Source organism: Cydia pomonella, unplaced genomic scaffold (genome assembly GCF_033807575.1).
Source record: "Cydia pomonella isolate Wapato2018A unplaced genomic scaffold, ilCydPomo1 PGA_scaffold_101, whole genome shotgun sequence".
NCBI classification, from domain to species: Eukaryota; Metazoa; Arthropoda; class Insecta; order Lepidoptera; family Tortricidae; genus Cydia; species Cydia pomonella.
In genome coordinates, this window is record NW_026907746.1 from 1 (window position 1) to 59,201 (window position 59,201).

The 59,201-nt window shown below is 38.6% G+C and overlaps 4 protein-coding genes and 1 long non-coding RNA gene across 8 annotated transcripts; 2 read left to right on the forward strand and 3 right to left on the reverse strand.

Moving 5' to 3' along the window:
* Positions 1 to 919: 919 nt before the first annotated feature.
* LOC133533162 (uncharacterized protein K02A2.6-like) lies at positions 920 to 4,664 on the reverse strand. Its single transcript, XM_061872120.1, has 2 exons — positions 4,298 to 4,664; positions 920 to 3,890 (listed from the first exon to the last, which is right to left on the reverse strand). The coding sequence occupies exon 2, from the start codon at positions 3,734 to 3,736 to the stop codon at positions 1,100 to 1,102; it is 2,637 nt and encodes an 878-aa protein (XP_061728104.1). The 5' UTR covers positions 3,737 to 3,890; positions 4,298 to 4,664; the 3' UTR covers positions 920 to 1,099.
* LOC133533161 (uncharacterized) lies at positions 4,468 to 6,537 on the reverse strand. Its single transcript, XM_061872119.1, has one exon. The coding sequence runs from the start codon at positions 5,239 to 5,241 to the stop codon at positions 4,468 to 4,470; it is 774 nt and encodes a 257-aa protein (XP_061728103.1). The 5' UTR covers positions 5,242 to 6,537.
* A 10,466-nt stretch (positions 6,538 to 17,003) lies between these two features.
* On the forward strand, positions 17,004 to 23,440 carry LOC133533163 (uncharacterized). 4 transcript variants are annotated; one of them, XM_061872124.1, is made up of 2 exons: positions 17,004 to 18,396; positions 22,890 to 23,440. In XM_061872124.1, the coding sequence occupies exons 1-2, from the start codon at positions 18,061 to 18,063 to the stop codon at positions 23,181 to 23,183; spliced, it is 630 nt and encodes a 209-aa protein (XP_061728108.1). In that variant the 5' UTR covers positions 17,004 to 18,060; the 3' UTR covers positions 23,184 to 23,440. The 4 variants fall into 4 exon arrangements, with proteins under 4 accessions (XP_061728108.1, XP_061728109.1, XP_061728105.1 ...); XM_061872125.1 differs by lacking the exon at positions 22,890 to 23,440 and adding an exon at positions 22,394 to 22,487; XM_061872121.1 differs by having other exon boundaries at positions 17,505 to 22,491.
* A 26,057-nt stretch (positions 23,441 to 49,497) lies between these two features.
* Positions 49,498 to 52,821, forward strand: LOC133533165 (uncharacterized). The gene is made up of 2 exons (XR_009801819.1): positions 49,498 to 49,799; positions 51,313 to 52,821. It is a non-coding gene; the product is annotated as an uncharacterized LOC133533165 (long non-coding RNA).
* An 813-nt stretch (positions 52,822 to 53,634) lies between these two features.
* On the reverse strand, positions 53,635 to 57,915 carry LOC133533164 (uncharacterized). The gene is made up of 2 exons (XM_061872126.1): positions 57,594 to 57,915; positions 53,635 to 54,138 (listed from the first exon to the last, which is right to left on the reverse strand). The coding sequence occupies exon 2, from the start codon at positions 54,113 to 54,115 to the stop codon at positions 53,705 to 53,707; it is 411 nt and encodes a 136-aa protein (XP_061728110.1). The 5' UTR covers positions 54,116 to 54,138; positions 57,594 to 57,915; the 3' UTR covers positions 53,635 to 53,704.
* Between the last annotated feature and the right edge of the window lie 1,286 nt (positions 57,916 to 59,201).

The window sequence follows — 59,201 nt, forward strand, 5'->3', positions numbered from 1 at the left end:
GGAGTACTTTTGCATCACAGTGCTATACAAATATTCTTTATTGCTCACCAATAAGAAAAGGAACATGACTTACAAATTAAGCACGTAACTTAAACAATGGTACATAAAAGGCGGCCTTATCGCTAAAGAGCGATCTCTTCCATGCAACCGATCATGTTCGCTATAGTTTTCATTGAAAGTATTTACTAAGCTTTACATGTATGATTTAAATACAATGAAGAAAGCAACCAAAAGCCGTTAGATACTAATTGTAAAATCAACAAACAACTAAATCTACCAAAAACACAGGTAATAGCAGGCAATTACTAAATCTAGTACTTATCTTTTAGCACTATCCCAACAACCAATTTTCAGTTGTTTTCGCTACCAAAGTTCCAAGCGTAATGGCCGCGTCGGTCTAAATTTTCAAACGGCTGGATAACGAACTCCCCTCCAATAATCTGGTTACAGTTGCCTCGGCTAATCACGTTGCGAGGTTCCAGTGGCGTGATTGGTACGAACGTCGCTGATTGGTCCGTTTGGTAGGAATGCTGGCGCCATAGTTGCGACGAGCGAGTGCCCTCTTGCGGCCATGATAGAAACGGAGTGGTGTGACGTGTTGATGGCAGTGACGTTGCTCCATCGACGCAACCGTTGCGCCATCTATTTGCTGCTCGAGAGACTTCTATGGCCGTTATTGACACTCGTCCATCCTGACGACTTTGCGACTCTGCAAAGGAAAGAAAAAGAAAACAAGGATTATCTGATTTTCATCACTAATAGAGATAGTATAAATTACCCAAGTAAAAACCATAATATGTCAATTTTGATTTGAATCTCATCCACTTTAATTTTCCATCAATTAATCCATTATAACTGAGAAATATCTGCTTAGGGCCCAGGGAATCCAGGATATGAGGAGATCACTGAAACACGTCCGTTCGGTATTGCATTTAATCGATCGACAAAGACAGGTACGAAATCTACCCTCTATTGTGGTAGCATAAGTCTACCCACATACATTACACCTCCACCCTTAATTACTAATACATGTTTTGCTTATACCTACTTACTAGTAAAGCGAGTGACAACAAAACTAGGATACATAATACATAATAATTTAATCAAACTCGAAGCCATATCTTTGCACGGCCTTACGCATGCGCTTGGGTCGGCCCAAAGGGGACTCATTACATTCCGTGTGACTGGGTCCTGTGTTCAGGGATACAGTCTCTACAGATAGCTGGGGTGGTTCCTTAAGATCGGGTTGAACCACAGGTTCCGGCGCGCGCGAACCCTGAGTCGCCTCCGTGTCATTAACCGCGGATTCCTCGCCTGCCGCCGTCTCCGACACATCCGACAGGGTCACTGTATAACTGCTACGCCGTCTTTTAATCTGATCTAAATGTCTTTTTAGTTGTGGACCACTTTCCCTAGCTATAATAAAATTCCGGGAACCTACTTTCTCCTTAACCTGACCACTTAACCAGCTTCCCCCGGCGTGATCTCGCGCCCACACTGAATCGCCCACGTTAAGTTCTCTAGGTTTCCCTCCCGCGTTCAACACTTGTTTATCTTGAGCTTGCTGTACCCTAGACTCGACCTGCCGAGTACCCCTTAACAAGTCTAGCCTCGATCGTAGTCGTCTACGTTGTAACAGCATAGCTGGGGCTGACCCTGTAGAACTATGCTCAACGTTCCTGTACATCATGAGATATGCTTGAAGAGCTTCATCCACATCACAACCATCTCGAAGTGCCTTTTTAATAGCTCGCTTACATAACTTAACCGCATTCTCCGCAGCGCCATTGGAGGCTGGGTGGTAAGCTGGCGTAAATGTCATTTTGATGCCGTTAATTTCCATAAAATGTGCGTACTCCTTAGACGTGAACGGAGGACCGTTGTCCGAAACTACTTCTAAAGGCAGCCCAAAACGAGCAAACGTTTCCCGTAACGATTTAATAACTCCCCTCGCAGTAGTTTTAGCCATTTTGAATATTTCTAACCATTTCGTTGCTGAATCTATGATGACTAAAAAAGTTTCGCCATGGAAAGGTCCTAGGAAGTCAATATGTAATCGCGACCAGGGCTCTGGGTTATACGGCCACGGTTGCGGCGGCGCTCGCGGTGGCGCAGCGCCCTCTAGGGCACACGTCGTGCACTGCTTACCTAACTCCTCGATCTCACTATCTATTCCAGGCCACCACATCACACTTCGGGCGAGACTCTTCATTTTCACGATACCTAAATGACCGACATGTAACTCTTTGAGTAAGTGATCTCTCAAAGCCTCTGGAACCACTAACCGATAGCCCCAAATTATACAACCCCGGTCTATATATAATTCATTGCGCCGCAGGTAATACAGCTTAAGGGCGTTATCGTTACAACTAGTAGGCCAGCCGGACAGTAAAAACAGGAATATTTTCTTTAGTACTTCATCCTTACTAACGTGATCTTGTACCATTTTCCTCGTAATCGGTAGGAAGTTTTGGATAAAATTTAAATATGTGACTTCTTTCCGCTCGCTCTTCTCCTTACCCACCGGCAAGCGAGATAAAGCATCGGCCGCGTTCCCGTCACTCCGCACATACTCGATGGTATAATCGTAACCAGCTAAAATAACCGCCCACCTCTGCATACGACTTGCAGCCATTACGGGTACCCCTACTTTATCGCCGAAAATTGTCACCAAGGGCTTATGGTCCGTTCTTAGAATAAATTTTCTACCATATAAGTATTGGTGAAATTTTCGGACTCCATAAATTATTGAAAGTGCCTCTCGTTCAATTTGCGAATACGACTTCTCTGCGGCGTTAAGCACACGCGATGCGTACGCTTTTGGTCGCTCGGTGGCGCTAGTGTCGCCGGCGCCGGGCACAAGGTGCGATATGACAGCACCCACCCCCACACTACTCGCGTCAGTGGTCAGAATTAGGGGAAGATCTGGCGAATAATGTGCTAATATATCGCCAGAAATCAACATTTGTTTTACCTCACTAAACGCGCGCATGCAAGCTTCACTCCACTCATACTTCACATCTTTCCGCAAAAGTCCATACAGAGGCGCTAGTATAGTGCTTATGTTCGGAACGAACTTAGCATAATACATCACTAACCCTAGGAATGACCGTAACTTTGCTACATTATTTGGAACCGGTACCTGCTTGATCGCTTCAATCTTTTCAGGGCATGTATGCACGCCGTCCTTACTAATTACGAATCCAAGATATGTTACCGAGTCAGCAAAAAACGTACATTTATCCTTTTTAACTCTTAAACCATATTTCCTTAACCTTTCAAACACTTCGTTGAGCGTGTCTATGTGCGAGCGGTCATCGACCCCTGTTATAATCAAATCGTCCAGAAAGACACCGACCCGAGGCATATCCGCAAACAATTGCTCGAGTTTCCTCTGGAAAATACCGGGACTAGAGGCTAGCCCATATATCAGTCTATTGTACATAAATAAACCCCTGTGGGTGTTAATTACCGTATATCTCTTAGACTCATCATCCAATTCAAACTGGGCGTAAGCTTGCGACAGGTCTAATTTAGTGAACTTACTTCCCCCGTGCAATTTAGTTAGCAAATCTTCTACTTTCGGTAAAGGATAGTGGTCCACTTCTAAACTTTTATTTAGCGTTAACTTAAAATCAGCACATACCCGTATGGTGCCATCTTTTTTAACTACCGGCACTATCGGCGTGGCCCAGTCGGAGGTGGCGACAGGCGTGATGATGCCGTCGCGCACCATCTGCTCGAGCGCGCGCTCCACCGGCTCGCGCAGCGCGTACGCCAGGGGGCGCGCGCGCAGGAACACCGGCCGCGCGTGCGGCCGAAGGTGGAACCCGACCGTGCCCCCGGTGAACCGGCCCAAGCCCTCCGCAAACACCTCACAGTATCTGGAACTGAATTCAGTCTCATCAAACAACTTGTTCACATTAGCAATTTGTTTACATACCAATTTTGACCTATCTATGATATTAAATGCCCTTATCCAACGCCTACCTAAAAGGCTAGTTTTGCCATTTTCAATGACGTATAAGTCTAATTCTTTACAAAAACCATTGCACTGCACTTTAGGTGTTATTTTACCTACAGGTTTTACCTTTATATCTGTATAATAATTCAGCACTAAATTACTTCTTTGTATTTTGCAATGAGTAAACAATTTTTTATAGCATTCTAAACTTATGCACGAAATCGCACTACCTGTGTCTATTTCCATATTTAACCACTTCCCCGCAATGTTAACATCTATGGTGTATGGCTCACACACAAACGATTCGCTGCTATTTAGTGAAAAATTGTTTACCTCGTCGCTTTCGCTGCTGTCCGAATGGTCCAAATACACAACCTTCTCTTCCGTCACGTTGTATAGGGACGAACTTCCGCGCAGCCTAGGACACACCCTTTTTAAGTGTCCTTCTTGGTTACATACTCGACAGACATACTTCCTGAATTTGCATCTGTCGGCTTCATGCTTTAATCCGCACCCTTACACGTTCCATCTAAATCCATATTATTATTTTGACCGAAGCCTCGCATCTTTCCGCTGCCCGCTCCGCTCATGGCGCTTGGACCGCCGCCGACCGTTATCTTCCCGCGGCCCGCTGTTCCCGCCGCTCGACCGCCGTCCGCCGCCGCCCGGCCCCGGCTCGCCCGCCCCAAATGATGCACGGCTGTCGTCGCGCCCGCCGCTGGTATACTGTCGCTGGTTCGATTCCGAGCACAGTCTTCTACTAGCGCCGCATTGACCTCGGCCGCCTCCATGGACACGGCGAGCTTGTACGCCCGGTCGAACGTGATCGTGTCGTCCTCCGTGAACAGCTTCTGTCTGATGTCGTCGTTTAATAGGCCGCACACGAACTGATCCCTCAAGTTCTCCTTCAAGCTATCCCCTGCGAAACTGCAGTCCTTACTTAATTTTTTAAGATCCGTTACAAAGTTCGCAATACTTTCATCACGCTTTTGCACACGTTGACGGAATTTAAAACGTTCTGCGAGCAAACTCGGCTTTGGATTTAGATGACCTTTCATCAGCGCGACCAGCTGGTCATATGTTTTGCTCGCCGGTTTCGCTGGTGTGCACAAATTCACCATAAGTTCATACGCATTTCCGCCCATCACTGTTATTAGTGTAGCCACTTTCACTTCGTTTTTAACATCGTTTGCAACGAAATATTGTTCTAAACGGTCAACAAACAGCTCCCAATTGTCATTGACAAGGTCAAACGGTCCGACTTTTCCCACAGGCATGTCGTACACTGTTTATCACGAACTTTACACTTTTAAAATGCACTAGTGTCCAATTGTTCTCGTCGCCACTGAGAAATATCTGCTTAGGGCCCAGGGAATCCAGGATATGAGGAGATCACTGAAACACGTCCGTTCGGTATTGCATTTAATCGATCGACAAAGACAGGTACGAAATCTACCCTCTATTGTGGTAGCATAAGTCTACCCACATACATTACAATAACCAATATCTATTTCCATTCTTAAACCATAGTCACTCCATTAATAGCCAACATTCATATCCAATAATAAACTATTCCATCCAACAAATATCTCAAATTTGTCTTTTAAACCAATAAATAACCATATAACTTCTTTCATATATTTTTGCTTGTTTCATAATTTATCCAAGTCCTTTATCCCAAATAAATAGAAATATCCAAGGCTAATTTATCCTTCCAGTAAATCAATTAACTCCTCTGTACTATCTACCTGACTATCATCAGAACTACTTTCTGTCACATCAGTCTCCCTCTGAAATCTCTTTATTGAATCCGAAGATACTAAAGCTTCAAACCGCTTATAGCCCTTCACTCCTTTAAGCGACGTAATTACGTACCTATCGTTACCTGCCACTTTTGTAATCTTATATGGTCCACTGAATTTTTCTTTCAGTTTCCGCCTCACGTTGATGTTTCTATCAGCCGCGCCTTTCCACAGTACTAAATCATTTACCTTGTACTTCGTTGGTCGTTTCCGCTTTGCATTAAAATGTTTTTGCATGACCTCTGCCGTTCTTTTAAGATTACCTGATGCAGTGCACCGAGTTTGCTCCGCAGTTTGTTCGTCGTCGAAGGAATTTCCTGCTATTGCTTGATATCTGCTACGGCTTGCGCTAAACATTAGTTTGAAAGGAGTAAATCCAGTAGATGAACTATGTAAATTGTTCATACCCCAAGTCACCTCAGACAGCTTCATATCCCAGTCTCTCTCGTTGTCCACGCTGGTATTTAATGAGTCTAATAATGTACGGTTATACCTTTCAACCTGACCGTTAGCACGAGGGCACGCTACTGCGTTAATGATATGTTTATGTATTGCATTGTTTTCTACCTAGTTGGTTATTAAATTCTGTTACTGCAATAATCTTTATCTACATAAAATATACCAACGAAAGTTTAATAAAGTATATATTAAAATGAAGTACACAAAATCAGGAATTACATATGACAATATCATTCAAAATCGCCTCCTCTGGCTTTGACACAGGCCCTCAAACGACGAGGCCAGTCATCAATAGCGGCACGCACGATTGTCATGTCTAATTCCGTCACTGTCTTAACTATGGCCCGCTTGAGGGATTTGTGTGGGGTTTAGCACAGGCTTTCTCCTCAATAACCTGTTATATGGCATAATCCAGGGGGTTAAGGTCCGGGCTGGAGGACGGCCAGTCTTCGTGGGCAATAAAGTCAATTTTGTTCCTTCGAAACCAGGCTTGAGTTGTTTTTGCCTTATGTGCAGGATTAAGTCGGCGGTACTCAATCGACTAGAGTTGGGCTAATCAATATGTGGTACAATGTTTGAATGAATATATGATAACATTGATGATCTTTAGTTTACTCCCTCTTTCGGTAAATCTAATTCATTGTACCAGAATGTAAAGAACTCTGACGTATTTTTGTATTTGTAACATAAGCAAGGTTTTACCTACTCGTATGTATTGATATTTGTTGAAAATGGAATTAATTATACACCCATACAATCCCAAACAATTATAATAAAAATACCGAAACGTTAGTTATAGTTATGTTTACAATCTGGCCAGTACAAAATGGCGATATTTTGATTTATGGCAATGTCTTGATTTAAAACTACAACATTCTCTAAGTTCGTTAAATTATTTAATCTATCTTTCAAAGTGGTGACACTAGGCATAAATATATCCATTGAGCAAGAGGCATATATTCAGATTGTAATAACAGGTAATGAATTTGTTCTATCTGAATTTCTGGTAGAAGACATGTCACTTTCGACAGGGTCAGATCCATAACAAATCCAAATCAAATTCACAGCCTGTTATTACCATTAGAATACGCCTCTTGTAATGTAATTCAAGCTGATTTTGCTTATATTACAGGCAATAGGTTTATAAGACGGCTGGCGATGCCTTTCATCGGTATTGGTATCTACAACTTAATATGTACGTAACTACCTTAAAACACTTTTTTATAACTCTTACGTTAATAATTATTTAAAAAAAACATGATGATAAGATGACATATTGATTAAGCAATCGCTAACTGTATGTGAATAAAGAAAAAACAACGGGTTGCAATCCGGAAGTGCCGTCAGAAGTGAAAACTTGAATATTAACGTTGTGCATTTTTATCATCTATGGGGTAAAATAAAATACTCATTTATTGCGCTATCGTACACAAACATGACACTTTATATTACACTAAAAAATTTACACTTCAGGACTATTCCAATTATTATTATTATTTTTTTTTTTATATACAAAATGTGAGGCTTACATTAAATTATTATTTAACATTAAAAAGTTTATCTCTCAGAAAAATCAACTTCCACCATCATCATTACTAAATAGAGCCATCATCGCCAATTGACATTGGAACAGTTTTTCGAACAGGTCACGTGTCCGTCTTACAAATTTTCAATCTGACGAATCTCTCGGTCACGTGACCTGTCGCGAGTTTAACATTTTTCCCCATCACAAAAAGTGCACAGCGCCGCTAAGGAAGTTTTCACTTCAAAAAACTAATTGAGAACTAAGTGCTAAAGATGTAACTCTTGTCTATATCTTACCCCAGGAGTACCACAGATAAAGCCTCGAAATTCAATTCTACATTTAAATCTTCCAAGTTTTTTTTTTCTATGATAGGTGAACTAGCACAGATAAATACTGGATGGGAAAGCAATTACTGTCGCCCATGGACACCAGGGGGTTGTAAGTGCATTGCTGGCCTTTAAGATTGGAATAGGTTTTGACTCGCACATGTCAACTCCTTAGCATTTGAGGGGTAAAATATGCAAGACACTTAGCACAACACCATGATAGACTACTGCTTGTACACAAAACCAACCCTTATTAACTTACAGATACCTAAATAAATGCAAACTAGATTATGTTTGCAGTTAATTACTGTTAGTAATTGTCCGTGTATAATGAGCTTCAGAAAAACCTGAAGGCCAAGATAAAAGAACTAGGTCAAGGTGCCTAAGTAGTTAGGCAACAAATGCAATATTGTAATAATGAGTAAAACCTTATTCCTAGATGTCAGTGACTATAGAATTATCTACGGTAAGCTGCAGAGATGAAGTGGAGATGGGCTGATCATCTGGCAAGGCTCAACAGCGAGAGGTGGACAGGAAAGGCAACCAAATGGAAAGGGCCCCAGGGCTTTAGAAAGAGAGGACATCCACTGGCCACATGGCAGGATGAAATTGTTGCTATTGCAGGCAAAGCATGGAGACCCATTTTGGACCCGGGTATGTCCTTAAACTACGTCCACAAGAGAGGTATGGGCATTGTGAATGTCATCTCGCTCTGTGTGGTAGGGCACAGCACAGCGGATGTCATTCCAGATCTAGAGCAGAGCCCAACTGGGGAAGTACCTCCACCTTACAGAAAATCGCAGCCAAATAACACTAGACCCTACTCATAGTGTTGTGTTCCTGCCGGTGAGTAAGGTTGCCAGAGCTCAACGAGGGTGGGAGGGGGTTAGGGTCGGCAACGCGCATGTAACTCTTCTGGAGTTGCAGGCGTACATAGGCTACGGATACTGCTTACCATCAGGCAGGCCGTATGCTTGTTTGCCACCGACGTAGTATAAAAAAAAAAAAAAAAAAAAAGACAGCCGGAGGAGGCTTTTATCCAGAAAGGGTCTACAGTAGAAAAGTAAAATAACATTTAAAATACATATATGCATCAAATCTCTAAAGTTCTCTGTAGAATAATGAAGTGATCTAATAAATAAAAGTAGCTTAAGAAATTATAACTGTTTTCTCTGCAAGTTATATTTAATTATTGTTATTTTTGATATTTTCAAACAAAGTTGTCAATTTTATTACACTTGTTTAGAAATATGTTAAACACAATCATCAAATAAATTGTTTTTAAATAATTACAGGCTCCTAAATCATGCCGCTAAATATTATTAAAATGAATAAACCCTAAAGGGCAATTAACCAATAACTTGAAGTCACAGCAATAATCAATAGTAAATATAAACAAAATCAAGGTGTCTCACAGCAAGTAATAAATTCAACAATACATATATTTTTAGGTTATGCTTAGTTGCAGTAGTTTTCTACACGCCTACAACCTTTTTGCTGCATAAACAAGGTGTGTTTTTGATCTTTCGCCAAATAGCTCATATTTTGTTGCCTTACCGGAATCTTTGATATGTGATAATTTTATTCATTAATTCCATAATATATTTTTAATTTTAATATCGCTCCAGAACTGAGGGATGATTACCTTAACTGCGTTGATTTTCTTCGTTAGCATCATTCTGACAGATGTTAGTGAAGATTCTAATATTGACATACCATCTTTTCTTCTTACGCTCGCGTTCATCTTCTGGTATTCCTGTAACAACATTTCGTATTATACTCTAACTATTAAGTTTTAAAGCCACTTTGCCGGGATATACATTAACATGTGTCTGTCAGAAATATGGCGGGGAGTTTTGACTGCAACGTGTACAATCTTCATCGATTTTGAGAATGGTCAAAATGTATGTTGTTTAATCGTTTAGACAGGTTCGTCCTGGATAAACAGTTTAAAGTAAATAACTATTAGCCATTACGTTTGGTCAATATCATTTGACCCTAATACAATATTCATTTATAATATCTATTAATTAAATTTTCCAACTAATATTTAGGTAACATTATGTGTGAAAAACGAGTCAAGAATCAGAAAAATACCAAAATAGGTACTGGAAGGGTCGAAGTAGTAACATATTATAATACCAGTATAAGCGCGTTCTCAAATTACGCATACTAACTACACGTCTAGAGCTCACGATAAATTGGAAATGAATTGGAATTGAATCCTTCGCCCTTCGCCCGCACTCGGGACTATAGGTTAATGCACAATAATCGATTGGTGACGTCACAAAATCAAGTCAATTCAAATTTCGAATCAGTGTTGTTCCGTTGCACTGGAGTTCGGTAAGCAATGTTCACGGAACCCTTGGGGCCTACCGCGAAGTAAATCGAAATATCGTTATCTGGCTCTCTATCCTGCGAATACGCAAGAGTGATAGAGAGGAAAATAAAACGAAATTTCGATGCGTTAGGCCTTCTGTTGAAACCGGTAAACATAATGATCTCTTACTTTACCACGCTTTATTTTTACTATTGCTTGCATTGATAAATAGGTATTTTATCGTGATAAATGCTCGTTTACTTACTTGTTTTGTATTAAACATTTGCATTAACAAAATGTGGCAATACCTTCTTTAATGTAAAATTCTATATAAGTATGACGTTCTTAGACTAAGGCTAAGACGGACTTTATGATTTAGCAAAATTACCTATTGCGTCATCGCGCGACACTTATTTATGAAAATATTATATTTAAAATAGTATTAAGTTATGTTATGTATCTTTACATTAACAACTCTAATTTAGTCAATAAGAGTACAAAATTAGAAAACATTTTTTAAATATTGAACAATGCGCGTAACTGGCCAGAATAAGCTTTTTAAATTTTTGTCAGTCACTGCTGCCAAATTCACAAAGCTAACTTGACAGTTAGGGGTGGCACTTAAATGAAACATTAGAAATCGTTAGCAGTCATTTCGGTTGCTTTTTGCGGAAACTCAAACCGAGTAAGCTAAAAATAAATTAACTAAAATACCGAAACAGTGGTGCAGTATATGTGGAGCGCCGACATGAAGCCGTGCCCTATAAATTGTTCTATTTAAAATAATATGGAAAATAAAGTACATATTTATTAGTACTAGTATTAGTAAAACACTTTATTGCTCAAACAAAACAAATACATTGTAGCCGCCGTGCAAGTCAGGTTCTCGACGACTCGAAGTTTTCGGTTGATGGCCTTTGAAGGGTCGAGCCGGTCATGTGAATAAGTTTTTCGAACCTAATGTACAACATGATTTGACATTTATCGATCAGTCACTTTTCGATGAAGGAAACCATTGTGAGGATACTCGACTAATCCCAATGTGGTTTAGTTTGACGAACTTAGTTGAGGGGTTAGATGGACGCTTTCGTAAAAATTGCCATGTGCGCATATTGAATTTTATAACAAAATATAGGAAAATAAATAGCAAATGAGCAATTTATCATAACAATGAGGATATTAAAATAAAAAAGTACAGAACCTGAAAGTTTCATTATTTTATTTTTTTTTTTTACTTCCGGGGTACTTAAGGGTATGTATGTATACATCGTGTCATTTACGAAGACGCGTGCCTTGACTCGTATTGTCATGTCATTAAGAGAGATTTAACAAATCTGCGCGTCATTGTGGATGACATAGACTATACCATTCGATTCCATACATTTTATATAAAAAAAGATTGTATAGCATCTATATACATAAACGCAATATTTCATCGACAAAATAGCAATTTTCTTGTTTTCCATACTTCAAGATGGGCTTGCAGTGACCTTGACGTCACGATCACTTATCGTTTTGCTAGGATCATTTTGCGAGTGAAGCACGACTGTCGTGCAACAGAGGAGGTATAATACTCGTAGAACCAATGTTGATATTAGATTAGTGAAAATCAAGCAAAATACTCAGCACCGCTAACAAGGAACCATAATCCCAAAAAAGTGATAACCTTTACTAGGGAATTGTGAAGTATATTACATTATTTTGAATTGAAGTATAATGTAAAACAGCTAAGATAAAAAAAGAGTTATTAAAAGGCCAGTTTTTTATTTGTAGGCTTTTATTTGTAGGTAAGTACTTTTAGTTTAGTTTAATTCATAGTTTACTTTTTACTGTTTGTTTTTGTTTATTTATTTTTAGGCCTCATTTTAGTTTAATTTTTAAGGTATTGTAATTGTAATTAATTTTTTTGTTAAATATTATAAATCTAAAAAGAAATTGCATATAGGTTATTATTAGATTGCTAAGTAGACTACAATCTTAGAAATGAAATATATAAATAAGTAATAAAATAGTATAAACGAGATCACAAACATGTTACGTTGGAAATAGTACATTACGACACAAGTGCGAAAAATAGAAAATTCGTAACGAATGGCGATAAACTAAAACCGGTCCGACGAAGAAAGTAGCACCATATGTACTCTAAAATGTATTGTGACATTCTAAAATCTGTTCCTTTTTGACTAAATACCAGATAAGTCAGGACCTAGTAGAATTGACCCTTAATAAGATAAATAATACAATTCACAAAATAAATAGTACTATACTAAATAGAGTCGTAAATCTATAGGATATAACTTTTACTGCCCATGAATGGAGGTGAAATGTGGAGCACATAATCTTAACAGCTAACTACGTACTTCTAAAGTATACTAAAATAAGACCTTGGGAACTCAACAACAACTCTGATATAACGGTAAAAAATAACACAGCCAATCGATGCTTCACAAAAATGTCAGTTTGTCACGATTTCTTTCCACTTCACTTCTCAAGCCCAGTAAATTGAGAAATTTTCTCTCCATTTAGAAATTTGAGCAAAAACCTTGTTAATTTATGGCGACCTTTCAAAGTTCTTGCTTACAGTTAACGTTGATAATGGTTGTAGTATACAGGGGAGGGTACTATTGTTAAATGTGTTCTAATATGCTACAACCGACGGATTTTGAGTTAATATGAATAAGATGCCGTTTTGCGTTACTTGTGGAAATGATAAAACGCTATTAACATTCCTATATAACCTTTATAATATTATTTTTTTGTTAGTTATAAATAGAGTGTAGGATGATTATTTCGACAAAGGTATCGGCATAAACAATTTAATCAGTTTTTAGTTGGTATAAAGCGTTACTTATGAGTAACGGCCAAATTCAGACTTTAAGATACGTCTAATATTTAGTGCTAGATACTAGATAAATATGTCAGTGTCAAAAGTGACGTTTCTTCAAACAATAAAAGCGGCCAAGTGCGAGTCGGACTCGCGCATGAAGGGTTCCGTACAATTTAAGACGTATTAAAAAAAAATCTTCTTAGTAGATGTTGTTCAACATTTTACCACTTTGGACACACATTTTACCACTTTGGAAGTGTCTCTCGCGCAAACTATTCAGTTTAGAAAAAAATGATATTAGGAACCTAAATATCATTTTTGAAGACCTATCCATAGATACCCCACACGCATATGTTTGATGAAAAATTTTTTTTTTAAATTTTATGACGTATTAAAAAAAACTACTCACTAGATCTCGTTCAAACCAATTTTCGGTGGAAGTTTGCATGGTAATGTATATCATATATTTTTTTTAGATTTTTCATTCTGTTATTTTAGAAGTTACAGGGGGGGGGACACACTTTTTTTCACTTTGAAAGGTTCTCTCGCGCAAACTATTCAGTTTAGAAAAAAATGATATAAGAAACCTTAATATCATTTTTGAAGACCTATCCATAGATACCCCACACGTATGGGTATAATGAAAAAAAAAAAAATTTTTTAATTTTATGGCGTATTCAAAAAAAACTACTTACTAGATCTCGTTCAAACCAATTTTCGGTGGAAGTTTACATGGCAATGTATATCATATATTTTTTTTAGATTTTTCATTCTGTTATTTTAGAAGTTACGGGGGGGGGGGGACACACATTTTACCACTTTGGAAGTGTCTCTCGCGCAAACTATTCATTTTAGAAAAAAATGATATTAGAAACCTCAATATCATTTTTGAAGACCTATCCATAGATACGTTGGCGATTTGTCCTCTTCGCTGTTCGCAGTTCGGGGATAACTCTTATTTCATAATAAAAGCGAACTTTTTTTAGAGGAATGTGTCCTCATCGAAGTCTTAATCCTATCTTAAGCAATTTCCTACTTAACCTAGCACTCATAAACCAAGGAATATGAGGAGATTCACATTCGAAAAAACTTCGTGTCTAAAATGTTGTGACCAGAACGCCAGCTCATATTTTCTCTTAAGTCCCATTCAGGTGTAGGGTCCACCATGGCAAATCTACAGGGCGCAATTATGCCTCAGAGGCAGCAAGCCTTATTTAGATCTCGGACAACCACAAAGCTGCATCCTATAGATTCGCGGAGGTTGGCCCAACCTGTGTAAGTAAAGCTCGCAAAAGGACGTAGTGGACTTATAAATATATGAGCAACGTAAAAGATTTAAACTCGTAACTAAAACGATTCGACTTCTATTGTTCTTCGAACTATTTTTAGTCTTTTTTAGTCTGTACTTACGTCTTTTTGCCGCTCAAATGTTGAGTGGAAGAGTTTAACTTGCAATTCTCGTGCTTACCAACAAAATAAGCATCAGCAGTGCATACTACTTAAAGTTATCACGAGGTAAAAAAGTAGAAAACTTAATAAATACTTCTTTAGCAAAGTGTCTGCTTAAACTATATATCTAAATTAGCGCCATTATTTTGTAATGTAACCATAAAATAAGCAATTCACAAATCCACATACAACATAAAACACTGTTAGTACTGTTACATCGTTCCTGTAACTCTGTTTAGACCCGACCAGTTCGCTACAGTATTTTACAACTAAACATAGGCCGCCGTATTATACGAGCTAGCCAAATGAAAATGGTTCTTACCACGTGCTCTTAAAGTACCTATCTGTAAGCAACACGGGGATGCTAAAGTTACAGTAACCGAACACGTTGGAACTGTACACGGAAGACCATTTATCAAACAAGATAGCTCACTTCAAACATGCTCGGACCGTTGACTTATGACCCGCGCTCGTTTGTAACCTAATACGACTGTGACATGATAAAAGAATTATGTTTCATATGGCGAGATGTGCCGAGATAGGCCTATTTGGAGAAAGTTATGAGTTGAGATGTAATGGCACATTGCATTTAATAGTAGCATATCTCTGTACCTACTAGTAATATCACACACACACGCATCCATTACGTCACACGAAATATCGAGTTTTTGGAACTTCCTCCTCGCTTGTCACGCTTTTCTCTCTCTTTAACGTGTACTGTCACATTCACATTTGGCATGACCCAGCCCAGTTAGTTAGTATAGTTCACAAAGCTTTCTATGTACCTATTATTAGTCCAGTCTGTTCTCTTGTTGTTCACTATTTTAAAATAGTCAATACATTTCCCCATATTTCAGTTTCCATTTAATTACAGAGTAAACATACATCGTTAAACAATAAGCTCTTGAAACAATACGGCTACAACGATAATCCCTTTTTACGGCCCTTGATTACTAATAAAGTAACAATTGTCGATGCACTTTATTGGGCTGTCGCGACGTGTCACGAAGCGCTGCCCTTCGGGGGGCGAACGGTCAATTAAATAATCAGCTCGCGGTGAAGGACCGCCTATTCAGGCGTAGAGTGATGCTGTGGGATTGTGATGAAAGTTCATATGGGTCAGAAGACTCTAAAGCTCGGTGGAACAAGTCAAGGATAGTGGTTTTATGGTCTATAATTTGCGTATGGTGCTCTCGATCATAACGCCAAAATTTGTTCCTTGATTCACCGGCTTGTTCTGAGAGCATTCCAATGGATAAGGAAATAGATTCTATGATTTTCGCACCATGTATTAGTATTTTATGAACCGTGACGGTCATGTACCAGCCATATTTTTTGACGTATTTGGTAGCCAAATTGTTACAAAATACCTGAAAATTCATAGAATCTATTTCCAAACCGCATGATAATGCCACAAGAATAGTATGTAGGTCATCAACAAGCCATTCTTCGAGGCCTAAAATATTGGCAAAGGTCTTTCGATTTGATTTTGATAAAGCAGTACTGCCCGTATTACCGTCATTCCGTTCCTGAATTGGGCCGAACTACGTCAACCAACAAACCCATTTTCTGTCTGACATTATTTTGGATTTGGTCTTCCACTAAACAAGCTTGTGGGCGCCCTCATGCCCCTCTAGCATTAAGTTACTCGGTCGAGGCCCAAAATGACAACCCCCAGGAGAATGGGTCAATTTCTCCTGAGGCTTTTTTCCGGCTCCATGACGCCTCACCCCCGCTTCTCCGGACACTATTGGGTTTTAGCGTCAGCTGGGCGAGGGCGGGATCCCTTCCTATTACCACGCCATGTCCTTCATCGAAAATATGACCCAATGTATTGTTGGCGACAAGCCCGCCGCCGCATCGAGTTAACTCCACAGCAACAGCGATGACGTCCACCGTCACGTCACCGGACCGGTTAGCCAGCGACGGGGACCGGGGCCGGTCCGCGGGGGGACGGTCAGAATCGAACTTACGGCTCGCGGAACGCACACATATCGCGTCGCGCCAAAAATAATTATAACTACCTCTGTAATTACCAGTAATTAAATTAGTGTTTACAGTCCGCTATAGTTTTATTCAGCAGTCTAGATATCCTGGATTCGACATACTACACGAATTAGGCACTAGACGCAACAAATGGTCCTAAACTCGCCGAAGAAGAGAAGCGACCCTGTTAATTACGAAGTTACGAAGATTTTTTTGGAAGTCGGCCGATCACGAGAGCGCAGTTCTTCATTCATCAGCATCACCATCCGTCCACCTTCAGTGTCTTCTGGCTAGCCGCTTAATCTAGGAAATAAAATCGTCAAGCAACGGCAAACCTAACGACGGACTTAGGTATCGCGAAGGACACCAAGCGAACTCCCCACGAGCCAAGAAGCAATCAATTACGGTCCTAGTGCACAAAATAATCTAAAGTGAAACCGAAGTGCAATAGGAACAGGAGCCCGCAATCTACTGGACAATAATCAGGAGAGCATAACTGTGAGGTCTTTCCAATTCCTATTACCTAATTAAACTCGGTTGTTTTAATTTAAACTCTTATTTCACAATCGTAATAATCACAAGATCATTTTCAAAATAACATTGCTTACGGGAACTTTAACCGTAGCGTAATTGTGTTGCTTAACTTTGCTTCGATCTCAATAACATTACAACATAAATAACATTTTTATTATTTCATTAATTGTCATTTCATACATAAGTAACAATTTCGCATTAATCGTAATTAGAAATAAACAAAACCAATTACAGTTAAATTGAGTTACATTCATAGATAATTTATACCTATAATATACATACAAATATATAAATAAACATAATAATTTATACAATCTTAAAATCATATACATATTCAACGAAATCTTATTGTTTACAATTACTAATTTTATTCGTAAATACACGTAATTACAGTAAAGTGTTAAATAACATACAGTAAACAATAAGATAACGTACATTACATTTAGATTTGGCCGTAAGTTAAATCAGCATAACAGTAATAAAATTTGATTACGAATCCATTTCATTATAAGATTATTATCATAGTTAACATTCATATTGCTAAATCATTGAACATTCCGTACCTATTTTCATAGTCAATAGGTGGGTATACCTACAATAATTATTGTATAGTAAAAGTTAAGTGTCTGATCAAATTTTTTAGCAATAGCACAAGTTGGTCCGACATTAAAAAAGTATCAGCGCCTGCAAAAATTGCACAGGCAAAAGTTACATTGTTATTTTTGCCTTGCTAATAAAATAACATCAGGGTTTTAAATTATCACCTTAAAATTAAATTGTTGCTATTTATTTTTCGTCAGGGTTTTGCATAGTGCTTAGCGCTTATAATAATTAGCAGATTGCTTCATTTAATTCTTATAACTGCATAATGTCTGCCGAGGATAGATGCAAAGAATTAATAAAGAAGCGCGCTTCAATTAAAGCTAAGCTTACACAGTTTATTGCTTATTTTAATACTGCGAAAACTTGTGAACAACTCAGTGATTCGCAGTTAGTGGAATTAGACATGCGTATTAAAAAACTTGATGATTCGTACGACTCTTTTGATTTTTACCAGAGCGAATTGGAGATGCTAGCTGAGGATCCTACCGAGCAATATACTGCACGCGAGCTGTTCGAGCGGTCTTACTACAAAGAGATTGCCGCCGCTCGGGAGCTGGTGGACAGGCATCGCAGCCAACGCGCCAAGGAGGTTCAATCCGAGGTAGGCTCCAATGAATGCCCAACAGTGGTGTCTTATAAGCACAACAATGTAAGGTTGCCAAAAATTAATTTACCGCACTTCAGCGGTGGTTATCAGAATTGGCTGGAGTTTAAAGACATTTATGTTTCCTTAATTCATTCTGAGACAAGTATCGACAACATTAACAAGTTTCACTACCTACGCGCCTCTCTTCATGGAAGCGCGGCCTTGGTGATTAGAAGCTTGGACTTTAAGGGGGATAACTACGATGCCGCTTGGAAACTCCTTTGTGAACGATACGACAACAAACAGTTGCTTGTCAACAATCATGTCCAGGCACTTTTTAATATTGAACAGGTGCATAAAGAGTCAAGTGTAGCCTTGCGACAGATTGTTGACAACACTAAAAAGAACTTAAATGCCTTAGCAACTTTAGACCAGCCCGTAGAGCATTGGGATACATTAATAATCCACATCATGGCAGCCAAATTAGACGGAGTTACAAGTAGGGAATGGGAGGAACATAGGAATCAGTTGACAAACCCTCCGGCACTTAGCGATTTCATAACGTTTCTTACCAATAGGTGCAATCTTTTGGAAACTTTAGAAGAAGCCAAGCACAACAGGGTTAGGACGGACACGTCTGTCAACAATAAACCAAAAAGCCTTCTGGCTTCAGCAAGTAACGTTAATAAGCCTAAAACATATAACGTAACTTGCCCTTTATGTAATAAAGCTCATTACGTCTTCAATTGCGAAAGGGCTTTGCCAGTAGAACAACGCGTACTCAAGGCAAAGGAATTTAACGTGTGCTTAAATTGCTTACGTCCCGGTCATAACGAGAGTAAGTGCAAACTTAGCCACTGCAAGTACTGCAAGACCAAGCATAACACACTTCTTCACGTCCATACGGAACCTAAGACCGCGTCAGAACACATAGCTTTTTCCGCGAATGCCCACAATGTTAACGTGGCCGAGCATGTTTTGCTTTCAACAGCCTTAGTCAAAGTGCGCGATGGTCAAGGGAAATTGCACAGTGTTAGGGTCTTATTAGATAATGGCAGTACATATAATTACATAACTCGGGACTTATCTGAGAGGCTGAACCTGCCAATTAAAAATGTCAAAACTACAGTGTCCATGCTTGAAAAGCATGAATCAAATATCACCCAATCGTGCTCTCTTAAATTGGAGTCTTATGATGGGGCTTATAGCACTGACATAGAGTGCAACGTATTGTCCGACATTACGTCACCAATACCTCACACATACATTGACGTAACGGACGTACCCATACCTTCGGAAATTTGTCTTGCCGATCCTTCATACACCGAACCCGCTGATATTGAGATTCTTCTTGGGGCTAAAATATTTTGGAGCGTTCTCGGCACCAATCGCATTATCTTAGGCAAAAATGATCCCTTCCTCGTTGAGACAAAGCTAGGTTGGCTCTTAGTAGGCGCCATAAATCAACCTACCTCTGTCAAACCAGTTTGCTTGTTCCTGACTGACAAACAAACGGACACGACTCTTACAAAATTTTGGGAACTTGATACCATATCCCCAAAACATGACTTCACACCGGACGAAAACGCGTGTGAAGAACTCTTTAACAAAACTACTAAGAGAGATAAAGACGGACGTTTTGTGGTGACCGTTCCTCTGAAGGAATCTCCCGATACCTTAGGAGACTCCTACGGGATGGCCAAGCGAAGATTTTTATCGCTCGAACGCAGGTTAGATAGGGACTCCTTATTAAAGGAGCGCTATGTAAAATTCATGGAGGAATACGAGGTTTTGGGTCACATGAGTGAAACTTTGCCTTACAGTTCATTACCGTCATATTATTTGCCTCACCACGCCGTGTTAAGAGAGTCTAGCACGACTACCAAGCTTCGTGTCGTGTTTGATGCTTCAGCTGCCACTACATCAGGAAAATCATTTAACGACATCCAGTTAACAGGACCCAGGGTTCAGGACGACTTATTTTCCATCTTACTGCGGTTTCGTCAACATAAATATGTGGTGTCAGCTGACATCGAGAAAATGTATCGGCAAATTCTTGTGGACGATGAACAACGTCAACTTCAGTTGATCTTATGGAGGGCAGACCCTTCTAAGCCGCTTAAAATCTATTCTCTTAATACCGTGACTTATGGGACGTCATCAGCGCCGTTTCTGAGCACGCGGTGCCTCTTACAGCTATCACAGGAGTCCAGTGACAAGGAAACACAGGAAGCGATCGCCAGGGACTTTTATGTAGACGACTTCCTATCTGGCTCTCATTCAATAGATGATACTGTGGCACTGTGTCGTAATGTAACAACCACGCTGAAAAATGCCCAATTTCACTTGCGTAAATGGCAGTCTAATAATGAAGAGATTCTTAAAGCCGTCGGTGAGAACCCATGTCTGAAAGAATGTGTGGATCTGAGCGAGAACGAGCTGTCTAAAACATTGGGTCTTAATTGGAGATGCGCTCAAGACAGTCTTACGTTTCGCATAGACATCTCGTTACCAAAAGTAGTCACAAAAAGGCACATTCTTTCAGTCATAGCCCAAATCTTTGACCCTCTAGGATTAGTAACGCCTTGTATAGTGCAGGCGAAAATACTAATGCAGAAACTTTGGGTAAACCAGTGTTCTTGGGATGATCCGCTTACAGGAGACATACTTACATCCTGGGAAGACTTTGTGAAATCTCTGCCTTATCTTAATAAAGTCCAGATACCTCGCTGGGTCTTGTGCAATACACCTACGGTTGTTGATTTCCACGTCTTCACTGATGCGTCGGAGAAAGCATACGGAGCTTGCCTGTACGTCCGCTCCGTGGCCGGGGATGGCTCAGTGAGTGTTCGCCTACTGGCATCAAAAAGCAAAGTCGCGCCTATTAAGGCCACAACTATTCCTCGTCTTGAGCTTTGCGGGGCCTTATTAGGCGCAAGATTATGCACAAAGGTTCTTGAGTCAGTTATCCGGAAACCAGACCATTGCGTATTTTGGTGTGACTCTATGATAGTCATGGGTTGGTTATCATCATCTCCTTGTTCATTGCGTCCTTTTGTAAAAAACCGGATATCAGAGATCCAGGAAAGTTCCAAAGCCGCTTGTTGGCGCTACGTACCTTCAAAGGAGAATCCTGCAGATCTAGTATCTCGAGGTTTAAGTGCCGACCTCATAATGAACTCTTCCTTGTGGTGGTCTGGACCATCCTTCTTGAAGCAGGACATGGCCTACTGGCCGACCGCCCCAGGAAGGTCTGGTAATGAGTCTTCATTGCCAGAGATGTTACCGGCAAAATCATTAGTCACATGTCCCGCTTTTGATAACTCTTGTAAGCCAATAGAACATTTAATTAAAAACAAATCATCTTATTCAAAATTGCAACGGATAATAGCGTATATACTTAGATTCATCCACAATTGTAAAAAGGAAAATACTAAGAAAACCGGTGGTCTTACATTAGCTGAGCTAGAATCGGCTTCAGTTCTACTTCTTCGTAGGTCCCAACAAGACTCTTTTCCTAACGAGTACGAACTTCTTAAAACAGGGAAACCATTGCCAAAGAAAAGCCGGCTTAGTTCGCTGTCACCATTTCTTGATTCAGGGCTTATTAGAGTCGGGGGTCGACTCGTCAACTCATTCTATGACTATGGCACAAAGCATCCTATAGTCCTCTGTAGTAAGCATCATCTCGCAAGGCTGTTTTTTAAAATGTTCCACTTACGTCTACTTCACGCGCCTCCTCAATTACTTCTAGCGACTATAAAACTTAACTACTGGCCGCTCGGAGGAAGAAACTTGGCAAAACAGGTTGTCCATACTTGTCTCAAATGTGTTCGGTTGAAAGGTGAAACAGTGCAACCAGTAATGGGTAACTTGCCGAAAGAAAGGTTGCACCTTGAATATCCGTTCCTCGAAACAGGCACCGATTACGCCGGTCCAATTCTTATAGCTGACCGCAAAGGTAGGGGGTGTAGGCTCATCAAGGCCTACATTTGCATATTTGTGTGTTTAGCATCCAAGGCACTTCATTTGGAGCTTGTTTCGGATTTAACCAAGGAGGCTTTTATGGCAGCTCTTAACCGATTTATCGGTCGTCGTGGCAAACCAAAGGTAATATTCTCAGATAATGGCACGACCTTTGTTGGTAGCTTCAATGAGCTCTCAAATCTCTTAAAACAAGACTTTGCGGCAGACATGGCCGACGCGCAAATCAATTTCTCTTTCATCCCAGCATACACACCTCACTTCGGAGGAATCTGGGAGTCTGCGGTGAAGTCGGTAAAGTACCACCTGCGACGAACCCTAGGTCTTACACACCTCACCTATGAGTTATTGGCTACGTGTTTAGTAAAGATGGAAGCGATTTTAAACTCACGTCCTCTTACGCCACTTTCTAATGATCCATCTGATCTAACTTTTTTGAGTCCAGCTCATTTCTTGATTGGAAGGCCTCTCACGTCTTTGCCTTACCCTCAGCTCACTGATCAAAAGATTACCTCACTCCAAAGGTACCAGCGCATCGAGTTTCTGAAACAGCACTTCTGGAACAGGTTCTCCAACGAGTACGTTACTGGCTTGCAACAGAGAACGAAATGGCAGAGCTCAAGGGGCAACCTCGACGTCGGAACCATGGTGGTAATCAAGGACAAGAACTTACCGCCGCTTATGTGGCTCCTTGGCCGCATCGTTCAAGTGCTGCCTGGCAGAGATGGCGTCGCAAGAGTAGCCGACATAAGGACGAAAAAAGGAGTAATTCGTCGGGCCTTCAATACAATTTGTCCTCTACCCATACAAGATCTTGAAGACCCAAGCTCTTCAACGCCGGGAGTATATGTTGGCGACAAGCCCGCCGCCGCATCGAGTTAACTCCACAGCAACAGCGATGACGTCCACCGTCACGTCACCGGACCGGTTAGCCAGCGACGGGGACCGGGGCCGGTCCGCGGGGGGACGGTCAGAATCGAACTTACGGCTCGCGGAACGCACACATATCGCGTCGCGCCAAAAATAATTATAACTACCTCTGTAATTACCAGTAATTAAATTAGTGTTTACAGTCCGCTATAGTTTTATTCAGCAGTCTAGATATCCTGGATTCGACATACTACACGAATTAGGCACTAGACGCAACAGTATGATGTCGTCCCTATGAATAAAGCGGTTTATTTGAATCTCCTATTTAGTATACTCGTAGAGAGACAGCATAGGCTTGAAATTATAGTTCGCCTAGCAATTATACAATTACCAGGCATTATTTTATACTGTATATCTAGTAAGATATACGTGCCACTAAATTCAAAAACAAAATTACAAATCTTTAATAATAAACCAGTCAAGAGGTTCTTTAGTCGCAATTAGAGATAAATTAAACTATTCAAACTAAACTCCTATTATAAGTAATTGACCGCCGTAAACACGACCTCCCGCCCCAACTCAGTGTTTCTGAATTAATCCACGAACTGACGGACAAGACTAATAGTAGGGTTCCATTCGGACTACAATATCCTTTCTTATTTAAAAAAAAACCATGAATATCCCAGCATAAGTAATTTCTTTTATAGACTGGGGAACTTATGCAAAATTTTGAGTACACCACGGGTAAACAAACCTTTAATGGCATTAAGTTTGCGTTTTACACAAAAAGATTTTCTTTAGTGCAAATTACCTGGTTTTGCTTCAATCGACCAAGGCTCCAAATGCGGTGGGGGCTCGTCCAATTCCACAGTTATGGTGTCAGTACAGGGTTCCTCAGTCGTTTTCTCTAGGTACTTCGTTGTGGTCTCCATAAGTATGCTTCCCCTGGTCCGCGGGAGTCTCTGATATTTCAACTCCACCTCTTTGCGATATAATGGCGCCAATGTTGCCTCACACTGTTATACATTTAAGTACATAGAATACAATTGCGTAGTAAGTATAGCTCTCAAGACGTAAACAATACGGAATACCTGATAGCTAAGAATTTGAGAAGATGTAGACGTCCTTATAGCTATAAAACGATTTCGTTGCCATAAGCGTCAAGTTCTAGGTTCTATACACCGTGTTTTTTTTTATTCCAGTTAATTTTAAGGGTGCCTCCCTGAGCTTAAATTAAGTAACTTTCTCAAAGACACCGGTATTCTGATTAATTCCATTTCGAAGATAATCAATAATCATTTTTTATCTTATAAGGCCCTTACGAGCGTGTACACTTGCCTAAGGGCCTGTTGTTGTGTGTGTTGTGTAGTACGAGTTCATACATTTGCTACTAAACGTAAGTACTATCTCGGGCGATCGGTGTTCGAAATGACATTGATATATCACGGTTTTCAGTTGTTTGGTTGAGTTAAATGTAATGTCCGTGATATGACACATTACATATACTATAAACAACATACATACGCTATATGCAACATTACATTACTTTTTATAAAAATAAAAATTATTTACTTATATATAATTATATAAATATAATTGACTATGCCATTTAGTTTCCTTAAACGTACTTACCGATACCCCGAAGTTAACGGAATTCAATAAAAACACGGTGTATAGGTAGGTATAGGACAAGGGAGATGAAGGAGCCACTTATATTATTTCGGTAGTTTCAGGGCGAATTTTGTACCAGTAAAATGTTAATAGGTGTCAAAAAATCAGCAGTGGGCGATAAAGGGCTGATATGATGATGATGAGCCTTTTTCATTGCTTTGCATTTTTAGAGATAATGGTACGGAACCCTTCATGCGCTAGTCCGACTTGCACTTGGCCGTTTTTTTATACTATACCCGTATGAAATCTGTCACATATTGCTTTTATGACATTTCTTTTTTTTTTAATGGCGCCATCTAGTTTGAAGATTGTTTAACATTTTTTAAGGGCTCAAACTGCTTCAGAGTCAAATCAAGATCAGTTGGCAGAGATTTTAATAGCCCAGACGTGCACAGATTATTTTGACTTCTAGGAAATCACAACGTCTGGGCCTGGGCTATCAAAATCGCTTCGAACTTATCTTGGTCTGACTCTATTTACCTATGCTTAAAATATACTGTTGTGACTATAACTTATGGTCGGTCAAGTCCAATTTTACGTTTTGAAATTTAAAATAGTATAACGGTGTTCATACGCAAATATCTAAAATTTTAAAAATAATATGTAATGCCATTGGCATTAACGATTCTCGCGGCGTTGTACGTTATGTCAGTCTTCTTTATTTACATTGGAGGATTTAACAACTGGAGACGCCTTTAAGAGCTAACCCCTCTGTCGAAAAGCTCGGCCAATGGTCATATGTATTGTATGGACTGACGTTTATCTGACATGGCTATTTGTACGTTACGTAGAAATAGCCATACATTTGACGTGCCCCTCCCCCGCAAAAATCGGCAGACTGTTTTGTACAGAAAATTACAGTCAAGGCGTCTCCAGTTTTTAAATCCTTCAAGGTATTTACTGGACTCTGCCAAAACATAAAAGCCAAGCATCTTTTTAAGAGAGGTATGGACATTGTGAATGTCATCTCGCTTTGTGTGGTAGAGCACAGCCAGTGGATGTCATTCCAGATCTAGAGCATATAGTAGCGCTCCGTACGCAGGGCTACCGTTCCGAGAAAATACTAGCATTCCTATTCCAACTCGAAATGCGAACTATAAAAACGCAATAAATCAAAATGGAAACCGGCGTTCTAATAATGAGACATTGGAATTTCTCTTCTAATGAGGTCTGTCACCCATTTCGTACCACTATATTTCTTAACTTTTCTGTTGTAAAAATATATTTTTCATATTTGGGACTCCTCTAAATGTACTCAAAAACTATAGTAAGCAACGTACAGAAATATGTTTTGGTGCACGTAGTACAGGAGTACTTAATCTTCATAATGTTACTGATATTAATGATATAACATAGAGACATGATTTACTTTTTTTAAACGACGGGCATGCCCTTCCTTAAAACTTCAACATGCAAGTACTTTATGTACCGAAAATTTTAGTTTTCTTTTTATATTTGACTAGTAAATAACACGATGGCTCATGTTATGACCTAATATTTCGTGTAGACTCCATGTGGTAACCCTGCTGCATATAGGTATTCGTAGTTATTGGTCCCAGTTCACGTGAGCCCATTGCGCTTGCGTCGAAGAGATATCACTTCCTATCTAGTGATTTATTCGCCAAATCGCTGTTATTGCCTACACGCAGCTACGGTTATTAATCGCGCCGTGTCGTCCCATATAACGGCTTCTGGGACTATTAAATATATTATTATATTGCGTAACTACCTAGTCTTGTCTGTTTTGTCTAAGTGATTTTCTCTCGCCTCCTGCTTCAACGAGCAGTACTGAAAAGAACCAGAAATGTAAAAACATGTAACATTTCCTTTCTTACAACTGGGGATGTGAGTAGCAACACAAATATAATAATACACCTCTGTTATTAGTAGGATCCATTTGAGTGAAATACTTTAAAGAATACATATAGTAACCCTGGATTTATAGAATGCAGGTAATTATTGTAAAGTAAATTACACCACTATCGTTGAATTGACACTTACCAAACAGACTAGATCCTTATTGATTATCTGCGACAACTTGTGCAATTTCCCCTTTTAGCTGTAAGTGGTTCAGATATTGGACAGCACTCTGATATCTTAGAAGCTTTATTAGTGTTATCGGCCTTCCTTATATGCTTTGGACCGGTAATAAAATTATTGTACGCACAGCGCTAATTCGATTTATTAGGCGGAATCTGGATCAATTTATGTACGTTTAATTTATAGCGGTGAATGAAAGTGTTTGACATTTTGTTTAGTCTATTTACCTAGTAGTTGTTATCATTTACGACTTCGGAGTCGTTATTCGGATAACATATTTATATTAACTTACTAGTATGACCAAGTTTCAAAATAAGACTAACCGAATAATACCTGTACTAAAGAGAGCCTTGCTTTAAGAATATAACAAAGCAAAAGCCTGCATATAGTGAGACTAGCTGTTGCCCGCGACTTCGTCCGCGTAGAATCTTATCTTGGACATTTTACATCTATAGTAGGTGCAAAATATGTATTATGCAACTTATGAACCGTTATAGAGACTAGAATTTAAAAGAACGCTGAAATCAGTTTATTTCCCTTTTATTGTAATACCTTTTTACGAAGTTTAGAGTTCTTAACTTACTATAAAATATGAACCCCAAGACAAACTTTCATCCCCTTTTTCACCCTGTTAGGGGTTTAATTTCCAAAAACGTCGAAATAACATTTATTTGTAATCGGCTATTATACCTTTATAAGAAGTTTCAAAGAATTAGTAATGTATTCCAACACTCCAAAGCCTTCAGGAATTTCCATATAAACCTCTTCTTTCAAGTCACCGTTTAGAAAAGCTGTCTTGACGTCCATATGATCAACTTCCATATCATATTCCGCCGCCAGTGCCAAGAGTAGTCTTATTGTGGAGTATCTCACGACGGGTGAGAAAGTTTCGAAGTAATCTACTCCATACTTTTGTGTGAATCCATTCGCAACCAACCGAGCCTTGTATTGCAGGAGCTCTCCATTCATGCCTCTCTTTTTCTTAAATATCCACTTGAACTTGACAGGTTTCTTCCCCTTCGGCAAGTCCACAAGTTCCAGACATTTGTTATCTAAGAAAGACTGATACTCATCTTGCATCGCTCCCTTCCACTGCACAGACTCAGGACCGTCGAGTGCCTCGCGCACGGTAGTGGGGGATCGATTTTTTTTTTAATTTCACACGAAATACAGTAAGTTCCTATAGAAATTGAAAATTACGTTCCACGAAAATGTGAGAAGTATCCGAAGTGTTTTTATGGGTATCCTGCCTTTTCACCGAAATATATATTGCCGAATTTCACTTGCCAACCAAATTGTTCGCAGACGTTTTAGTTGGCATAATATCTTTTACCAAATAATTATTTTGCAACCATTTCATTTCCCACAACCCCATAGTTGGGAAATGAAAATTGCGTACTACGTTGGGTTAAGCTAGGTTGGATTATGTAGAATTGGGAAATGAAATTCGCCTAAATGAAATTTCGGCGAAAAGGTGGTTGGCAAGTGAAATTCGGCAATATAATTTTCGGTGAAAAGGCAGAGAACCGTTTTTATGTGTTAATAATAGTTCGCAATCTCTCCGGTGGCGCTAGGGTAGCACAAGGACGCGACATGAACTTAGACGTTATTGACGGAGTGAAGTGCGCTGTCAGTGCTTTGATTATTTTTATCAAAGTCAAAAATTTGTTCGCGATGTATTGGGGCGCCACCTATTCAAGGTTTTTTGATGGACACTTTTCAAACACATTACCTCTACTCTCCATAGCCACCCCGTTGAACCGGTCCGGACGGCGCACATTTAAAACCACGTCGTTTTATCTTGTTACTGTATATTATGTCAAGAGTGTTAAGGTATATTTCTGTACCTCATAGGGTTGCAACACGTGCCGCCCTAAGTGGGTACTTCTTTTTGACATTAGTGGTCCACAGGAGCAGAGAATGTGCATTGCAGTCTCCTCGGACTCATGGCAGAACCTGCATGTCGCGTCTTGGTTCTTTCCAATTTGAAACATGTGTACAGTCAGCGTCAAATACTTTGTAGTAACCAAAGTAGCCAAATAGTTCGGTACACCATATATTCATCTCTCACTCTATAGTATAGCTGTGTCCCTACTTACGTAAGTAAAACTTACAAGTGTACCGGCCGCCTAAGGACGGGCCTTATAGGCACTAAGAATGGTGCTAGTTTAGTGGTGTCACGAATTCGAGCCAATCGTGCAGTCCAACGCAACTAGTTGCGACCAATCGCGCGCGTGTTGCGAACTCATCAACCAATCGCGTTGTGGCGTTAGACTGCACGATTGGCTCGAATTCGTGAGTGACACCGCTTTACGGGCATGTTTACTTATGTTCCTCGGTTCATTAAGTTCGCACGTGTTGTTAAAGTTCCTTATTATCTCAGTGTTTATTTCAACGACTTTGGCTTGTTTTACGGACTCGATAATCTCTTATGTTACACTAACTGGACTTCCTATTGGCTGCTGATTGGACAAAGTGAACTGTTGCTCGTTGGTGTCCTGAATATGACGCGTAGGAGAACTCGGACCTTTCCTCAAACGAACGAACTTGACGTCATTTTATTTAATGGTAAAAATCATTCATCTTCCTGTGTGGAATACCTTTATGTACCTACTATAATCGGAAATACTGACTTCCTAAAAAGACCGAAATCTCGGGGCATATCCATGTTAACATAATGATTGAGGTCATTGACACCGTGCGACACGGGTCGTGCCGATCACTGGTGATGAGCATTGATATTTGTACCTGAGTCATGGCTGTTTCCTATGTATTTAAGTATTTATAAATACTTATATATCGTTGTCTAAGTACCCTCAACACAAGCCTTATTGAGCTTACTGTGGGACTTAGTCAATTTGTAGGTATAATAATGTCGTATAATATTTATATTTTATTTATTTATTTATGTTATTATTATTATTAAATTGTTTATTTCAGGCAAAGCCCATAGTGTTAGTATTACACAAGATAACTTACAAGACTATTGTTAGTACATACAGTAATCATATACTTATACCAAGTCGATTAATTTATTCAGTCCCTACTTAAAGGACCTTCTGTCTAAAGTTATAACATAATTAGCTAACCTAACAACATCTTATAGTTACCATATTAATATTAAAAATCTTATTTGTTTTCTATTAGAAATAAACAGAAAGATTTGGCCATATCGCATGAAAACACAATGTATCTCACAAGTAATACATATTATATTAAATCCCAGCAAAAACATAAATATGAAATGAGAGCCAAGTTCAATATTAAGAATATGTGTCTTTGTTGACTCGCCGACAAAAGAATTGAAATCTATATGGTTGCCAAGTTCTGTGCTGTGTAGAAAATCCTTAAATTATAAAGCAGCCTCCTTGGCACCATGCCAAAGGGACCTAACTTTTTATATAGATATTTAAGTTATTTTTATTAATGTACCATTCATGAATAAATTATGTAAAAAAAAAATTTAAAAATGAAATTACATTATCCAAAGGATTTGACTTGGCTAGTTTTTACCCACAAACCAAATTTTAGACAAATATACCGTAATTTTTAATAATGTATCGAGTGAACAAAAAAAGTAATATATCCCCTATATAGAGCATCCCATAATGCCCTGCTTTACGTCAATCAGTAGGTAACTTACACAATCTCATTGATCCGTCCGAGGAACTCGTCCCGTCCGAAGTGCCGCTTGAGTATGGGCCGCACCACGCTGTCCTTGAACGTGCGCGACACCTCCAGCGCCTCTCCCGCTGACTCCTCGGGCAAACTACTTAACTGTCTATCCGATAAGCACCGAAGTCATATGGCTTGTATGGTTACAGGTTACGCGACTTGGTCCTAGAATTTCAGCCGCTTTCATATTTCATACGTTAGATAAAATAGAACAATCTTTTAGTTACCTACATTTCCCATTTTGTACTTTACTTAGGTAAGTATATAATTATTAAAAATGGCCCATTTTCCCCTGCATTGATACGGTCCCACGACACCATTAAATCGTTTTATCGCCGTGAGATACCTAATCACTAATGTATTGTGTTTTCAACGCTGAGATATATTGTGTAGGTTCAGACTGCTACAAGTTATCTGTATTATGAAAATAATAATACTACCATAATAAACGCAGGCATCTAGTCGTACAGTCAAGTTTAAAAACGTGGGTGCGCACAAGTTGCTCAGAAATATGTCCCATAGCTCTTAAGTCGGCGAATTAAGAGCTATGCGACATATTTGAGAAAGTTTCGTGGACCTATATTTTTACACTAGACTGTACCACGAAAGTTTTTATACCAAGGCCTTTATCAAGAATGGCGCTTGAATGAGATGGAGTTGAACCAAGACAACTGCATGGCATTTGCTATGACGAAGTGTGGCAATATCCTTGTTAATGTCAAATGACTATAGATACCTTGCGCGTTGGAGGGTCTGCCATCTTGTGACCTTAATCGGAACCATAAACATGTACATTTACACGTCACGTGTTTTCTTGTGCATAGTAAGTGCTGCCATCTTGTGGGCTACATCGGAACAATAAACATCACATTTACGCCTCGCGCCAAAAATCTGACGGCTCCTATGCTGCCTCCTACAGTTCATGCACGCTCCCTATAAAAATAATATAACGTTTATAATGAGACTATCTTACTCTGTTGCATTGTTACCGGCCAGTCAGCGGCAACTTTATTAAAGGCAGTGTTTGTTAGGTGGCGACATGTCGGGAGCGCGCGACAAGGTGTCGCTGGAGGACTTCACGTTCATCAAGGTGCTGGGCAAGGGCTCCTTCGGGAAGGTCATGCTCGCTGAGAAAAAGGGCACTGACGAGGTACGAACAGTTATACTGTCCACTCACATGCTTCATATTTTTTAGTGACTTGTATTATTATAATAAAATAAGGGTGACAGCTGGTAACTACAGTTACCAAAAGCAAGTGAGTGGCTATAATACATTGTGCAACGAGGGGGGTTAGTGAAATCTTGGATACGAGGGTGGTGCAATATTCTTTCCCCCGGAGTTACACACAATGTTTTTCATCACGCTTGCGAAGAAAAAACTAAATTTTAACCGAAATAATTTTTAAATACGGTGACATATCAAACATTCGTCCGCCATTTTGTAATTTCTTGGCAGGTGAGGCATCGAAGGCACAGACCTATTCGGCATTCAGCCACGATTGAAAATTATGTAAAAATATTTTAAACGGCTGTTAAATTAATCAAATTAAATAATTTTAAACAAAAATATTAAATTATAAATGTCAGTATTTTAAAAGTAAAACTCATTTATGCTACTTGGTTTGTATGAACAAGTTACATAATTAAAGAAGCTATAACTCCCTAGGGAGTTATAGCTTTTTTTTCACAATCCATAACTCCCGCGGGAACAAAATAGGCATTTGTCCTTCAGCACACCTGCCACCTATTGATTATTTCTAATGATAATCTCAACATCACCTGATAATAATTTTATTATAAACCATCCAAGCCCGTATGATTAAATGATTGCCTTTTTTTCATTCACATTAAATAATTTTAAACAAAAATATTAAATTATAAATGTCAGTATTTTAAAAGTAAAACTCATTTATGCTACTTGGTTTGTATGAACAAGTTACATAATTAAAGAAGCTATAACTCCCTAGTGAGTTATAGTTTTTTTTCACAAACCATAACTCCCGCGGGAACAAAATAGGCATTTGTCCTTCAGCACACCTGCCACCTATTGATTATTTCTGATGATAATCTCAACATCACCTGATAATAATTTTATTATAAACCATCCAAGCCCGTATGATTAAATGATTGCCTTTTTTTCATTCACATATATATCGAAGGACGGGCCTTACGGGCACTAATAATGGTGCTAGTCTGCTAGTTCAGTGGTGTCACTCACGAATTCGAGCCGCACGATTGGCTGGGTCTAACGCAATCATTCATTGGCATGGTCACTACCCACAAGGCCAGACCGGTCGTCAATAGTATCATTGAACGTAGATTATACTATAAATACTACTTTTATTTCGATGACACATGGTGTAATAAATTTGAATACAGTGTCTCCCTGCCAGTCAAGCACGGATTAATAAGCATCGTCACAGTGGAGCCGCACATACCTAGGTATAATTATACATGTGACATCACACCCGTCACGGCACGGGACCCGCGCTTTTGTTCCAAAAAGGATTTTGTTCAGGAAACGTGTAGAACCAATCGCAGGGGCTTGTTGTCAGGAATCTGTAGTCATTTACTAAGTTTTTCAGTCAAATGAAGTGCAAACATTACAAGCAGCTAGTAGAAGGAAAGCCTGATTAATCATGTAAGTACATTTGTTTTTCTAACAGGTTTTGAAGGGGCAAGCGTGGCCATCATCTTCTGCGTCTTACTGTCAGTGTCACAATTTGCTTCATAATTGCAGGTTGATACATACTCTATGTATTTAAAGCTTAAAAACAGTCTAAAATCCCATAGCGACATGTAGGCGAAGACTTGAAGTACTAGGATCTTCATTCTCTATGTTTTTAGTCACAAGATAGTGCCGGTTTTACAATGAATTCGAAGAGGTACTTAAAGCATAACAAGTCACGTGACTACAACTTCCAAACAGGTTTGATGGAACAAGGGCAGCCTATACCTTCTTAGTCTTCTGTAGGTGTTTTTATTCACAATGGATTGGTACATTTTTTCCAGCCTGTAATCTTGTTACTCTACATCAGCGGTTTTGTAGTATTTTACCTCATTTGAAACTCAATTGGATACTAATGATGATTCATAAACTAAAGGTTGCCAGGCTCATTTTATTTGTTTTTCCATACAATAATTCCTAATATATTAGCATGAAATATTACATCAACTACCATGTTTTTCTTGTGATCTTAAACTGAAACTGCTATGAAGTTGTTATCTTATTATTTCTTTTCTGTTGAAGTCTGAATTCAAGAAGTGTATAAAGCTAGCCAAAATTGCATTAGATCAATCAATCAATCAATCAATCAATCATTTATTTCTAAGAATATGGTACAATGTTGGTGAGTAGAGGGTGTTAGGTCAGCATATTCTGCCGGCATGCATCGGCGTAGAAATATTCAGGTACCTACAATAGTCTATACAAATATACAATATAATTATAAAATTTAAAAATTCAGATACTAAATAATAACATTTTCATGCCAGCAGCTCGAACAAGGGTTATTTGCTGCTTAAAAAATTATTATTAATTATTATTTTTATTAAAGAAATCATTTAATGAATAGTAACATTCTTCGATTAACCATGTCTTAAGATTAGTATAAAATGTATGTCCAACTAAACTAGTAATAGATTTCGGCACTGTATTATAAATTTTGCTTAGCATATAATAGGAATTCTTTTTAAATAGGCTCAATTTTGCTACTGGCATGTTCAGAGGTTTTTGTGTGATCCTTATGTTTTTACGATAATCATTTCAGAAATGAGGTTTTCATAATGTTTCGGAATTATCGATATATTGGGAAAAATTACGGTTACCTAGCACATCCCTTCCCTTGACAATTTCGGGCTGCAACGTCGGACAAAAAAGGCGGTCCTCATTGGAAATTTATATCCTCTGGCATTCCACCTAATGTTGTTTTTGCAGTGCATTAAGACTCGGCTAATGCAATATGGCGTACTACGGGCAGTAGGGCACTATTCGGGAGCCTTCGGAAAAGGAGTCTAATGATTCTTAAATGTAGAATTATCTGATAAATCAGAAAAAAATCTTTTTTTTCACAAAAATAACTTTTAAGTATGGAAGGTTACCAAAAAGTGTCACCAAAAAACCTTAAATAGGTGATGCTACAATACCTAGAATACTTAAAAAAAAAATCATAGACAGCGCACTTCACTCCGTCAATAACGCCTAGGTTAGCTACTCTAGCGCCTAGGTTAGCTACTCTATATTTAACGTGCGTAACTGACAATTACAAACTATAATTACAAATTAATTAATATTTTCCTATTCTGCCTGAAACACAGGAACTCCTTAAGGCATTTGTAAACTTTTCCTTATCCTTAATCCTTAGTCTTTAAGTGCTACCACCGGTTTGGCCTAGTGGGTAGTGACCCTGCCTACGAAGCTGATGGTCCCGGGTTCAAATCCTGGTAAGGGCATGTATTTGTGTGATGAGCATGGATATTTGTTCCTAAATGACTATTACAGTAATAATCAAATTGAATACCTATTTTTAAACGTAAACAAATAAAATTAATCCGCTTGTTTAATTTATATAAGTCATTATATTAGAACAGCTTCATTTTTAACACATACAGGATGCAGGAGATATACTGGATTTAAATATGTGGGATTTAAATAGTGCTTAGTGAAAGGTACCATTTCACGTTTTTGTGGAAGTGCTCAAATGGCTGTAATAGTTTATGTTATAAGTGTTGAATTTGTTTGGTATTTCTGGTTTATTAACTTTCATATGGTTTACACTTAAGACTTTATTTACAACATTTATCAACTATTTTATTTTGTAAGGTGAGCAGGAGTGATATTTACCCTTCAAATTCCATTCAAAATTTTGCAAGTACTCGGTTCGGAAGTTAGTATATATTTGTACCTCTCGCCAATATTTTTATTTCACTGGTTAATTATTCTGTAAATTCAAGAATGTCACTAAATTCCATTTTTGATAATGTTAAACATAAAGTCCTTTGTAAAAGTTTGGTATAATACTTTTATACCATGCTATTTCTGTTTTGTATGAAATGAAAACTGGTGCTTTCAACAAGTCCTAGAGATTTCTCAAAATAGTTTTATTTTCCTTATTTAAAATACCTATAGAAAATGATTCAGCCGCATTTAAGGATTTTTATGGGGTGAGTAGGCATGTATTGAGGGGTAACATTAGGCGAATACATATGAATAAACATAGATAACATCCGTAACTTAGGAACATATATTCAATTCATGATAAACACACAAATAAATCCTTAAGTCCACCTTTTGTACTATAAGGTTTTCTTTTGTGCAATAAAGATTAAATAAATAAATGCCCTTACTGGGATTCGAACCCAGGATCTTGTAGGCAGGGTCACTACCAATTAGGCTAGGTGGCCATTAGCCCATTATCATAATGCCGTTAGTTAAAAAAGTAAAAAATTATTAAAGTTTTATTTAACGCTTTAACAGACAAAACAGTCAAACCTCATATCTAGCCTCATGGCCAATCTATAGTCCTAAAATTCTAAACAAGAAAAAATTACAAACAGATGATGTTATAGGGTGGTCTTTTTGGAGACAGTTGCCCTATAGAGGGTTAAATCAAGGGGGCCGACGTATTGGCGCGGCGCGACGTGTTGTGTTCATTGGCAGCGACGAGTGGCCTCGCCGGCTTCGTTCTGCTGGAGGAGACTGCGTGCGCACTCGACGTCCGATTAAAAATACCTAATATAAAGCAAAACATCAAACACACTTTACTCACCACATAACGTAATTAGCAACAAAAACATCATTTTAATAATGTCATGAGTTCACTCACACACTTCAAATAATTGCTATTTGTAATTAGAAACTCAGTCACACGATAGGTTTTCAATTCACTAGTCGTAACTTCATCTTTTGTGCTCCTATAACTTTAAATATCGAGATTAAGTAAAATTTCAGTAAAATAATTAAAATTTGTAAATTTACAGTATCATTTTTGAAATATATTTTGTGTATTTGTTTAATTTTGCTGTTTTGTTCTTGATCTTCTGTCTCGTGTTTTTCTTTACTTATTTCGTAATGTACTATTTTTATTATTCCTGTCTACTTTTTCGCACATTTTTCTTCTCGTATACTTAAGAATGTAAATTAATATAGTTTAACTCAAAACTAACACTTTAACCGCTGTAAATCATGTAAGAAACATATTTGAGGTAAGTGATATCTTTTTCTTTTTTAAATTAAGTTCGAATTATATTTGTGTATACGCTCAAAAATATGAGTATCATATTATTCTGATTGAATTCGGTCCACTTTGTATGGATACAATATATATCTAATACAAAGTTACCCTTGAGTTTCCCCTTGAATTGTATTTTATTCCAATTTTTTCTGTGCGTCCCAAAATTAATGTTTCTAGCTATTCTCCAATTTGTTTTCGGAAATATAGAGGTTTTTATATATAAATTTGTCTTTTCTGCTCCCGAAAGTTAAGTTAAAAATAAATGCTTTCAAAATTCACAACCATAAATTATATTTCAATATCCTTAACTTTCGGATAAAGAAGAGTAAAATAATAGTACATTACGATACAAGTGCGAAAAATAGTAAATTCGAAACGAGTGGCGATATAAAACACGACCTACTGTATAATCATCGGCTGTCCGAGCCTGATCCGGCGCGGCTCCGACACCTATCGTGATACTCGTAGTATCTTGCGAGCATGGTAGAGTAACCGCCTTTTTTCACTTTTTTAATTCGAAAGACCCCAGTGGTTTATTATTCACTTTCATGACATTATAAGTACATACCGTAACGGGGTACGTCTCGGTAACTTGCTGCTTACAGCGATACTTGAAGAGCGTCGACTATATAAGGCGTTATAGCTTTCTTTTTCACAATCCATAACTCCCCTAAAAATCAACAAACAATTTGTTTATCGCACAATTAATAGATACAATAGTACTCAGAGCTTCGATGACCGCAAGAGGTCTGGAAGACCACGCACCGTTCGGACACCAGCTCTAATAAAGGCAGTGAAAGCGAGAATTGCGAGAAACCCCCCCCCCCCCCCCCTCGTTGAGCTCTGGCAACCTTACTACTGAAATTACGGCGCGCAAGTGCAGGCAATATGAGACAATATTAGACAATATTTCCAACGCGCACGGTCCCTATAGAATCTCCATATACCAAAAAGTGTCCGACAAAAAACCATAAATAGGTGGCGCTACAATACCTATAATACTTGAAAACTTCACTCTGTCAATGATGCCTAGGTTCTTAGCTACTCTAGCGCTACGATGGAGAGATTTGGAACTATTAATTATAGCTGACATCCGGACACTTGCAACCGTTCTGCCTATGGAGATTTTATTCCTTGCCTCTACCTTCCATAACGTCTTTTCGTTATAAGATCGTGTCATTCAGGACGACGCGTGTTTTAACCAGCGATTGATAATAAACATAGATGTCGAACTAGCTCTGAAAAATGACCCCACACACATTGTGCCGAAGCGGGCGGGGCGTCAATTTTGTGCCGCGGAGCTATTTAGTTCGCAAATGGCGGCCCGTTGTGACAGTCATAGTAAGAAGTATTCAAATTATATCTTTAATGACAGAATTATGCCTTATTGTGTGGATAAATGATATGCTAGTCGTTCCAACAAACACTGGAAAAAATATGGGATTACTTTTCACGTATAGTTTAGCTAGGATCATATTAATTTGATTTCTCTTGATCACAACCGGCTTTATATGGGGATGATGTTATGCATTTTAAACAACCATTGATATTAAGAAACTTTCATTTTTAATTTGTTCAGGTTGTTATTTTAATAATTTAAATTTGTGATAGTAAATACGGAACCCTTATAGATTCGTCATGTCCGTCTGTCTGTCCGATTATTTATGTGTACTTTCTTACTAAGTCCCGGTATCTGGCTGCTATTTATAACTTTTCGTTAAGTTCGCGTTTTTTCATACAGCCTTACACACCTAGGCCTGTAAGGCAACCTTCTTTTGTTTTTAAACGTCAAATTATGGCATTCAACCAAAAAAAACCTATAAGCAAAATTCTGCCATTAAGTTTTTTTTTCTTTTTTTGTCTTTTTCGTGTTTTTTTTCTTTTTTGTGTTTGCTAAATATTGTTTCAGAGGTTCAAAGGGGAAGAAAAATTTCATTATTTTTGCGCTATGACGTACGGTTTAGGAGATACAGCCCCATAAAGTTTTTTATTCAGTCATGCAGAAATTTTGTTTTGAGTCATGGGCTGTATCTCCTAAACCGTGCGTCGTAGCGTAAAAATAATCAAATTTTCGTTCCCCCCTCTACAACCCGAAAGTAATAATAACAATCATCATCATCATCCTATTTTTTTTAATTATTTCATTGCAAGTTTGAGAAAGCACTATACAAATCTCGGCGAGAAACGGGGGGGGGGGGGGGGTGGCCGGCCGCATATCTACTTGGCCTGCAACCCTTCGTTTCCCGTCCTCTATAGTAATGTACAGTTCCTATGACGACGTGTTCAATACGAATTTCTGCATGTTTGCTCTGATCAAGATGAAAATCGATATCTGAGGATCCTAGAGGTCCTTTACAATGAATACTCGTACGAGGTCAAAATTAAACCAACACCCGCCATCTTGGATTTCTGCATTTTGGCTCTGATCGACATGAAAATCGATATCTAAGGATCCCAGCGACCCTTGAGGTCAACTTTGGCAAAAATGCCCGACATCTTAAATTTCTCCGTGTTGGCTTTTATATGATGAATGATGATCATGATAAGATCAAAAATGGCGATATTCAAGATATCGGGCGTTACATTCAAAATGGAGGGTGCTTTTACCAAATATGACTTCAGAATCATAATGAAGGGCCGCTCGGGTCCTCAGATATGGATTTTCACCTTGATCGGATGAAAAATTCTAAAATTCAACTCGCGGCATTTTTTTTTATTTTGATCTCAAATTCGTAAATAAAAGGCCTCTCGGATCCTCAGATATCGGTTTTCATCTTGATCAGAGTAAAATCCAAAATTCCAATTTACATTCATTTACATCTGACATATTTCTGTGCCACCTAACTAAACGTCGCAGGTGGATAAGATGAAAGACACAATGTATTAATTGGTACGAAGGCTTAATTGCCTTTAAACACGTGCAATAAACGAACAAAATATAAGCCTTTAAAATAAAATTATCATACAAAAATATAGCATTTAAAACTAGTCTCCATATATTGCATGAAACCGTCTACCTAGAGCTGCGCTACAGCCAATCACAGCGCCTCATTTTATAATAGACCAATCGTAATGGCGGCACCACCATAGGCTGCGTGCTGTGCCTCGAGCAGGACTGCGCTCGAGGCGGCCGCTGCGAGGACGTCCGCTCTGAATTAACCGTGTACGGTTTTCTAGTGGCACTGTAGCTACATGGCCATTAATACCGAAGAAGCAGGCCACCATTTGTTTCAATGTACTTTTTGCAATCGAGTACCATACATATAAAAAAAAATAACCTTTTTATCCTTTTTTGAAGGCGGTTAAAAACAAAATGCGTAATTTCATTCGGCATAACTTTCAACTAGCATAACATTAATTTGGCATATCAATATTTGATTTAACACGGCTATTACACGGCTATATTAGGTATATTTGTATTAGGTAACGTTTATTTTCATAGCATACATAAAGAATTATGGTTACAACATGTAATAACAACTATTATATTTAGTGGTAGTCCGTTGACTTGTAACGGTAGAAAATAAAATGCATAATGTCTCGCCTGGTTTTATATAATTTGTACATATTTACAGTCACATCCTTAAGTACATGTACGTATTTGTCTAATCTTAACATGTCATGTTAATTTTACGTAATTAACTGTTTTCAGGTCACATATTTTACGATGTACACACATATTTGTCGTTTTCCCTTCCTATTGGTGACGTAAAGTAATAAGAACTAAATTAATTCACGTAATTTTGAAACACTATTATCTATAGGTACCGCACTTCCTACCCTAAACCTTAGGACCTAAGCTAATAGTCTCGTAGCTAATTTATTATATACTAGAATTATTTATAAACCTTATCAGTAATTATAAAAATACTATTTCTTCACCGAACACTCTTACTGAGAACCCGTACTTAATTAATGTTTTAAAATAGCCTCAGGGAAATAGAAGTCGAGCGTGACCTTTTCGTCCAGTCAGTTCGGAAGTTCATATTGCCAGCGGGTTTTGCTTTTCCGAGTTTCTTGCCGGTGCCGAGTGTAAGGATCATTATTTATAAATAGCATATATTTTGACTATTCTTACTTTTTCTTTATGACAAGCTTATAAGAGTATAAATTGACTCTTACTTGTCACTGGTTCCCGCCATTTTGGATTGTTATAAAAAGGCGGGTAAGCGGTGACAAGGAGCCAGTTCGAGTACAGACAAGTTATATTGAAGACGTCTTGGAATATTTATTGTAAATTGGTTGTTATTATATACTTTTTTGTAGACCTATGAATGAGAAACAACCTCACCATACATTGTGTTGTTATAGCTCAAACGGATTAGGCAGTGTTTTTGATTAAAGCTCCTAGCCAGCCTGATTTTTTCCGAAAACATCGTTATATTTCAAACAATTTACACAAAACCTTAACAAGTTATATACTTAAGCCTTCCTCAAGAATCACTCTATTGATAGATGAAAGTCGTATGAAAATCCGTTCAGTAGTTTTTAGTTTTGGAGTAGTTTTATAAGATGTAGTGAATTGACGTTTTCCCCTAGACTTGCGGACACTAGGTTGCGTGACAGTCGTGCACGCTCCCAATAGTGACAGGCGATAAAAATGGAACCATGCTGCCACCGCTCAGGAATTTGAAAGTGGCATGATAAAATTCTTGTGAAAGTTTCTAGAAATTTTGGTAATTTTTAGAATCTTCTGTAATAATTGCACATTGTTATTGGTAACCTTAAAAGATTCGTACTATGTTGGTGCAAAAATTTCTCAAATGGCATTCTGTCGATTTGATACATCGCATTTTGTATAATGAAAGTCGTTATCCTTGTAGTAAAATATTTCGCTGTGTACCTATATCATGGTCGCATTGTTATCACCTGCCATGTCATGCGTCACTTTTGCACTTACATATTTGTTAGAACGTGACAGGCATGGTGACAAAAGATAAAGAGCCGACCATCTTTGTATTGATTTGGATGAATAAATAAAAGGAGTAGACAGTTTTTAATGTGGAAGTAATTATTTTACTAACTTCATTTAAATTCCGTTACAAAGGACAATAGCCTAACTTGTTAATCCACTTTTTGCCAGTTCACGTGACTCTGTTAATTTACCCTTTACTCTTTAAGAACCTTTTTACACTTTGTTCAACCCCAACCGACTATTAATCCTATTTCTTATGTAATAAGGTTACTTTTTGAATGATATAACTAAAATAGATAGGAGTTTGTAAAGGTAATTTGGTAACTGTGCTTAGACAACAGCGTTCAAATCTCCACGTATCACAATGAGGTTTTTGTGTGCGTCCTTTTGTGGTGGGGACCCAAATTATTAACACGTCACGGGTTGATCGATTGTTGTGGGGTATCTTAGATTTTATAAATTACGTCATACGCGGAAAATAATGGAACGAGATACAATGTTTGAAACGGCAATGCATAAAATTCGGTTTTAAAATAAACACACACATGATGATGATGATTCGTATTCTAAAATTAAAAATCACAAAAAAAATTAAAAAATTGAACCTTAATCTGTTTTTTTTAAACACACACAGACACACACACACACACACACACATTAACTACAGTGTGGCAAAGAGAATTTAGTATAGAGGCGTATTGTCAAAGTAAATTTGGCAGTGACCTAAATTTCCTGCCATCTTTCGATATAGGACTAAAACTTTTAGAATGACATATGGCATTTTGACCCATGTTCTTTCACTTATATGTGTTAAATATCAAACGGTTTCGCCATCTACTCGAGTATAGGCCAAAGGTATATGGCCATCTATTCGAGCACAATTTTTTCTTGATTTTTCGAGGCACGTTTTTTTCTTAGACTTTATCTTATACGGAGTTATATATATTTTTGAGTGTATGAAAGTTAAAAAAAAAACTTTTTTGTTTTGATTGATTAATACCCATTTATGGGACAACTTTTACAACAGCGTATCAGGACCCCAGCTCAAGATTGAGGAGTTCGAGAACGACTTCAGCCCAACGACTGTCAGTAAGTATTAATTATACTTATGATACTAAGCACGAAACTTATAAGAAAAAGACGTGCACCCTAGTTTGACAGCCGAAACAGATGGCGCTGCACTGTGAAACTGAATCGTCAAACGTCAACTTCTGACTATTAGAGTTACCGCATAATGAAATGATAGGAGATTTATCTGAACTGACTCCGTTGCGAACATACTATATTGCGAATTTCCATGCTTTATCTAACAGGGAAAAAAGATGATAAGGCACCCAGCGCGAACAGCGAGGCAGAAATGAGGTAAATAATTATGTAGGAATTACAAACGTTGATTCTGGAAACATAAAATTTTTATCTGGAGATAGTATGTCTGATTCTCATCTCACGGAAATATATGTCGGTCAGTTCCTAATATTGTTTCTGGGCAACCAATATTCAATAAATTAAGGGTGTCTATTTTAACTTTTACTAAGTAAGGACTCCGGGAACTAAAGAAGAAATGCGAACCGATCGGGCGCCGCCGCCTTTACGCTTGCTTCCAAGACGACGCGCCATAATCATAGTCTAAGAGCTGGCAACTTAATTATGTTAATTGTTAAGTTAGTTTATTGGACCGATGGGCGTTTAACTGAGTATTTGTAACGAAATAAAATACAAATAGGTACAAAAATCAAATGTGTTTATTACAACATTATCTTTGAATTGTTTTACTTTTAAGTATTATTTAATTGATTTATCCCAAATTTAAAAGTTCGATTATTAAATCTCAGAGTTGAAAATATACAATCTTAATAAATAGTCCGCAGGGAAACACGAATATGGCAATTACCTACGTAAATGAATCTCTTGCAGTAATTGAAATATTTCACTTCGAGGATTTCCGTGTTAATAGTGCTTAAAATTGTGTGTAAATGCAATCCCTAATTTTTGAACGTACTCATTTATTTCCTGAGAAGGCACTCGGCGGCAAAATTTGTTCAACCTCTCGTGCTTCGAGGCCCTCACACGCTCAAAATTCCACTATTTGAACCACTCGCTACGCTCGTGGATCAATTTTGAAATCTTTCGCTGCCTAAACAACAACTTTGCCCCCTTGTATAATAAATAACTATTTAACCACACCTATGCGAGGAAACTACAATTTGTTTTAATTGCAACAATTTTTATTAAGTACATGTAATAAATATTAATTATATGTAATATTTATTATTCAAAATAATCGTTTAAGTATTATTAGTCTATCCAACAAGCTAATTAACGCGTGAACAACAAATCAAAATCTAATTACGTTAACTCTCTAGAGGATAAAATGCAACTTTACTCACTGTTTTTAAAGGGTAAAATCAGCCTGTACGAGCGAGTGTGGTGAAAAATATGTTTTGTTGTGTGAATGTCAAAATTGTTGAAAAGAAAGTACGATTCGCGAAAAGGTCACTAGCTCTTAGACTATATCAATCATCAACCTACTTGACGACGTAATTATAGGTACCTTCTTGTTTAACATTTTGTGATACATTGTTGTTGATATATGTGTGTACCTATAAGTTATTCATAAGGAATAATTTAGTAGGTGCTTAATAGACCTTACCCCCCAGGCTATTGAAAAATTCTTATAGGTATTTACCTAGTCTAAGCTTAGGAATGCATAATTCATTTTAATTTGGTCTAAAGCGCTTTAGTTTTATGCAAACAAAACAAATCAAAATGTTATCGAATTTGATTAATGAGTATTTATTTTATCTGCTTCCTTGTTCTTCCGGTTATTCAGACATCAGTAAACAGAACAATATCTTTTATACGGATTAGATCGAGATTTAGGTTTCAAATCCATTGTGTATTTTCAAATTTGCGCGAGCGCCACGACTATCGTGATCGTGCGAGCCGAGCGGCAGCCCGCTGCTATACGCCTGCCCGGGAGGCGCGCCGGCCAAATATACCAATTTTAGGGTAGTAGACAATGTCAAGGTTTATGGTACTAAGGTTTGATACAAAAATATCCCCAACCGTAAAAATTGCTTAATTTGCTCCAAAATTCGAATAATATATTTTTAATTTATTATATTGTGGTATATTGATATACATTATACCAATTTAAAGTAGACCAATATTACTCTCATGTTGTAACACTTAAATGAGGTTATGATATACTTTTAATGTATAAAAACTATGAAAACACAATTACCTAGTTAAGAGTAAAGTGCTGCCGCGCTCTCATAGAATAGACATATACGGGCGTCAATAGTCGCACGTTTATGTCTTTGGTACTACATTCTTGTTTACTGAGATACTAACCAATTTTCATTAATTATTTAGGTTTTATAGTAAAAGAAGTATTATTTGAGATGACTCGTAGAAAAAGTGTTGTATATTATAGTGATATCATCAAGCTTTTCAATCTTGTATCTTACTCGGGCAACTCGGCAAGCTTCTTTGCCTAAACATAGTACTTTCGGCTGAAAAACTCTCTAGTTGTTGTTCTTCTTCGCGTTGTCCCGGTATTTGCCACGGCTCATGGGAGCCTGGGGTCCGCTTGACAACTACTGAAAAGCTCTCTAGTATATCACGATTATTAGTACATAAAAGGTGCGAAAAATAGGAAATTCGAAACGAGTGGCGATAAATTAAAACAGTTGCGAATTACCTATTCGCACATGTATCGTACAACGTTTTACAGTACATATGGCCCTTTAAATGTTCGACACAGTAACGTAATATGCTAATTTTCGCACTAGTGCTATAAAATAGCACCATATGTACTGTAATAGTACATTAAGATACAAGTGCAAAAAATAGGAAATTCGAATTGCGAATAACCTATTCGCACATGTATCGTACGTTTTACTCTTTAAAATTCAACATAGTTACGTAATGTGCTAATTATTGAACTAGTGCGGTAAAGTAGCACCATGTGTAGGTACTGTAAAATACTATTTGCTTATAGTTTTCACATGATGTAAAATAAAGCGCCTGAAACAATTTAATAGCAAAATTTGTCTTCGGATGAGACATCATCGCACTTAAGTGGGCTACGCCCTTATGGAGTGGGACTCGCATCAGTAGCGAGATTCGCAGTAGTCTCCTAAGATCGGTCACCTTTCTCGTTTGTAGGGTTAGCAAAAATGTTAAAGTGCAATTTATAAAATAAAAAAAAACATAGATATATGTTTGAATACATAATTATGTTTGACATTGATAGTCACTTCCCGATAAAGTTGAATTCTACTTGAATATTTATGGAAGTAGCGCTTTAATTACATATAATACATGTGACGATTTTAAGAAAATATACGATATTGTCAGTTATTAATATGTTGGCAATGGCAAAAGCACCTTGTTAACAAGAAGCGTCGTTTTACTTAAAATTGCCACATATTAGTCCCCTTTTTCCTCAACCGCTTCCGAGCTACGACAAATGCTTGAAGAACTAAGCATCGCAAGCCCCTAGATTGGATTGAAGATGAATACGTCAAACACCAAGCTTATGACTAACAGCACACCACGTAGGATAGAGATAAATGGAGAACACATTGCATATGTTCATAAGTACATTTATTTGGGCCAATTAGTCTCCTTCGACGGATTGAAAACGCCTGGAGGAGCTATTGATCCATGAAACACTTTATGAAATGAAGTCTTCCGATGTCACTCAAACGGAAGCTCATGGCCATGTGCATACTCTCAGTTCTCACCTTCAGTGCACAGACTTTGTCTTTGACTAAAGCTCAGAAGTCCAAACTCGGGGTTTGCCAACGAGCCATAGAGTGTAGCATATTAGGTGTAAAATTGGTGGGTCGAGTCTGGAACACAATGCGCTCCAAGACCCAAATCGTTGATGTAGCTCGGAAGGTGGTTAAGCTAAAATGGGACTGGGCCGGTCACGTCTGCCGAATGCCGAACTAGTTCTGGGGCAAAATCACTATGGAGTACGAGCCCGAAAACTCGAATCGGGGATCTGGCAGACCCTTGTGGTATAAAACGTATAAATTGGCTACTTTACAGTTTTTTGTAAATAATGTCAATCGATCGTGATTTTCCTGAGGATCTGATGTCTATATAGGGCTCATGACTAGTCTATTAGTTAGTCGTAATTTGTATTTCTTTGCAGATCGGATACTCCACCGAACACTGTCTATGACCGTAATATGATAAGATTCATATACTAGCCGTGTCTTATCCAACCTCGACATTGGCAGAATCATCAACACCTTGATGGAGCCATAACACGAAAAATTGATTGATTGAATTAAGCAACACAAAAGTCAGAAATGAGGGTTAAAGTTTGACGCTCGCACTCAACGGTTGAATCGCCTCCAACAAAGTGATATTGTAATGTGACGTCACATTACATTAGTCTGTCCTAAATGTATGAAAAAAAATCAATAAAATTGCTATTTTGACCCTGAAATATTGCGTTTATGTATATAGTTGTCATACAATTTATTTTCAATAAAATATAAGGAATCAAATGGTACCATTTTCTTCTTTCTTCTCAATATGTCTTTATAAATTCCACTTTTTCTACAGTGGATGGCTCATTTTGTATCCATGTAGCTAAATTCTGTTATAATTATAATATTCAACATGTGTCAAGTACCCAATTAGAGAAAACTTTCAGAATTAGACTGCGGGGAATAACGTTCAGCGTCTAATTCAGAAGGCCTAGTTAAAATATTTTGTAATACTAAATTAATCAAAACAAAATAGTATATATTATAGTTAGTCGACTCTATCAGGAGCCGCAAGGCAGCGAGCTGCACTAGAAGTTATCTACCAAGATGTGTCATCACTTTCAATGATAGTGAGAAAGAATGGTAACCTTATTTCAAGTTTAAATAGGATCTGACATGAATTGTTAAAAACGTTGTAGTTCGTGTCATACGATGGATGTGCTTGTTCGGGACCGCGGATTTATCATGTTTTTGATTTTTAATTTGTTGTAAGTTTTAAAAAGGGAAAAGTCTTCGCTGAGGTCCCTCAAAAATAAAATTCCGCGTATATTTACGCTCTTCTAGCGCCCAAAAGTAGCTAGCAAGTTAGACAAGGAAAACATACATACACACGCTTGTTAACGCTTGGTTGCTAAGGACCGTTCATCCGGGATCGAACGCCTAGGTCGAGTTCTGTCTTGATTTTTAAAGAGGTTATTTTGTAAATACACGGTACCCTCGAGGAAACGGAAAGATTTTAACAGTATATTCCGGATCGTATTTAGAGGCAAAAATGTCATATAAACTTTTTTAATTCGCCTAGTTTCAGAGTTAATACCAATTTAAAAAAATATTATTCATTGTGTTTTAGTGCATAACGCCTTTTTGATGGCTATGTCGCCAGTCGCCACTTTGGGACCTAGTCTAGACTACCTTCTTGACAGATATCAAAGTCACAAGGTACCATTTGAATAGACTAATTTTTACGAAAAAAAAATGTACCAATTTATATTAATCCATAAATTTTCTAAGAACATGATCTTAATATGTTTAAAAACATACAAAAAGTAAAAAAAAAAAACAATTTTTTTTTGCGGAATTGACTTAAACTTGTACATGAAATTCTTCTTATGACCTCAGGAAGTACAATTATCCGAGTAAACCTGTCAAAAAACAGTTTAAGGCACAGTTAAGTATAAGTTACTCTATGGTTTATGAAAGGTGCTAGTGCTGCACTCTGGCGGCAGAACATTGTAACACTCCCTATTTACATTACTATAATATCAGTTTATTCTTGACAGACTACGTCGTTAGTTCCAATCAAATGTTAATTTTGATAGTGAGATTGTTTGATTTTCATCCAGTGCACCTGATAAAAGTCGTCTTTATAATATAAGGCATCTATCAAAACTGCATTTCTATAAATTTGAACGCCAATAACCCCTACTGAACCCACAATGTCATCAAGGACTATTCATAAAGCAATTTATTTATATTTATGTGACACATATCGTATGGTATACAAAATGGCGTTCAAATTGCGAATATCCAAGGACCGATTGCATAACGGTTTATATCTTTTTTTATTTGTTCTCAGCACAATGACATAGATGCCGATATTTATTATGATTGCATTTTAGCTTCGTGCGTACAGAAACTCGATCTCCGTCATATAAGCACAAAACAAAAATAAAAACATCGTAAAAAAGTCTTGAAATATTTTCCTTTCCTGAACGAAACTTGTTATACAAAAGGCCCCAATATTTAGTACACAAACAACACATAGTGTGCCAAACAGTCAACATGCATCGACATGCGTGCTTACCTTAGGACTGGAGCCGACATATACACGCCTGCCAGGCGACTTGTCACATATAAATATATGTGACAAGCCAAAATTTTAAAAGAAAATTTAAAAAGAAAGTAAATGTTTTCCCGCCAAACATTGTCTATATATAGTTTTAAAAAGTATATATGATTGGCCACCTCTTTGTTTCATATTTGTCTATTGCAAAACTTATCTAGTGACCTATTTAAAAGACATATTCATGCGATTTGCGTTATCGTAAAAGGATAAGTTCCTTTTGATTTTTTTGTATCTCGCTCTTTACTTAAAATTGAAGTGATGCTAACTTGCGATTTATTTATCAAAATATTTTTTTATTTAAACTAATGTTAGTTTATTAGTATTAAACTTAAATAATAAATGTTAATGAATTTTATTATATACTAATTAAGGTGCGTGATAAGATAAAATGTTCCCCAGGTATGATGGTCGAGTTTTGTCGTTCCGCGATAAACGTTATAAACGTGGCCATCATTGACCCTTCGACTAATTTCGAATGCATGTTGATGTTGCTCTGGTGTGTCAAATTAAAAGGAAAGCTGCAAGTAAGATGACGTGGTAGAGTAGTCGTTTCGTTGTCGGCCGTGTGATGTGTTGGTGTGCGCGAGTGTGACGGCTGTGTGTCGCAGCGGCCGACGACGCGGTGCCGCGCCGGCCGCGCTTCTCGCGCGCCGCCTCCACCGACAAGAACCAAGGTCAGTTGAGCAGCACGTGTCCCACTATTACTACCAATATGAGTTACACCGAGTGATATATTTTTATAGGAGACATCCTTACAATATTTTAAACCCGTGTGGGTTTTTATGCACTCGAACAATGCTACTTTTTGGGATAAACCGTCGTACGTACCGCGCCGCCGGATCGTACCTACCGCGATGAAATCATCCTACATTTACAGACAGCAAAGTCCGATGTAGTTTTTTTACAAAGTCCAAGAATCAACGTTTGTCATCATCACCAGCTTATTCGTTTATGTACATAAGAGGATGAAGGTCCTCTTGCTTTTCCAATGGGGATTGGGGACTTCAAACAGTAACATTATTTGCCCAAACATCCTCGATGTAACTCGTATTTGTGCTTTTGCTCGCCTTCGAGCACACCTGTCCGTCGTAATTGATCAGAGCACCGCATTCCACGCCCCACTTAGCAGAGATTGCAATCGGTTGCAGAAAAAGCAATAATGATTAGGTAAAGTTATGCAAATCGTTTAATCGATAATTAGTATCCGCTGTGCGTTTCTCGCGTGTTTTGCGCTTATTCCGGTTACCTGTATATGGGAATATAAAGTTTAACTGTTTTACGTGAAAGCAATCAATATTTATTCTGTACTCGTCGCCATTAACGGCTATATAATCGTGATCTCTGTTAACGTGGCTGCAGATGTTATCTGTTACATGTTACATGTGTTGTTATAAGATATCTATTACTATAAAAGATAATCATTATCCTAACTACTCTAATTATAGGAGTGGTGATCGTTCTCCGATTGAATAAGAATAACATTATGTATTATGTAAAATTATTCGTCTGTAACATATGTTTTTTCATGTCGCGCATTTCTGCATTTCATCCATGTTGACCAGTACCTTCATGTCGTATAAAAGCAGTAATACTAGTATGCAGAAGTCAGTCAATAACTTACGTATTTACTTGTGTTGCCTGTAAATGCACCCCGGCTGATAATGGATGGCGGAGCATTTTAGTGTTACCTTTGTAAACCTTTTGTTTTCGAGCTGCTGTTTCGGTTGCGCCAGTACTTTAACATTACTTTCCTACTACCTTGTTATTTTTAATAGAATGTACCTATACTAAACAACATGCGAATGAATTTCAATAACCTAACATCAATTATTGCATGTCCAGAGCATATTTACGTTGCACTCGTTTTCAGTGTTTCGTTTGAACAAAGCACAGACCGCAAAATCTGTATGAGGGATTGAGGTGCTTTCATGTAGTAAAGTTTTCAAAGAATGATTCAATGAAGCACTAGTGTTTACATTATTATAAGCATCAATAGAGGATTATGGAATTTGGATAAAGTATAATGCATATGATATGAGGTTTGCGTGAGAAGGTAGGTATGTCCAAATTTCACGACCTCTGGTCCTTTATAGTCGATATGTTACGGTGAAGTTTCAGGCTTTATATCGATCGACCGGCATCGTGTGTAAGAGGCGGTCGCGTTCTAAGCGGTGATTTGGTGCGCAGGGCCGGGCGGCGCCGGCGCCGGCGTGCGGCAGACGTACACGTACGAGACGCTGGTGCAGTACGCGGACTCGCCGCTCAGCAAGCTGCCGCCGGCCGGGCTGGCCGCCTTCCCGCCGGAGCTGGCGCGCAAGGTAACGCACTGCGCGCGCCTTCATATATCTAACGCGACTTCGATTAAGTCCCGTTTGTGTTAGTTAATAATGTCTAAAAATCGTGAAAGTTTAAATCAGTGTTTTCCCTTGATGTCCCATAGTCCTGGGACACCCTGTATAAATCCCTGCTTAACTTACCCCAACCTAATGTAGGTCGAGATCAATGTGCTCACTGCGCTTTCCTTTGTTTCTGGACCCTGCACTGCGACAAATATTATGTCACTACATTTCCTTTACTATGGCTCCAAACGGTCTCCGTAGCCCAGTTGGTAGTGACCCTGCCTACGAAGCTAGAGGTCCCAGGTTCGAATCCCGGTAAGGGCAATTATTTATTTGAGCGTTGATGGAATCTAAAATGGACTCGGCTATTGGGTGAAAGCGATGGACTTAGTATTTGTATTATTACATATATCGTTGTCAGAGGATCCACAACACAAGCCTTTTTGAGCTTAATATGGGCCTATATAATGTTGATTTGTGTAAGATTGTCCCATAATTACCCAACTGCGTCTGAGGAGGGTAATGTTTTGTGATTAATTTATTTTATTTATTTATGCCCTCCAATTTTGTGGTCAATAAAGGTAAAATGAACTTTAATGCGAGTAAAATAAAGGTTATATTTGTAATCAACGGAAACAAATGCTTTGAACAACAAATTTATTGCGTTTGTTTGTCTAAATCTTTTTTCTTGGCAGTAATACCCTGTTGCAGCGTAAGTAATGGCGAAAACGCAATTCGTTATATTAATTGCATATTTCGTTTTGTTTGTGTTTGTGTTCCAATTTTCATAATATATTGTCATTATCTGTCGAAGTTGTACCATTTAGCCGTTTCTCAATGGCGCTCTTTACATAAAGATGTTTTTTTTTTCATTCACAACTGATTATATTCTATCTTCCTCTGATGTTGTTTTCATAATATAAAAATCTTGTAAACTGATAAAATGGACGCTCGATATTGGTCTGGTCTGTCATTGCCTTTTAGTTCGTATAGCTACCGTTGGCGCTTGTTGCGTATGCAGCTGTAATGTTCAGCCAAGGTATGGTTGGACCGGACCGATACAGTGTTATGTTTACGATGCTTGATATATAAATAATCTTTACTTAATTTAGTCGTTATCTTTTATCTATTTTTCAATTTGTTCACTCTATATTATTTTATGTCTTTTTCCTTCTTGTCTGTTACCTTTCGTGATTTTTCTCACTTGATGGTCTCATCGGAAGATCAGCGCTGGAAGCCACCAGCAACATGCTGAGATGAGGCCATTTCGTGGCACTTTATACTTCCTTTGTTTTTGTTATATCATGTAATTTAATGTGTCTTGTTTGTGTCTACGAATAAAAAATATTCTATTCTATTCTATTCTATTATCTTTAAAAACATCGTAAGTATGTGACATTTGATATTATAGGAATTTATTTCGTATATGTCGTAGGTACGGAACCTTCTTTTTTGCGTAGATCCCACACACATTTGATAATTTATTTTTATGAAACTAGGTAATTACGTAGTACCTAGGGATTGAAGCTAATAATGAAGCTAAAATACATAAGAAGGCAAGATATATTTACAACATCTAGTAGGTATTAGGAGCAAGCAAGGAAAAACGGGCTATTAAATTGTCATTAGGTGTCATAATGTATGTAGCGATTAGAGCATACGTTTAGAATGTCCTCTGTTAGATAATAAAACTTGACGTAACTATATTTTTTACGGAACCCTAAAAACTTTTAATTGAAAGCCTAAAATCCCTGTTATAAAAACAAAAGTAAAGCCGAAGAGCACCCCCAGCTGCAGCACGCAGACCTTGCACTTGAGCCTTCTGCACAGCGGCTCCATGACGGACGCGGCGCCCTCCAGGCCCGGCAGGATGAACATGGGTGGGTTCTCTGTGTCGTGGATGGCTTCGTGACCCTGAAATATGTGTAGGGTTTAGTAGTTATTATTTTAGAGGGCCGTATCCGAAACGACCATTGCATCTCCGTCGGTCCGCATATATACGAGTACCACAGCCAGTAATAATTGTTTGACGTATTTTCTGAGGTACTGCTTGTCGGAGCTGTTATTGACGAACAGCTCAGCTGAGGGGTTGACTCTTCAAGAAAACTCCTGCTTCACGTTTACTTAGTTTAATTTCGTATTTTACAAGGATTTAGGTATGTATGATGCGGTAGTTGAGAGCCGTGTGTGGTTTGCGCGGTGAGTGGTCGCCGCGCTCGTGACGTCATACTCCGCAGTCCTCACCCCTCCAGAACTGGTTTGACCGCTGATGCGTTAACACCCTGCCCCCCTTGAAAGCTGCTGCTTTCAAGATCGTTCATGCAGGCGAGGGGGCACACTCGGTTGAGCGCTCTTCTGACCACGCCCTTCTGCGTGGTGAAATCTGCTACCCTGCAGACTCCGTCAGCTCCTGAATAGAGGTGTAGAGCTCTCCCGAGCCTCCATTTGAGTGGCGGGGTGTTCTCCTCCTTGAACACCACTAGGTCTCCAACCTTGAGTTCCTTCTGCCTCTGGCGCCACTTGGTACGTTGCTGCAACTCGGCCAAGTATTCGTTCCGCCATCGTTGCCAGAAATGCTGGCGCAGTTGCTCGATCCTCTGGTACCTATCAGGGTTTTTAAGACAAACGGGGGGTGACGGCAGTGAAGTCATGGGCCGCCCCACCAGAAAGTGCCCTGGAGTCAGAGGGGAAAGATCAGTAGGGTCTGACGAGAAAGGAGTAAGAGGTCTGGTGTTTAGGATCGACTCAATTTGAGAAAATAACGTGCTCAGCTCCTCAAACGTCAGACTAGCATTACCCATAATTCGCTTCAAGTGGAATTTGGCCGATTTAACGGCTGCTTCCCAAATTCCACCGAAAGTAGGAGAGTAGGGGGGAGAAAAAATGAATTTTATGTGTTCCTCATTGCCAAACTCATAAACTGAATTTTGAGCGGATCTTAGCATTCTGGCTAATTCGTTATTTGCCCCTACAAAGTTAGTGCCATTGTCGCAATAAATTGTATGCGGTCTACATCTTCGAGCCACAAAACGACGTAAGCTTAGGATGAAGGCATTAGTGCTAAGATCGCTGACTGCTTCCAGGTGAACGGCCTTAGTTGCAAAGCAGACAAAAATATTTAAGTAGCATTTTGTTATGCGGTTACCCTTTCCCTTTTTACTGGAAATCATGAAGGGCCCCGCAAAATCAAGGCCGCACACCTGGAAGGGGTAAAACGAGGTAACCCTATCCACAGGTAGATTGCCCATCAGTGGCTTCATAGCTTCACCTCGAAGTCGTACGCATGTTAAGCATTTATGAACGACACTACGCGCTAGAGACCGACCGCCAACTGGCCAGAATTCGTCGCGTATGGAGCTAAGGAGCAACTGAGGGCCAGCATGTAGTCGACGTAGGTGTTCGCTTTCCATCAAGAGCCGTGCAAAGTGATGCTTACCGTCCAATAGGACCGGGTGCTTTTTCTCGTAATTGCAATCGGCATTTTGTAAGTGACCACCTACTCTAATTACGCTGTCGCCATCAACAAAGACGGCTAACTGTAACAAATATGATTTAGTTTTAAGCTTCTTTCCCTGTAAAAGTGTAGATAATTCTGTAGCATAAGTTTGTTTTTGTGATAGTTTTACTAAGTAGGTTAATGCATTATTTATTTCTTCTAATTTCAAGGTTCCTTTTATTTTAGTTTTAGGGTTTTTACAGTTGTGAATAAAGCGAAAGATATATGCTACTATTCTTTTTAATTTATTCACCTTGGAATAATTTTCAAACACTATCAAGGGCGATTGCTCAATATTAATCATGGCAAATATTGAGCTGTCACTCTGCTTTTTCCTTTCAGGTAAATTGGTATCTATAGAACCTATATTCTGTGGCCAGCTACTCTCATCATGCAGTAAATAGGATGGGCCATGCCACCATAAACTCAGTTCCGGCAACTGACCAGGTTCGACTCCTCGGGAGGCCAAATCTGCAGGATTTAAGGCAGTTGGCACATGCCGCCAGGAATCTCTCGTAGTTAATTCATGTATATCATTAACACGATTCGATACAAAAGCCTTAAACAGTTTTGTTTTGTTTCGTATCCAGCCCAACGCCACGGAACTGTTAGTCCAAAAAACCTTGCGATCCACAGTACAGCGCAATGCACTAGTGACTTTGGCAGCTAGCCGCGCACCTAATAGCGCTCCCGATAATTCAAGTTTCGGAATAGTCAATATTGATCTAATTGAGGCTACGCGCGTTTTGGCACATAAAAGATTAACAGCCACATTGCCAGCGCCATCTGTCGACCGCAAGTAGACACACGCTGCATAAGCTGTTTGAGAAGCATCCACAAAACAATGCATCTGAATTGAAGTGGGACTGGAACACAAAACGTGTCGAGGTACCCTTAGGTTTGCCAGAACATGCACGTTTGACAAAAATTTAAGCCAAATTTTTTTTACGTCTATTGGTACTTGATCTTCCCAAGATAATTTAAGAATCCATAGCTTTTGAAGCAATATTTTTAGCTTTATTGTGCATGCACTGAGCAAGCCCAGTGGGTCAAATATTTTGCATGTATTGGACAAAATTACCCGCATTGTTATGGCACAGCTATTTTTGTCCAATTTCACTGAAAATTGTAAGGTATCATGATCAGGAAACCAAATTAAGCCCAATACGCTGGCTTGTTTATTTAAGTCTAATGACCGAGTTGAAGTACAGTCATCTTCGAAAATTTGTGGACAATTTGTTCTAAATTTGTGAATAGGGAAGCAAGCTGAGGCAAGCTTTTCTTTAACTAACTCGTAAATGTGCCTCAGGTTGCTTTCACTTTCAGCGCCACTAAGGAAATCATCGTAATAAAAATCATGTTTTATTATTTCGGACACTATTTTGTCGGGACATTCATTTGCCAACTGTACAAGACACCTAGCGCTTAAGAAAGGCGCTGAGCTGGTCCCATACGTCACCGTATTTAGCCTAAGTACATCAAGCGGTTTGGTTTTATCGTCCCTCCAAAGGATTAATTGCAGATGGCGCTGCGATTCGTCCAAGAAAATCTGCCGGTACATTTTTTGTATGTCCCCCGGACAAAACATATTTATGTTGTCGAAACCTGATAAGAATGTCAAATAATTCATCCTGTATAACGGGTCCTATATATTGAATGTCATTAAGTGACTTTTGTGAGCTAGATTTAGCACTACAGTCAAAAACTACCCTCAATTTTGTAGTTTCGCTGTCACGAATAATTGCGTGGTGGGGAGCGTAATAACCGAAGTCAGGTTTATCAATTTTACTCAAGTGACCCAGTTCTTCGTACTCCTTGATAAAGTCGCAATATTGTTTTTTAAGAACTGGATTTTTATTTAATCTAGTTTCTAAGTTTAAGAATCGTTTTTTAGCCATATTAAAACTATCGCCAAGTGCGGTTTCCGGATTTTCACGTAACGGCATTTTAACTAAGAATCGACCGTTATCTAAACGGCGCGTGTTATCTAAAAAGTGTTGTTCGCAAATATTATCGCTCTCGCTTTTAGTGACGTTCGGTAATGAAATTTCTTCAAGCTCCCAAAACCGTGTGAGATCTTGTGAGATTTGTTTCGTAAAGCAACAACGCACAATCTCGTCCTCATCCGAATCAACGTCACTTACGGGCCCCGCGACCAACCAGCCTAGTTTTGAAGATTGAAGAACCGGCTTATTTGGTCCGAGTTCGATTTTATCTGACGTCGTGATACTAAAGAAAAATTCAGCACTTAGTAGCAGATCCACTTCAGAAGGACGATAAAAACCAGGATCCGCCAGCTGTATATCCGCAGGTATGTTTAATTTTGAGGTATCTACATAATTGTTAGGTAGGCTATCTATAAGATGCTCCACGACGAAACAACGAATATTAACTTCATAAGGACTCGTTAACGAACTTACAGTGAGCTCACATCGATCTGAGACATTAAATGATAATTTATTTAAGCCGTACACGCAAGCCGGTTTTTTGTTATTGTTAGAGAATCCTAACTTATTTTTCATGCGTTCAGTTAAGAAACATCTCTGCGAACCAGGATCTAACATAGCTCGAACAATGTGAGATTTGTTATTTTTAACGTTCGTTATTTTAACTAAAGCTGTGCATAACAATACCTCCCGATCCGCTATCGCGTTCGCGGCGCACGCGCTGGCCGCGCTAATGACGGGCGCCGGGCCAGCTGTTTTATTATTAGCCTGTAAGGATAATGATTGATTATAATTATGTAATAATGTGTTATGTTTTTCCTTACAGACCTGACACGAACCGAGGCGGCATTGTTCGACGTTATGACCACGCCTCAAGCAGTTCAAGCAAAGATGTAACTTCAAGGCTTCGCTTGACCTACTTTCGACGTTCATGTCCTTGAACTTGACACACTCCGAGATCCTATGCGCGCCGTGGCACACCGGACACGTTGGCGGCGGCGGCGCCTTACTAGAGTTTTTTGTTGTTTGCGGGATGCAGTTGCAGCAGCGACAAACGCCTTAGTAGCCTTAGGCTGTAGGTATTTATTTTCGGCTGGTTTATCGCTCCTGCAAGCTACCATTGTTTCAAGTACATCGGCCCGAGTGCGCAAGAATTTCAAGAACTCGGATAATGCAGGCAAGTCTGTTAAGTTAGCCTTATATTCTTCCCACTTTCTTGACGTAGTGGGATCGAGTTTACTTGCGACTAAGTAGATGATTACGTCATCCCATGAATCAGTCGGGCGGCCTAAAGATTTAAGGGCGCTTAGGTTTTTTGTAATGTGATCAATAAGAAATCGAATTGACCGATGAGATTCTCGAGTCTGCGGATCTATGTTAAATAATGCCTTCATGTGATTATTTATAAGCAGATTTTTATTATCAAATCGTTCGCACAGTAATTTCCATGCCGTTTTGTAGTTTTTAGCTGTAAATTCAAGTGATTTTATTACGACACTGGCACTGCCCTCTAACGAGGAGCGTAAATAATGATATTTATTTATGTCAGGAATGGACTCGTTCACATGGATCATGGCGTCGAAGGTGTCGCGAAACTCCAACCATTTTAAGTAGTTTCCGTCAAAAGACGGGAGAGAAATGGTCGGTAAACGAATTTTACTAACAGGGCCCGTCTCGAAAGTCGATTGGGCTGTTCGTGCACCCTCGGAACCACGGTCATCATTGTTTGTATGAGAGTCAATTATCTCTTGCGTGGCTGAGATGAGAGAAATGAACTGCGTTTCCATGGCGTCCCTTTCTTCCATCTGATCATCTAACTCATCACTTTTCATTTCAATTTGTGTTTGAATCGAGTCAAATTCCGAAAATAAAGTTTGTAATCTAGCCAATCGAAGACTTAATTCTTTAATTTGTAATGAAGTTATGTTTGAACGATCCATTTTTTGTATATTAGAAAGATAATCCTTATATTTTGTTACACGACCCTTATAGGTGCCTCTTTGACGTATTAATTCTTTTAAAGTTTCCTCTGACATTTTAAGTTATTTATCTAAACTAAAAACACTAATTTAATCAAGGGCAAATAAATAATTAGATAGAATAACTTGTGCACTCAAACCCAATTAAAAGTCTTGACAACTGGTCCACCGGCACGTTGATTTGCAGCGAAGAAGGTAACGTGACGTGCACGTCAAGCTATGACGCGCCGCGTACGCCGTGCACGACAACACTCACAGCTTGGCACAGGAATGAGCGCAGAACTCTCGTAATCACTGGAATGCACGGTTAGGACCG

Excerpts from the sequence above, each read along its gene's own strand:
- LOC133533162 (XM_061872120.1), bottom strand. The coding sequence starts at position 3,736 with ATGGTGCGCGACGGCATCATCACGCCTGTCGCCACCTCCGACTGGGCC.
- LOC133533164 (XM_061872126.1), bottom strand. The coding sequence starts at position 54,115 with ATGACTTCACTGCCGTCACCCCCCGTTTGTCTTAAAAACCCTGATAGG.
- LOC133533163 (XM_061872121.1), top strand. The coding sequence starts at position 18,061 with ATGTCTGCCGAGGATAGATGCAAAGAATTAATAAAGAAGCGCGCTTCA. Across the intron at positions 22,492-22,889 it reads GTCGTCGTGGCAAACCAAAG|GTACCAGCGCATCGAGTTTC; the intron begins GTAATATTCTCA and ends CTCACTCCAAAG.
- LOC133533161 (XM_061872119.1), bottom strand. The coding sequence starts at position 5,241 with ATGCCTGTGGGAAAAGTCGGACCGTTTGACCTTGTCAATGACAATTGG.